At 41.1% G+C, this 70542-nt stretch overlaps 3 protein-coding genes across 4 annotated transcripts; all 3 read left to right on the top strand.

The window, feature by feature from the left end:
* Window positions 1–10748: 10748 nt before the first annotated feature.
* SYTL2 (synaptotagmin like 2) lies at window positions 10749–54437 on the top strand (the record flags this gene model as incomplete). 2 transcript variants are annotated; one of them, XM_082014274.1, is made up of 19 exons in its annotated part: window positions 10749–10849; window positions 23451–23599; window positions 25721–25859; window positions 31297–31369; window positions 31952–32051; window positions 33084–33965; window positions 34686–34757; window positions 39697–39798; window positions 40774–40827; window positions 42076–42123; window positions 43258–43352; window positions 46966–47085; window positions 48090–48259; window positions 48850–48952; window positions 49355–49525; window positions 51228–51306; window positions 52190–52289; window positions 53053–53258; window positions 54292–54437. In XM_082014274.1, the coding sequence occupies 19 exons, from the start codon at window positions 10749–10751 to the stop codon at window positions 54435–54437; spliced, it is 2910 nt and encodes a 969-aa protein (XP_081870400.1). The 2 variants fall into 2 exon arrangements, with proteins under 2 accessions (XP_081870400.1, XP_081870401.1); XM_082014275.1 differs by lacking the exon at window positions 42076–42123.
* Window positions 54438–59799: 5362 nt separating this feature from the next.
* CCDC89 (coiled-coil domain containing 89) lies at window positions 59800–60837 on the top strand (the record flags this gene model as incomplete). The annotated part of the gene is made up of 1 exon (XM_082014956.1): window positions 59800–60837. The coding sequence occupies one exon, from the start codon at window positions 59800–59802 to the stop codon at window positions 60835–60837; it is 1038 nt and encodes a 345-aa protein (XP_081871082.1).
* Window positions 60838–62549: 1712 nt separating this feature from the next.
* CREBZF (CREB/ATF bZIP transcription factor) lies at window positions 62550–64539 on the top strand (the record flags this gene model as incomplete). The annotated part of the gene is made up of 2 exons (XM_082002931.1): window positions 62550–63817; window positions 64491–64539. The coding sequence occupies exons 1-2, from the start codon at window positions 62892–62894 to the stop codon at window positions 64537–64539; spliced, it is 975 nt and encodes a 324-aa protein (XP_081859057.1). The 5' UTR covers window positions 62550–62891.
* Between the last annotated feature and the right edge of the window lie 6003 nt (window positions 64540–70542).

Genomic DNA, 70542 nt, shown 5'->3' with positions numbered 1-70542 from the left:
TGAGGCCAACTGTATGAGGTTCAACAAGGCCAAGTGCCGGGTCCTGCACTTGGGTCACAACAACCCCATGCAACGCTACAGGCTCGGGGAGGAGTGGCTGGAGAGTGGCCCAGCAGAAAAGGTCCTGGGAGTGCTGGTTGACAGCCGGCTGAACATGAGCCGGCAGTGTGCCCAGGTGGCCAAGAAGGCCAACAGCATCCTGGCTTGTATCAGAAATAGTGTGGCCAGTAGGACTAGGGGAATGACTGTCCCCCTGTACTTTGCACCGGTGAGGCCATACCTCAAATCCCATGTTCAGTTTTGGGCCCCTTACTACAAGAAGGACATTGAGGTGCTGGAGGGTGCCCAAAGAAGACCAATGAAGCTCGTGAAGTGTCTAGAGCACAAGTCTTATGAGGAGTGGCTGAGGGAACTGGGGTTGTTTAGTCTGGAGAAGAGGAGGCTGAGGGGAGACCTTATCGCTCTACAACTACCTGAAAGGGGGTTGTAGCAAGGTGGCTGTTGGTCTCTCTTCCCAAGTAACTAGTGATAGGATGAGAGGAAATAGCCTCAAGTTGTGCCAGGGAAGGTTTAGATTGGACATTAGGCAAAATTTCTTCACCGAAAGGGTTGTCAGGCATTGGAACAGGCTGCCCAGGGAAGTGGTGGAGTCACCATCCTCAGGGTTTAGTGATGGTCTTGGCATTGTTAGGTTAACGGTTGGACTTGATGATCTTAACGCTCATTTCCAACCTAAATGATTCTCTAAGAGGGTGAGCACATCTCTCCCAGAAAGGGGAAGAAAGGAAGCCATGGGTATCTTAGCAAAACCTTTTTAAGGAATTAATCAGTTACCTGCATTATGAGTTTCAGATTTTGTGGGAAGGGCAATCTTTTAGCTGCTTCTTGTGGAACTTCATTGCTAGGATTTGAATCTGTCTAGTAATTATGTTGAGAAAAACATTCAGAAAGAGCTCATTGGGAAAAACGTTCAGAAAGAGCTAGCTGTTAAATGCAGAAGTGTGTCAGATAAGCATATATATGGTTAGGACATAACTTCCCACCAAGTAATCTGTTTTCTTCCAATGTCTCTTAAAAGTTTTAGTGTTTTACTTCAATGTATTTTCAAACAACACACAAAACCACTCTCTTAAGATGGACCCTGTGGGGGTCTAATGCCAATGCTGACAAGAAGAATGAGAAAATGACAATGGGAGCTTGAGTCTTGTGCCCCGTGGCCCCCTTCTGCTTTTGGATGGAGTCTAGTCCCTCTGTAAAGGGATATGAGAATAATTGTTACACAATAGACAGATATCTGCCTTCAGAGATCTGAGTATTGAGCCACCTTTATTATTGTATTTCAAGTCCCTTACTCTGAGAAAATATTATTTGTGTTGTAACTCTTGATGAAAAGAATTAGCAACTAGAAGAATTAGGTTCTTGCAAATGAACTATTATTAATTCAAAAAATGTGCCTACTGGGCTTAAACCACAACAAAGTGCCAATGATATGATGTGCAAGGAAATACAGCTAGATTCGAAGAACTTTGGAATTTATAATGAAATATGCTCATTATTGATGTTAACTTGCTGGAATCTCCGTAGTTTTGAAGCTGCTTCAAAATTCTTTTTTTTTTTGAGTAGTTTTATACTTATGGCAATGTGAAATAAATGGCATGGCATCTGAAGTTAGTCTGACAAACGGAGGTCACAGGGAAAAGAAAAATTTAGGTGTGTTTCTCTAAGACTTCTCTTTAATTTATGAACCTGTAATTCCAGAGACCACATCCTCTTGAAACCACTGGCCTAAGGATTGTATATCATAATAGCTATAGAGATTGACATTCTTAGGCACTGCTGCCAACATCCAAGCCCTATGAAAGAAATGGCAAGCTGCCATAGGTGGTTAGAGGTATTAGGCCACAACCAAAGCAAATTATTCTTTTCTCTTCCAATTTTCAGTTGTTAACTTTTATCTTCTTTCTGTTATTAACGTTTTGCTCCTTTGTTCAGAGTAAATTTTGTGTAAAACAGAACAATTGCCTGTATATTCTTCGAAGTGATGAAGGTCTTGACTTCTTATCAAAGAAGAGTAAAAGTAAATCACAGGCAGAGCCATGTGGGACAGCAAAGCAGATATTCCCTGGAGAAAAGTGGAATTTTTCTCAAGTCTTGCATTACCCTAGCTGTATTTCTTCCTCTTTCAGCTGGCTGAAGATCATTAAATAAGGCTGTCAATAAGAATATTTTAAGATTGCAGCTATTTTGCAGGTTAAAAACAAAAGAGATCATCTTGGTACTCTTGAGGAAGGGTAAAGTGTGGTCAAGGCTTGTTGTGTATCATATTTTTAATTTTTTTCCCCATTGTGGCTGTTTTAAGCAGTTGTCTGGTCTTGTAACTGCGGATAAGTGGACTCTTTCCCTTAACTGTATTGTAATGACTATTGCACAGGAAAACATGTAGGTTTATTGCTGGAATAGAATGAAACATTGCTATGTTTGTATGAGCAACTTCAATGTTGCCTTATTATAGATATTCCCCCACTTCCACAAAGGGCCTTGTTCCACACCACCCTCCACAACTAGCTAGATAAGAACTTCTCTACCTCCCACTGACTAAACATACATGTTGGCAAATATTGTTCTCTAAGTTAATCTCTAGGACTGTTGGAAATATGATATGCTGTGTACATTTAGTTGTTATCATTTTGAAAATGCTCTGATAACACCTCTTGAAAGAGCAGCTGGATTGGCTACAGATATGCATATCTTACTGGATGATCTCTTCCTTTCTGCCCCTTCAAGAATTAAAATGACAACAGGCCTTGTGTTTGTTTTAAGTTCAAATCCTTAGCATTGCAGGCAACCATGTTTAAAACTCTCTTGAATGATGACTTAAGTCCCTCTTGAAAGTTAATAGCTTTTCTTTCTCCACTACTCAAACTGAAATCCATAATCCTCTGATTTTCTGCACAAATACGTTCATGACTATCTTAAACTATTTGTGCTTGTGTCAACACTGGCATTTAGCCTGATTAGCTGTTCACCCTTCATGGGACTTGCCTCATGTATTTACAGAAAAATTATATTCTCTAAGTCTAGGATGGTGCTGAGTTATCTGTGACTGTACTGTATAAATATCAATGGAGAATAACATCTGTCCAGGACAGTGTGGGTTTTTTCTCTTCCCTGTCATCCCCCCTGCTCCAGGCTGTAGCTTGTAGGCCTTATAGTCAGAGGTACCGTTACTGCTTAATGTGATGTCCCAGGGTCATAGGGGCCAATTCTGCAAAGCTCGTGGTGCTCCTAATGTTCTTCTTGGCTTCCTTGCTTCAAAATAAAAGTTTATTATTTCCTGAGCATGGGTATAGGTCAAACTTAGTTACTTCTCTTCTAAGAATGAGTTTCTCTGCTGATGCAAATTGTTATATTGCACAATTCCATTTATTTGTCTTCCTCAGCTTCGTGTTGCCTTATGTCTGGACTTCCAACTCATCCTTGTTGCTAGTGCTGATATATTGTGTCAGTGAAGATATAAAGTTAGGAAAACGTGTAGCTTTCAAGTGTGTAAAACCAAAACCATTTTTTTTAGGAGCCAGTAGGTTCTTGTAACTGGATGCTTTATGGGATGAAGATGTACACAGATGAGAGGCACTGATCAGCCAAGCCTGCCGGGTAATTTTTCAACTGAAGGAGTTGGCACAAGCAGGGATGCGAAAGCAGCCGAAAGTGTAGGACTGGCTGTCACCTACTTCCTCTTGTTAGAAGGCATTGGCTGCAAGACAGATTCTCTGGAGCAAAGCTCCAGCAGCTTAGGTCTACTTTACAAGAAACACTTGAAAAGTAATTTTGCAATGTAAATTTAGGACATTATGAGGTTTCCGCATGCAAAAGGAAATCTTGTTGATTTGGATGGAACAGCTGACTCTGGGGTTTTGCTGTTTGTTTTCTGATCCTGTTGATGAACTTCATGTCAGTCATGGCAAACTACTCCAACCTCTTCCTTGCCTCCTTGCCTCTCCCTCATTACATCGCATATGTATACATTGAGTAAAAACTTTAAAATCCAGGCTATGATTGTGGTACCTCTTAATGTGATATCTCATAATGTTTGGAATGCAGTATTCAAATTAAGATTCTCCTTTTGTGCTTGAGAGAAAGCAGTGGGGGGGGGCAGGGGGCAAACAGAGCTCTTTGTAGGGTAAACAAGTTTGTGGGCAAGGTTGTCTTTCTGTTTTGACTTGTGTTCTAGAAAAATGTAAAGCCTTACTTAAAGGAACTGAGGTATATAACTGCCTGAGAAGGGTTTGAGATAGTTTTTAAGATGAAATTTTTGGATGAGTGTCTGACCTAAAGCATTTGGAAGTTGTGAGCGACTTAAGAGTGTGTTGGGGAAACTACATTTTGGGTCATCTTTCTGTTTCTTTTACTGCCGAAACACAGATGCTTTCATGCATGAGTTACATAAATTGCAGATTACATAATTTCAGATTTCTGTTTATTACAGTGATTAGAAATCTTTTATGAAAATGAAGATTTCTGTGTTTTCACTTGAATTTAAGGTTTAAGAAAAATAATCATGCCAAATATCCCAAGACTCACAAATGTTAGGCTACAGCACATAACAGTCTTTTTTCAGAAATCAGTCAATGTGGTATTTCTATGGATTCCCATGATTTAATCAGTCCGATACAGATCATTCAGTCTTATTTGAAACTTAGGTCTGAAAAATTCCCTGGCAAAGGAGAACTTTCCATTGAACTTGCAGTGGCACCAAACAAACTGTTGAGACCTCTCATCTCTTCTTGGCCTGTGTAGGGGCTTTTAAGAGAAAATATGTCCAAAAAAAAAAAAAAAAGTCAAAAGAATTGAGCTTGGGGTGGTGGTAGTAGGTGACTTGGAGGAAGACTTTTTTTTAATTTTTTTTTTAAATTTTTTCATTATCCTTAGGTCTTATACAGGTGCTATACTCTAAGCCAGCAGTTTTTACTGTCTGTGCTTGGAATTAGTGCTTATAATCTTTTGCAGAAAACCAGCCTTGCAATTACTTGTATCAGTTGGCCTCATGAAGTTGGCCAAGTACACCACACATAAAGAAGTTTTATTTATGCAGAGCCTAAAAACTGCTCTGGTTTCAGTTTGTGACTGGCATCGCTCCAGTGACTGAAGACTTGTTATCATAGTGAAATGTGATACAATTTGCACTGTATGGATGGTATACATTAAAAGGAAAAAACCAAACCAAAACAACCAACTGATTATTGCTAGTTTTTTAAGCTGCTTATCTAGTGAGATCAGGGGCCAGTTTTTCAGGTACTCAGACACGCCTTAACTGAAGCATCATGTTGTTAGCTTTGCAAAGGAACCTAGAGGGTCTCAGCTGCACTATGTGAGATGAGGGAAGCTTTTAAGCATAACCTAGGGTGGGAGTAAAACCAACTAACTTGATACCATGTAAATCTGAATACAGGATGTATGCAAGTGGATCAGTAGAATAGAATTCGTGTAGGATTCTCCTCTGAAGAGCTGGGAGGAGAATGTGTTCCAGTTAAGCCAGACATAGTAAGTATGTTAAACTTGGCAAAACACAGCTTTGGGAACTGTGGAAACATATTGTATGATATCTACCAGGAAAAAATGGTTAAGAGCCTGCCAGGGTAGATGGTGTCTTGCACCTGATTGAAAACAAAGTGGGAGTGCAATGTTAGTTGCAGAAACTGCTCCACAGAATGGTGGTACCTGGGAAGTTTAGTAGCAGCGCAGCTTGCTGTGAGCTCTCACGGCCCATGTGGATGCTCAGTCCTTGCCAACTGTTTGTTTGAGGGGACTGAAGTCCTACTTCCACTAGTTTTATTATTTTGTATACTGTGAGACATCAATGAAGCCTTCAGCTTGTTTTGTAAATGCTGTCCAACTATTTCTTTTAGATTTTTAAATGAATCTAATATATGATACAACACTTCTTCCCTCAGCCATCTTTAAACACAAAGACATGGTAGGATATCATTCCTACAACAGTTTTTTTAAGACTTGATTGACCTGAGGCAAGAAACTTGCCTGATTTATGTGAAAAAATCCTTGATAATTCCAGTTCAGAGCTGTCCAGATTTTGTGGTGCAATATAAGCTTCTGTGCCTGTTGGCAGTAGTGCACATGCCATCCAGTCAGCATCCAGGGCTTTGGATTAGCATTGTGGATGCTGACTGGTGTATCAGATGGTGTGAAAAGTTTCCACATGGTAGTCAAAACAGATATCCATACCTGTTCATAAGCTGAAAGAGTGCTGTTGTAGATCATCAACAGCTTTAGGATTGTTATGTTTGTTGGTAGCTTTATAGTAATGTGGTGTGTTGACCTCGTTTGGACACCAGGTACCACCAAGCCATGCTATCTCTCTCCTCCTCAGCAGGACAGGGGGGCAGAAATTAGGATGGGAAAAAAAAAACCAAACCCCCACATAAGTCAAGATAAAATCAGTTTAATAAGCAAAAAGCAAAGGCTGTGTGCGGGAGCAAAAGAAAACAAAAGATTTACTCCCTGCTTCCCATCAGCCAGTGATGTTCAGCCGGTTCCCAGGAAGCAGGGCTCCAGTACATGTTGTGGTTGTTCCAGAAGATAAATGTCAAAAAAAAAAAAAAAACCCACTCCTCCTTTCTCCTAACTTTTATTGCTGAGCTGACATGATATGGTATGGTATGGAATATCCCTTTGGCCAGTTTGGGTCAGCTGTCCTGGCTGTGTCCCTCCCAAGATCTTGCCCACCCCCAGCCTGCTGGGCGGGGGGTGATGTTGGAGCGATAGCCTGGGTGCTGTGCGAGCACTGCTGAAAGGTGTGTTATCAACACCTCTTTAGCTACCAATACAGCTACCAATACAGCACAGCACTATGAGGGCTGCTATGGGGAGAATTAACTCCACCTCTGCCACACCCAATATAAATAAGCACTTTTTACTTCTGCCTAATTATAAAACTATCATTTTTTAAATACAAATAAAGTCACAGATAGCAAGTTGTTTGAGATACTGTTAGATCAACCTCATGGAACAAAATCAAGGGATACAAATAAAAAGGGCTTCTACAGGTATGTCAGCCAGAAAAGGAAGGTCAAAGAAAATGTACCGCTCCTCGATGAGCAAGACTGGTGACAATGGGCAACAGGAAGGCTGAGGTACTCGACAACTTCTTTTCCTCAGTCTTCACTGGCAGTCTCTCTTCCCACACCTCTTGAGGGGATGGACTGCAAGACAGGGACTGGAGGAGCAAAGTCCTTCCCACTGTAAGAGAAGATCCGGTTCAAGACCACCTGAGGAACCTGAACATGCACAAGACTATGGGACCTGACGAGATGCATCCCAGAGTCCTGAAGGAAGTGGCTGATGCAGCTGCCAAGCCACTCTCCATGATATTTGAAAAGTTATGTCAGTCATGTGAAGTCCCTGGTGACTGGAAAAGGGAAACATTGCACTCATTTTTCAAAAGGGTAGCAAGGAGGACCCTGGGAACTACTGACCTGTCAGCCTCACCTCTTGCCTTGGGAAGATCATGGAACAGATCTTCCTAGAAGCTATGCTGAGGCACAGGGAGGTGATTTGAGACAGCCAGCATGGCTTCACTGAGGGCAAGTCCTGCCTGACTGACCTACTGGCCTGTGACTACATCAGTGGACAAGGGAAGAGCTATGGGTGTCTGGGCTTGTGTAAGGCCTTTGACATGGTCCCCCACAACATCCTTCTCTCTACATTGGAGAGATATGGGTGTGATGGGTGGATGAGGAGTTGGTTGGATGGTCACATCCAGAGGGTAGTGGTCAACTGCTTAATTTCCAGATAGAGATCAGTGATGAGCAGTGTCCCTCAGGGGTCTGTCTTGGGACCAGTACTCTTTAGTATCTTCATCAATGACACAGACTTTGGGATCAGTTGTACCCTCAGCAAGTTTGCAGATGACACCAGGCTGAGTGCTGCGGTTGACATGCCTGAGGGATGGGATGCCATCCAGAGGGATATGGACAAGCTCAAGGAATGGGTCCGAGTGAATCTCATGAGGTTCACCAAGGCCAAGGGCAGGGTCTTGCAGTTGGGTTGGGGCAACCCCTAGTATCAATCCAGGCTGGGGGGGATGAAGGGATGGAGAGTAGCCCTGCCGAGAAGGACTTGGGGGTCTTGGTGGATGAAAAGCTGGACATGAGCCGGCAATGTGTGCTCACAGCCCAGAAGTAGCGCCAAGTTCTTGTTTTAATCTCCTGGTTGAACTCTGTGGCCAGGGGAGCAAGCGCAATGGCTCGTTGCGTGATTTTAGCGCTCACTACATCAATACGATGTCAGCATCCTGTCTGCCAGATGGCAGTGTCTGGGCCCAAGGCAGGCTCTGCCTAACTAACCTAACCTAAAGGGTTGTGACGGTAGCTGCCTAACCGAGACCTGTCCACTAACAACATCCGTTTCTCTTCTGTCTCTCACCAGGTCTGTCACTCGGGATGTTTCTCAGACTTACATTAAATTCATGCTATTTATTTCTCTTTCTCTGGCCCCATTACATCATGGTGCTGTTACCTTGAGGCACTACGAGACTCGACTCTAGATACAGCTGGGTCCCTGCCCCACCTCCTTTATTCCTCAGAGGTTTTTTTTTTAAGAAACATTTCTGTCTTTGACAGTTCGGATTGGCTTGTAAGTGAATAGTCCTCTGCTTTTTTTAGAGGTCTGGAACCATGGCCTATAAAACAGAGGCAAAACAGTATTTTAAATTACTGCTTATAGATGCAGTTTGGTTTGCTTAAAGCAGTGAGGTTCGTTTTACCGCATGACTTCTAATCCCACGTACACAAGATGGTTATGTAAAATTATTTTGCATTTATTCCCTGTGTTCTGTAGAACACTGGGCCTACACGGGCTCATATTCCTGACATAATCATACAGTATTAGTGGTAAAATGTTGTGAGTAAAAGTTACATTTATATCTTGTAAATTAAATTGTATTGCAGCCTGTGGTGACCACAGATACCCTAACTTTCCTTTCCAAAGCACGGGCTGGTGCAAAGGAAGGGGAAATGATTCAAATGGTTCCCTTCTTGACCTCAAGGTAATTAGAACGACATAGCAGTTCTGACTCCATCCAACAGCTTACAGCAGCTTCGAGAATGTTTGGAAGGTTTACTGTAAGGAATTTAACTTTGCAAACCTGGTAGCTGACCCTTCAGTCAGGAGTGTTGTGTGTTTTGGGAGAAAGAGTATTTTGGTCAAAAATATGTTATAGAATTCCCATTTGGGTGGATTCTGAGGAAATAATCTCTTAAACCTGTTGCTTTTAGTTCTGAGTAGCATGTGAGAAGCTTTTATGGTGATACAAATTTTTGCGACAAAATCCTGCAGAAAGAGGCACTGTACCAATTTGAGAACGCACTCCTGAAGTCTTGAACTGGAGCATACAAATTCCTCTAACACGTTCCCAGCCTCCTCCCATCTCACTGCTGCAACATGTTGCATTTGGCAGCTTCCTGATGACTTCCTCAGGGGTTTTCCTCCGGGGCTTGTGATGACTGCTGCCTTTCTGATCTCCTGGAAGGGGTAAAGAGTCTTTGAAGACTTGGAGTGAGAAGATAGGTGTGGAGGGCAAGGCACACAGCTTGGTAGGAGCAGGGTAGGGTCCAAAAGTTCAATGATTTGCCCTTGTGGGATGGTCTTTTGCTCTGTTTGGTTGGTGGCTTGCCAAAGATGGTGTCCTAGAAATGTGCTAATGGTAAGTAAACTAGCATAGCAAGCTCATGAGTTTTAGCCCAAGTGGTTGATTTTTTTTCTCTCTCTTTAAGTCTTCCGTTCCTGGAGTTTAGGCAACCTTTCTTTAAATAAACAAAACCCAACTTCTAGGCCCTGTGAAGAGAGTTCATGGACTCCAAGCCTATGCTGGCAGAAGGTGAAAACTGCAGATGCATGTTGGGCTGCCTCACTGCAGCAGTATCTGGCTCTTGTCTATCTGCGTATGATAGCCATATACACAGATTTCTTGTGCGCTCTTGAATATAAAGTCAGTACTTGTGACTACACACTTTGTTTTTTTTTTTACTTTGAATGTGGTAAGTGTTCTTGATTTTGTTGTTGTTATGGTTGGTTGGTTTTTCCCCCTTCTCTCTCCTCTAAATTGTTCTGCTGACTTAAAGGACAATTTAAAATGCACTTATTTTAAAATGTATCATTTGAATGACACTTGATTCTGTGTTTTAGGGTGTGAGTTGTCATATTGGAAAAGAATACATTTTCACAGCCACCTTGTTCAAGAGGCCTGTAATACAGGTTTGACTTGAAGTGACCATTTGAACTTCACAAAGTAGTTTAATCACACTGAAAAACTAGTTTCTTTTAATTAAAAATGCATACATAATCTACTTCCCTGATATTACAGCTTGTTCTTCCTTGTCTCTTTTTTAGGGGACGTTTTATTTGTTCTGAAACACTGGATATGCTGGGTCAATGAACTGTTACTTCAGGAAGCAGAGCTAAGAGGACAAGCTGAGAAGACATCATTGCGATGGCAAGCAAGAATGCAACACTTTCACAAACCTCTGTCATCTAGGGAAGCACGTACATACTCTACTGCAAGAAGCCAATATTTGGGGCTCTTTAAACCACTGACTGTAACCTGGTCTAACTTTCTCAGTGCTTGCTGAAAAAGACTTTTCTTCGATACCTTTAAAGTGGACTACAAGACTATCCTCCTCAGCAGGATTTAAGATCTTCCTGGACACTTTACCAGCCCCTACACACACAACAAGATGATCGACCTAAGCTTCCTAACAGAGGAGGAACAAGAGGCAATAATGAAGGTGCTGCAACGGGATGCAGAGCTTAAAAGAGCTGAAGAAGAGAGAGTCAGGTAAGGATTCTAGTGCCCTGGGCTGTCCTGGGAAGACCTACACAGGTCATATACTGAGTTATTCAGAGCACAGGAGTAGATAAAAACAGTCGATGCAGCGGGCCTCGTATTCCACAGTATATGTGGTTTGGAGTTTTTTATTCCGGACTAGATTTAGCATAGTCTTAGTCTCTGGATGAAATGCCTCTACTGCACAAATGATTCATTACTAGCCAAAAGACTAACTGTTGATTTGGACCCTTACAATTCCCTAAGGGGCCAAGCATACTTGGTACACACCTGGCTTGACATGCACCTGGTTTGGTTTCCTCAGAAATGGATTCAGTTTGCAAGTATCAAAACTTCCGCAAAATGAACTAAGTGGGGGATTTGTTTCAAAGGAACAAAAAAGGCAGTATAGATGCAAATCAGCAATATGTCGGAGTGGTGAAGTTATACCCCAAATATGTGGAGCACTGGAGCTGCAGTCCAGAGGAGGTACTAACACTATGCTCCGTTGCCAAGAGAAGTCCTTGCAATCCATGGCTAAAGCAGAAAATTGCTCCCTGTTTTCTTTGTGGTATCACAGACAGAGCAATGTGTCGTTTTTCTAGAGTGTTTTGTGTGCTGGGAGGTTTTCCTAGAGCTACCATTAGGGTAAGTGCCATGGGTAGAGATGTATGCATGGAAAGCAGCATTGTCCAGATGATTTGACATTGACAGAGCCAACTACACATGTACAAATAGCAGTTGCATAGTGGTTTCAGCTAATCAGATAGCTACCCGCTCAAGAATGAGGACTTCAGTAGTCAGGCTTTTTTCACAGTGTGAAGAAAAGTATCTGTTACGGGTACACAAAATTACAAGTGGCCGAATAATGAAAGAAGGAGCCTCAGATGCTGAAAGGTCAAAGTGCTGCAACACAAATAGATGTTTACAGGTCTCTAGGCAGGATTTTCTCTCATTGATTCAGTAATCATAGAATGGTTTCAGTTAGAAGGGACCTTTAAAGATCATCTAGTTCCTGCCATGGACAGGGACAGCTTCTGCTGGCTCAAAGCCCTATCCAGCCTAGCCTTGAATGCTTCCAGGGATGGGGTATCCACAACTTCTCTGGGCAGCCTGTTCCAGTGTTTCACCACTCTCATAGTGAAGAATTTCTGTCTTATATCTAATGTAGATTTACTCTCCTTCAGTTTAAAGCCATTACCCCTTTCCTATCATTAATCTTCCCATTTTCTCTAGGATTCTTTCTCATTGTGATGTTCCTCATAAAGACATGTATTTCCTATTTAACTGTTATGAAATTATTCCAACCATGATGTGTCTGTGTTGCTTCTCTTCTGCTGCGAAATATTTTTTTAACAAAAGCCTTCTGTGTAGGCATACCCCAAAGCAAATGAAGCAGCAGCCTGCCACTTGCCCCAAGAGTGCTGTTCATTTTGCTGTGTATGCTTGTGCAGGCTTGGGGTCATGTGGTGATCATGTTCTGAGTTACTCCTCTTGCTTCTTTCAGTGTAAGAGCAATAAAAGGCAAATCAGTAGCTTCTGGTTAAAAAGGCTTCTCCTCTCAAGGCATTTGCTTCACTGAAGACTGAAGGTAAATTCATTACAGGCAGTGTTCCAAATTGTTTTCCTGCTATCTTACTGCAACCTGAGGAGATGTTCTCACCACATAGTTTTGTCTCCTCCTTCAAAAAGCAGAAAGCTGACATTGCTGTAACAGAATGGGCATTTTCTTTTCTTTACTCTAGGTAGAAAAATACTGGCTTTAGTCTTGGGCTGGTACAGCAGTGCCAGGTCTGAAACCACTCAGGGAAAGTAATTGTACATGTGAGTTTGAAAACAGTATCTGGGGAAAGGAACCCTTCCTGGAACAGAAAATGAAAAAAGCCACTCTCAGTAGTGGTCTGAAAGGGCTGTCAACAAGTATTTTTGTCTGTATAACTTTGTTTTTGTAATTTGTAATTCTAGTTCAAGAGGGTGTGGTGGAAAATGCAAGGGACTGCAGGTTGTAGCAGCCTGTAATCAGCATGCTTGTTTCTACAACAAAATGTCTCTTCTGGTTTCTGAATATTATAACTTCTGAGAAGCTGGCAGCTTACATATGAAACTGATTTTTCTGCATTGATGTGGCACATGGAGCTTGCTTTTTATATATTACATATTAAAACACTAACTGAATTATATCTCCAGCCAAGGAGATGCAATATTTTAGTTTGAATTCTACAGCCTTGCACACCTCGGAGATTCAAAGAGCTGGGATTGAATGTCACATACAAACATCACACCCTGACAAAGTGTTGTGTTTATGTGTAGATAATGGAAGTCTTTTAACTTCTTCCCTCTAGAAGAAATTCTGAGGTTTGAAGGTTGTTTTAATAAACTGTGCCATGTTCCTGGAGCGCAGACAAACTGGTAACATGACAAAATCCTTTTTGAGCAATTTCCTAGTGGAATTTTACAAATCATCTGGTGGAGTCCCTTCTCTGCTAACAGCTCCTAATATTGCTTATCTGTAGTAAAACGGTGCTGATTAGACTGGCCCACACAGCCTCCTTAGCAGTCTGCTTTAATTCCTGGTTTGTTGAATGCTGTAATAAGTGTATGCCCTGTCCCGTGGCTCCTCTTGTGTTGATCTGAATCGGGCTGATAGTTTTAGGAATGGTATCGTTTTGGGAACAGCATGCCTGCTTCCTCTTTGATCTGTGCTGCAGTATGTCCCAAAGGAAAGAAACCCCACCTGCAGTGCTGCGTCCAGCTCTGGAGCCCTCGGCACAGGAAAGACATGGACCTGTTGGAGCGGGGCCAGAGGAGGCCACAGAAATGCTCCGAGGGCTGGAACAGCTCTGCTGGGAGGCCAGGCTGGGAGAGTTGGGGTTGTTCAGCCTGGAGAAGAGAAGGCTCCGGGGAGACCTTAGTGCAGCCTTCCAGGACTTCAAGGGGGCATAGAAGAAAGATGGGGACAGACTTTCTAGCAGGGCCTGTAGTGACAGGACAAGGGGTAATGGTTTTAAAGAAAAAGGGCAGATTCAGACTAGATCTAAGGAAGAAATTTTTCATGATGAGGGTGGTGAAACCCTGGCCCAGGTTGCCCAGAGAGGTGGTAGATGCTGCATCCCTGGAACCATTCAAAGTCAGGTTGGACGGGGCTCTGAGCAACCTGGTCTAGTTGAAGATGTCCCTGCTCACTGCAGAGGTGTTGGACTAGATGGCCTTGAAAAGTCCCTTCCAACTCAAAGATTCTGTGATTCTATGAAAGGGGTATTGACGTTGTCTTCTCATGGGTAAAAGGGTCATGAAATCCTGGATGACAAGAAGGTGATGGAAGGAAATCAAAGACATTGCACCCTTTTTTTATTCCTAGTGCAAGAAGATGCCTCTCTCTGCTTCACTACCCCAGGAGGTGTTGCCAGCTCCTGAACGGCAGTGTTTCCAGGGAGGGGAAAAAAGGCCTAGAATGGAAGAGCTGAGTGACAGTTTGTCAAGACTAGAAGCTGTTTTTCAGCATATTGCTGACTGACTTATTTTGTTGTTGTTGTCAAATCTGCTATACCCTGTTCCAGCTGGGTTTTAGGTATTGAACAAGCAAGTGGACTAAGCACATAACTGAATTTCCTGGCAGTAGCTTCAGCATTGCCCCTAACTCTTTTTTCAGTTGTGTAGTTCAGACTTAGCATAGTTTTGGGCCCTTTCTGGAGACAGTAACGTGGAACTGAAATATCTGAAGTTCTGGCTCGTGGTTGGGTGACTGTTCTGTGGTGGAGTGGCTGGCCCCTGGCACCAGCGTGTCTGAGGCAGAAAGCTGTTGTGGTTGCCTTTGCGACAGGGTTCCCTGCTGTGGCTACCAGCCCTTCCCAGCAGAGCCTCCTGGCAGTGCTCTTGTGGGCTGTGCTGGGGATTGTTTGCTCCTTGTGTAAACTGAAGGAGGTTAATGATAGGGAAATTCTGATGCAGAGTTGTTTGTGTGGTGGGTGGTGACCGCTGTGTGCCAAACCCCTTTAATGCATACATTGGTGTGGCATTGCAAAAAAAGAGAAAGCTTCAGGGGTCTGATTCTGCTGGGTGCTATGTACACTTAACCTTTCTCATAATGTTCAGTGGGAGTACGTGGCTGTTGTTTTTTTGATTCTGGTCAGCTTTAACAGATATCCTCTTCAGTCACTTTTCAAGGCAGTTTTCCTCATTGTAGACTGTCAAAGGAAGGCTTTTTTTTGTGGTGATTTTTCTTTCTTAGGATGGGATATATTTAAGGTATTGGGATGAGTTGAACATTGGCGTTGGGGGAACTGGGCTTACCGTTGAAAATGACATTCAATGACTGTCACAATAATATGTTCTTAACATCTTCATAAAATACTTTTCTGTTAGATGTAACAGTTTTGAGGGTGCACTTAACAGAGGGAAGGTTCTTGGTTGGAGATGGTTTTGAACAAGTTTAAAGGGCTGATTGAAGATAGAAGAGTTTAGAGTTGCTGTCTTAGAGGTGCTGTCAAAGCTAACCTTCTTTTTTCTGAAACTAATTACACATTTTTTCTACTTTGCCTCCAGGGTATTTCTTCCAGAAATACCTCAGTATCCACTCAAGTGATTGTGTCAGCTTGGTGTAGTGTCTGCATAGTTAGGTAACTAGGGACCAATTATAAGTTCATAATTTTGAAGTATCACTCTTTCTTATTACCATACAATACCTAGGGACTCTTTTTAAAGCTAAATCTCTAGAAAATTGTTTATTTTTACCTGTTCTGCACCCCTTTGTCTTATAAACCCCTTAATATAGATGTCGTGGTTTAGCCCCAGCCGGCAACTAAGCACCACGCAGCTGCTTGCTCCCTCCCCCAGTGGGATGGGGGAGAGAATTGGGAAAAACTCATGGGTTGAGATAAAAACAGTTTAATAGGACAGCAAGAGAGAAGGAAACAACAATGATCACAACAATAATAATAGCAGCAAAGGAATGGACAAGAACGAGTGATGCCCAATACAGCAATTGCTCACCACCCGGCGATCGACAGCCCATCCCCGAGCAGCAATTTCTGCCCCCCGGCCAACTCCAGTTTATGTACTGGGCATGACGTCATATGGTATGGAATATCCCTTTGTACAGTCTGGGTCAGCTGTCCTGGTTGTGTCCCCTCCCGGCTCCCCGTACACCCCCAGCCTCCTCACTGGCAGCCCAGCACGAGAAGCTGGACTGTCCTTGACTGCTCAGCTACAACCCAAAACATCAGCACATTATCAACAGTTTCTCATCCCAAATCCAAAACATATCCTCATGCTAGCTTCTGTGAAGAAAACCAGCTCTATCCTGGCTGAAACCAGGACAATATATTATTTACACTACTTCATGATAAAAGTTTGGTCATCTGTAAATGAATGGAAAAATAACATGTGGAAGAGGTGTGGCTTACAGGCAAGGCAGGACCTCTTTGTATGTGCTCTGCCTTCTGTCCTGACCAGTAAACAGAATGGCACCTTGTGTGTTTAATTGAGGTTTCTTAGGCTGGACATCATCCCTTCTGATCCTCACTGAATCTTTTTTGAAAGCTTGCTTGGGCTCTGGATTGAGGTTGGCACAAATAACAATAACTTTCTCTAAATTTAGAGCTAAGAATATGTTAAGATCCTGTCAGAGCATCCCCTCTAGCAATGTGATTCTGAGGTGCTTCTCAGGGTACTGGTGTTATCCTTAAGCCTCAGTGGATTCAAATTAGTCCAGTAACAAGCCAGTGTGGCTAATAAGAAAATAAAGCCTACAATTCTTGTGGAGCTGACTCTAAAAACACATTAAAAAAAAAAATCAAACTCACTTTGCAACATATTTAATTCTTTTATTTTTGGGTCAACAAGAAGCTTGCTTACAATGTGAGCAAAGCTTTTTAATCTGAAATTAATTCTACCCTTAGTGATAAAAAAAAATCTCTGTAGGTTGATTTATTGCAAGACTAAGAATTAGGTGGCTTGAACTCTTTTGCTGAAAATTCAAACTGAGAGATCATATCTCCTGTTGTCAAACAGAAGTTGCTGTCACACATTGCTCGGACATATTATAGGAGAAATGGAAATTAATTGTTATTAATGGAAACTCATGCTATTTTTATAACTACTTCTGAAATCATATACCTGTGTCTAGTGGTCATACCAGGGACTTCTGATTAATTTTTAACAGGCTTCCTTGTTTGTAAGTATAATGTGCTGGTGGTCAAAGTGTACGCATGAGACTCTGCACTTGGAGTTTGCCTTTAGCCAAATCAGGACATTCTGTAAGCTCTTTCTTCATGCCCTTAGTTGACTGACTTCTTCCTGGCTGGGCAGATCTGCTGAAGAAGAAAATGCTCCATCACCCTGTGAACAACCTGGAGTATTCCCCCAAAGGAGCTTGAGGATAAGACTATAGTTGCCTGCTGCCCATACCTTCCTTCCTGTGCTTGGCTTTGTGTAGTGGTTGCATGAGATGAAAGCAGCTCAGATACATTTCCCATTGCCAAAGACAGAGGGATCCAGCATGACAATTCAGCAACAACCTTTTTTCAAATAAATGAAACTTGGTCAATGTTTTTTTTATTCCTTTTTTAGGTTTAGCAGTTTAAAAATGGCTTCTTTTTTTTTTTTTTTAAAGCTTGGTTCAATGTGTTAATGGGGCAGGATTTCTGAGACATTTTGCAATAATCAAAGTATCAAGTGGCACTCACAGCTGCTGATTACTTAGGTAGGTAAGTACCTAAATACACCCAGATGGGAACTTTCCTCTTTGGGCTGTAAGGTGCACCTGTCTGGATGGAAAAGAATAGGCTCATGTCTTCTGGATGAGTTCCCCCATACGGACATTGCTTAGCACCAAATGTGACTTTCCAAACACAGTGACTGTTGAGGAAATAGAGCAATTTTTTTCTCTGGCAAAGTGTGCATGTCATTATTTATCTTTTTTAATAAAGCCAGCTGACATAAGAATGATTCTGGGTTTGGTGAGGAGGTTGGTTGTTGCTCTCCAGAGACACATTTAAAAAACCCAACGAAACAAACCCACCCTGTTCTGAGGGAAGTCCTCTTTTACTGAAGTCTCCATTTGTCACTGGACAGACAAAAAAAGCAGGGGGCCTATATATCCTCCAGAAAGCTCTTCTGCATCCTCTATGGTTTCTGACAGGTTTGTCAGACCAAAGTAATGGTGAACTGCCTTGGTCTCGGCCCACCTTGTGAAAAGCCATTAAGAAAAGCAGGACTGTTTTCATCTTAATTTGGTGAGGTAACGAGGGGTCGGGAAGAGACCTTACTTACTGGTCTTGGTAACAGACATGGCATCGGACTGTACTGGGAACTGGGCTGATACCTTTTCTTCCCAGTATTGATTGCTAACTTGTCTACTAGTAGCAGATGGATTATTTGACTGGATGATGCTTGTTTGGAACAGCTAGTGAAGCAGGGTGGATGGATCTTATGTCGTATGGTAGAAGAGTGTGCTTAAGGGAAAAAGTGGATACTAATAAGGCTTTTTAACCTCTAAGTTGAGTACTCCCCCAGTAAGTATGGTTTTCCCTACAGTACAAAAACTGTCTTGGTAAGATCTATCACATATTTGTGCCTGGGACTGTGTTGTATTATTGGGTACCAAACTGAAGGCTTTGTCTTTAGAGCAGATAAGTCTTGATTTGTAGGTTGCCTGAAATCCTAAAATGCAACCTATTCTTTAGCACAGCATCAATTTCTTGGAGATGCCCTTGCTGGTGGCCTGAAGAAAGCTATGATATAGGCTCTTCTGCTCATTTATAGTTGCTTGGATGTGTCCTGTGGGCTGTCATTTGATCAGGGCTGGTTTTATGCTTTATACACATACTTTTAAAGCCTATAAAGTACTGGGAACACTGTGTTTGAGCAGAACCTGTGAGCGAATGCACATACTTTCTAGCAACCTCTCCTCCCCAGTATCATATGTGTGCAGCTACCATGCAAAAGGAATAATCCGTATTACCAACTTGGGACTGCCCATTATAAATGTTCTGGGTGTAGTTTGCTAACAAATGCCAGAACAGACTTTTTTCCTGTACCTTATCTAGATATGTGCAGACTAACAAGGCATGCTCATGTGAAGTGGGATGTTTACTCGTTTTGCCTTGTAACCCTCTTACGGCTGTTTTCCACTCTCAAAGAAGAAAAAAAAAATGTAATCAGCAAGTCTGACACTTATAGTGCCTGGTTTAATATCCTTCTCCACTCATTTGGTATTTCATTTGCAGGACAGCTTTTGGAAGTGGATTTGTAGCTAAGGTGGTGGTATCAGGCTTCAAAAAGCTTTTCTTTCGCCACCAGTCACTGGGGTGCTTTTTTCATATGTTCAGAACAGGGGGTGTAAGATGCTAATAAATCTGTCTCTGAGCCAAATGCAGACCCTGATTTAAACGCATCTTAGTTTGCCACAAGAAGTCCCAGAATGTGTTGGCACCACACAGACCTTCTGTCCAAAAAGCTCAGTTTAAGCTGTCAATTGAGGAATAAGGCAATAAAAGGTGTTATTAAAATGTCAATGGTGAGGTTTCAGTTGGATATTAGGAAAAATTTCTTCACCAAAAGGTTTGTCAGGCATTGGAACAGGCTGCCTAGGGAAGTGCTTGAGTCAACATCCCTGGAGGTATTTAAAAGATGATGGTTTTGTGGTGGACTTGGCAGTGCTAGGTTTACAGTCAGACTCGATGATCTTAAAGGTCTTTTCCAACCTAAATGATTCCATGATTCTATTCTATTCTATGTTCTTGCAAATTCTGTGGTGGTTTGTAATATGGACAATGAATAAGAGGGGGTACAAGGGAAGGAATTAAGAAACATTGAGGTGTAGCTGAACAGTTTTAGATATAGGTATGTATTGCTAGATACTGTTGTTTCAAAAAAAGAAGCAGAAATCATCACTTTGCCCTCACATGCAATGAGCTATTACACTAGCCTACAAAGCATAACATAAACCATTCCAGATTTGCTGATAGGAAGGTTGACAGGGATTGATTATATCAGAGCAGATTTCCTGCTTTACAGAGGTACTACGTGATTTGGCCTACTATCAGATATTCTGGAGGTGCGGAGAAACAACCCAATTAATACCCATGTTAGATTTTTGGTTTGTTTGCGGAGTGCCTAACAGTTGCTTTGTATTCCCATTCAATGTAATTCTGCATGTACTTAATGCCCTAGTGGGATGAAAAATTTGTCGTCTTGCCATCAAAAATGGGGGAAAAAAAATCATATTAAGTAGTGGAGAAACTCAGGCTTATTTTAAAAGATGAATTTAGAGTTAATTCCTTTTAACTGTGTACCTTTGTTTTCTTGAGTTTAACGTTCCTGTAGAAGAAACAGGCACTAGCTTTATTATAACTTCAGGCTGTTTCACTCTGAAAACTGCAGCATAGGCTAACTGGCATTTTAACAGACCATGGAGGGACTCCAGAATACATGCTTACATCATATGTAAAGCTGTTATTGCATTTTCTCCTAATTGCAAACTTGGCAACTGAGCCTGCAATCTGAATCTTAATCTGGGTGCCTACTAGTTCTTTGGTCACCAAGAGGAAAATAACGTAATGACAACTTGGTTAGCCTTTCTGTTGACTGGGGAGCTGCGGGGAATGAACTGTTGGCTTCTAATCCTGTTGCGGTGTGCTGGGAGGTGTACATAGCGGTGGAAAAGCATGGCTGCAGTCTGATTTTTCTCCACAATTCCTCTCAAGGTAAACCACAGTCTAATGTCTTGCAGTGAAACAGGCCTACACAGTATAAGCAGTTTGATACTACTGCTAAGGTCTGCTCATAGCAGAGCTTGAGAATTCAAGTAGCATTGTAAAAATTCCCATTTGTAGCTTCAGTGTTTTTGCAACAAGTCTATGATGTGTTGGTGAATGCAGGCTTCTTAAAAGCTTTTTTCTCTGCCAAGACCTAGAATTAATTGTCTCTCTGATAATGGAAATCTGCTTCTTTATTTGTCTGGAGAGTGTCTGGGAATAGCTTTAATATTTATGTTGTTCTTAGTTCCCCAAAAGACAGGACTGAGAGGCTAAATACGTCTCTTGAAGAGGCGAGTAAGCCAAGCTAACAAAGGTCAAGTGCTACCAAGGTGAGAAGAGAAGGCAAAAGTAGTTTGTAATTCAGCTGCTGTGAGCTTCTGTCACTTCTTACCATACAAGCCCTATCAGACAGACAGGCCATTTGTAAAGGAAGTACTGTGTAAATTGAGAGCACATTTATACCTTTGTTATCTCCCAAAGTCTAGAAGGCCTGTTGAGATGGAGTTAAGGTACACTGACTTCCATAGGCAGCACGCAAGGGTGGGAGCAAGGTGCCTGACATTCACTTCCAGCCAACCTGACAGCTGCGTTGGCCATGGGTGACATTTAATGAGTCTAGAGCCATGACAAATCCGTGCCTCTTTGTCCTGCTTATGTTAGTTGACCGCAGATCGGAGGGTCCAACAGGCAGGTAAGTAGGCTGACACAGCTGAGAGGCCTGCGAGCCTGTCTACTTCTGCAGTGATTTACTGGTCTGAGCTGACTTGTAAAGGTGTCCACCACACCTTAGTTTCAGTGGATGAATACAAAGGGGAAAGGAGTAAAAGGATTGAATCTGGGGTAAAAGGATTGAATCAAACAGGGTGAGGACATTGAATAATTGTCCTGTGACTCAGTACCTTCTCACTAAAGAACCTCCCTTGGCATGTGCTGTCATGCTGCCCTGAAGCACTAGCTGGGGTCAGAGCTCTGCTGCCCTGCAGGCTGTACAAACAGCTGAAAAGCCAGTCCCTAGCCCGAAGGAGCATCTCTTCTGAGAAGACAAATAACACGTGGGAAAGAAGGTGAAAGGGATAAGCAGTCATCTGTGTAAAAAGTTCTTGCGTGCCATATTTCCACTGTTCCTGCTGCCTGTGTTCATAAACTGGCTGAGCAATGAGGACTTGGCTCATACCTGAGTAATGTATTTGCTTGAGGACAGAGGGAAGCTACTGCTGTGTTCCTGCTCCAACTTGGAAGACCTGCAGCATATGAGAAGTGCTTGTTTTGGCTCTTAGAGAAGCAGAGAGTTATAAGCAAGAGTAAGGGCCAAACTTTAAATTGCCCAGTAATGCTATGGACTGTTGAGTCTTGGCATTAAAAATGCCAGTGGTGACCTCATCTCCTGGCAGCCTCAGATGTGTGTGGCTGATTCGAGACAGGGAAGTTGTTTACTCACCAAGGAGGGACTGACTTGTTGACAGTACTTTCAACAAGAAGCTTTAGGTATTCAAATCCCGATAGAGCTGATGCGTTCAAATAAGCCTTTTCATTTCTGTCCATACAAGGGTGAAGGAGAGGCTGGGTGATAGGTGAGAATGGCCCGTCTTATTGTGGGCGTTGGGACTGGCTCAGTGTCCTTTCTTTGCTGTGAATGTAGAGTGAAGAGTGAAATCTGCATCCTATAAAAGGACTGTCTCGATTGATAGCTACTTGATCCCTCTAGAAGTTCCTTCTCCTAAACTCATGAGCAATGTAAAACTAGCATGTACCTTGGGATTGGACTAGATGACCTTTAAAGGTCTCTTCCAGCCCAAACCATTCCATGATTGGCCATTAGGTCTGTGGAGGATAGCACCATGCCACAGCAATGTGAACTGTGTTTAGCTTTAAAGTCTCTGAGTAACTTGATTTGTTTTGATTTCTCCCTTGGGCTCTGTTGTTAGCTAGTTTGCTGAAGGAAAGGACATAAATGGAGAAGGTAGATGAAGCCTAGCTTGACTTTTTTTTTATTAAGTACTCTCTAAATCTGTGTAGTAACTTTTCTGGTCTGCAGGTTAGTCTCCAAGCCATGTATAAGCATATGTCTAATGTGCTATATGTGTAATGAGGAAAGAAAATAACCTCTCAAACTGCACATAGTAAGTCCTTATTCTGTAAAAGTATGCTTCATAAAAGCAGGGTGACCCTGAAACCTGAAAACAAATTATTAAAAGTTTGCTTCATGGTATTTAAAATGGCTGCAGTTCATGCAATGGATAAGTTGCACAAGCCCACTTTGTTGTTTCATCCATGTGATATTGTCTTCCTTTGTAAATCATTGTACTCATATAAGGATTTTTGTGTAACCTATGGGAAAAAAATGGCACCGTCTTTCCAGTGCACTTTTGGAATGTGTGTGTAAAAGTAGTGCCATATGAACAGCCTGAAAAGGCATCCTCTGAGCCCCCAAACAGTCATGGATTTAATTTTGGCACAGATTTCTTACGCTGCCCTGCTAGCTTATCTCAGTTTTAATCTTGGAATACTGGCCTTTGGAGGCAAGAAGTTAAGATTCTGCAGTTATTGGAGACTTCTGCAGAGCTGTCTCTGCTTGAGAGTTTATCATAGCAAAGCTTTTTTTTTTTTTTTAAGAGTTATTTCAACTGATGCTCTGAGGGCAACAGGGCTGAGGCTCTTCCCCCTCCAACTCATTATAATCCTTCTAAATTAAATAAGGAGAGTAACAGGTCAGAAGATGGAAATAACAAGCTGAGACAGTGTTAAGAACAAAAAACAAATACCTCCCAACCAAAAATACTCTTATTCTGTTCACACAGGTAAGTAGATTGTGTATCTCATTTATTCTTTTTTTTTTTTTTTTTGTCCCTCCCCAGACATTTACCAGAAAAAGTCAAAGATGATGTTCAGCTAAAGAATATGAGTGGGCAGTGGTTTTATGAAGCAAAGTCAAAGAGACACAGAGATAAGATACATGGAGCAGATATTATTAGAGCTTCCATGCGACGGAAGCCTGCCACTCTTGGTAAGCATTTGGATTGTATTTTATTTTGCAAAGGCTGGGTCTTGCTTAGCTAAGCTCAGACACTGCTGTCTGTGAAATACAAGATGAATACTGGTATCTCTAAAAGGAGAAAATGATGCAAAAATGAGATTTCCTATGTAGTTTACAGTGTAAGCTTTCCTCTCCCTCAATGCTATGTATTGAAGAGAATTCTGTGTGATGACTTGTAAGAGGAGGGACTGGCTTGTGTTTATATGTAGGACTAAAACCTCTCTGCACTCCTGGACTGCATTCTTATTTCCATTTTTGAGGCCCTGTGAGCCATCCTGGAACATGCAAAGAATCAGAGATTGAGGAAATTGCTCCGTAGTATGGATTTCCAAGATTTTGGGTGCTCAGTTTGAGATCTCTGAGGTCTATTTTTATTTTTAAGGAGACCAAAGGTGGTTCAAGCTGATTTGAAATAGTAGGCACCATGAGCTAGAGCTAGTGGTTATAACTACTGAAATATATGTGCTGGGAGCTCTGGCAGCTAGAACTGGCATCTTGTTCCACGTTACCTTTGAATGCACCCACCGTTCCCCAACATCATGGTGGGTGTCCTCAAGTGATCTATTAGAAACGTGTGTTAAAGCCAGCTGTGTTCATGTGCCAGAGAACAGTTGCAGACATTAATTTAGTAGTGCAGATAGGTAGTAGTATATTGTGTGTAAATTGAGTTACGTTGGCAAGCCTGGTGCTCACTTGATAATAAATATTATATTCTGAAACTCTTATTTAAAAAAATTAGAGTGTGGAAAGATAATGCACTGCATTTAACATCAGAAGCAAGTGCAGTGTTTTGTTTGGAGAGAAACAAAACAAAAGAGTAGAACATAAGAGCTGCTCTACTGGACCAGACTGAAAGCTCATGTCCCCAGCACCCTGCCTCTGAGAGTGCCTGGCAGCATGTGTAGGCTCCAAGGCCAGGACCAGCCTGCAGCCAATTGCACCTCAGACTTTTTTGAAACAGAGGAGGTATTTCTGGCTTATTTTTTCCCCATTAATTTGTTCAAGAAGTTCTTTAACGCCATGCCTCTCTAACATTCACCATGCCCTGTCTCAAAGCATTTTAAAATGAAGGTTTTCCACATAAGAAGTAACTATTTCCTTTTCTGATTTTGAACTGATCACCACTAACATTATCCGTGGGAGAGAAAGTGAACAGTCGATCTATATTCACAAAAACATATATAATATAGTATACAGGATTGTATAGACTTCTGTTATATGTCTCCCAGCATCTGACTTCCTCATCTGAGGAGTCCTGGTCTATTTTATTATTCTTTGTACAGAAAGTGATTTTTTTTCTTGGAGAAATTGAGCCCCATTCCCTCCTAACCTCCTCTAGTTGTACTAAATCCTTTTGACTTAGAAAGGCAGGACACTCATTATTATCAGCAGTTTGTACTGATATTTGTAATCTTTATAATATTTTTTTAAGTTCTACTAAGGGATTTTGCTGCGTGCTGGTGAAGTAAGTGAGGTGCTTCTTTCAATACTGTGGATGGACAACAGCTCGCTACTTGCTATATGTGTTGTAACTACAACTTAGCCTTGTTTTCCTGTGTCATTTGCTGAATGAGTGGGGCTTTTTGGTTGGTTTTTTTATACTTAACTTCTTGTGGTAATTCTATCCATAAAGGATTAGCCACCTGCTTAAATAACATTTATGACCAACTTCCAATTTACTGTTGTAGGAGATTAACTGAACTTCAACATATTTTCAGTTTCCTATGATTTAATTTTTTTTGTTTCCTCAGAACACTGAAGTTAAATTTTCGATGTTTATCTACCTGCAAGAACTACAGGATCAGTCTTTACCAGGGTTGTTGTAGAAAACTGCTCCATTTAGAATCACTTTAAGGTCTAAAGCAGATGTAGCTGGAGTAGTAGCATGAAGTATTCAGAGCAGTATGTGACATCTCTAGTAGCATTAAAAAAATTATTCTTCAGAATGCACCAAATCCGCTTCTGTACATAAGTCAAGTATGGTGGACTTTTGAAGTAGCTGTAGGACTGAATGCAAATACTTGTATTTGCTGCTTAAGAAGTCCTGTATGAACATATGGGAGACAACAATATTCTTGTTTCATATTTTAGCTGAAATGAGTCAGAACAAATCAAACAAAGCAAAGAACAGCTGGGTGAGCAATGTTAATAAAGAAGTCTTTGTGCCACCAGAACTACGTGGCATTGTGGAACATCAAGAAGAAGAGCAACAACTGAAATCCAGTTCAAGGTAAGCTGTCTATTTAATCACAGTTAGTATGTATATATCAGGACTGGTGCAACTTGTGAGCCGTAAGTTCCATCCAAAATATTGTACTTTCCTCTTATTTCAAAGACCATCAAATGCTTCTTCAGAATCACCCAAGGAATCCATGCATGTGAAAGGTTGACAAATCATAGTCATCCATTGTTAATTGTTCTGCATTCAAATGCAGAACAATCTTCAGCTTACCTCAACAAGGAAAAAATTGCCAAAGGTGTACAGAATGGTCCCACACATGTTCTCATGTCACAGCTTAGTCTGGCTCCCAGAAGTGAGATCAGGATTTTCTGGTTAGAATGCATGGCCATGATCAGTCCTTTGCAGTTACTAATAATGGGAACAATACCCTCTGCATCTCTTCATTCAGTCACTCAGCGATACCAGGCTATTGATTGAATCAAACTGAATTTTAAACTTGGATCATATGAAGAATCAGAGATTAAGAAATTGCTCTTTAGAATTTTCCGGACTTCTGGGTGCACAGCCTAACATGTCTGAGACTTTTTTAAAAAAGACATCAAATGTATTTCAGGTGGAAAGAACCAGAATCTTTGGATACTTGCAGAAAACAAATCTGATTCTACTGAGGAAAAATGAATGTCTTTCTGCAAGAGAGAAGCTTCCATTCAGAGTAGGGCAAGACAGTCAGCTTGGGTATGCCTGAATGGCTATAGCTGTTGCACAAAAGCTGGATGAGAAACAGTTTCTGAACTACAGAGGATTTTGTATTAAATCACTCAAGTCTGTAAATATTCCAAACAGCTCCATTTTGCTTTGAAATATTCTGAATTTATTTCTGAGAGAGAAATGTCCTCTCTTTAAAACACATACATGTAGTAATTCATTGGCTGAGTGAAGAGCTTTCAAAAAAAAATGCCTTTGAAGAGGAAATTGCTGATCTCCTAGGTAGGGTGACAACAGGTGGAAATGAAATGTCTTTAAATAGCCAGACTCCTCAACATCATTGAGGAAGCAAGAACCAGGGTGTAACACAGATAGCTATTGTTTTGTGCTTTCAGTGAACAGTGAGAGTTACTTCTTAGGTTGACTGTTTTACTTCTCGTCATGTCACTGGTCAGCTCTGTAACATTTCACTTTCTTATCTGTCTTCTAAGTCCTTCTCTGTCTGTCACCTGTTTTTTCTTTGCAGCAAGGCTTGTCTCCTACTGTGCATTTGTTCAGTATCTAGTAGCAGTTCCATCTTAAACTTTCGTGGTCTGCAAACTGGGCACGCACGCTCACGATGAATAGCACCAAAGGTTGGTGTCTTAACTCTGGCTTGCATTAATGCTTTTTATTATTCTTTACATATCATTATCGGTGAACTCAGACGGGTATCTGTCCTACCCATATCTGAAATTGTGCTGAAAATGGTTAGATAAACTTCTTTGTTACAGACTTCCCAAAAAATTAAGTTGTACACTAAGGATGATAAAGGTTGCTCAGCTTCCCCCTCAGTGTTCCTTCCCTGATGCCCTTCCCCAATGTTGTTGGAACATTTTAAAGTGCTACTTTAAGGGTAGGTTTGTGGGAGTGCTCAGTTTTAGAGTTTGGGATTTTTTTCCCCTTCTTCCTCTAAGAGTGGGCTTCAGGCCAGTACTAGCTTGCGAAGCTTTGCACAAACTGAACAACTGCTAACCTGAGGATTGGGACCAGAAAATATGTGATAACAAATCACCTATACCATTTTTGTTATGGATCCTATTCTTAAATCAAAACAATTCTTAACAGAATGTGAAGAAAGTTCAGTTCTGGTAGATCTGTTTGTAAACTGCTGAGGGTCAAATCCAACCCTGGGGCCAGCTCAACTGCTGTTGAGTCAGGGTGCTGCTATATTAGGTGGAACAGAAATCAGCCCACAACTATATTCTTAAAATTAGCATAGTGATCTTCATCCTCACACCTCAAATATCTAAATTCAGTAATGAAGCTATGAACAACTTTTTTTCTTGGGCATTATATCACTGTGGTGCTTTTCTTGCATACCAGTGCCTTTACAGGCCAGGTGTGTGAATTGTCTTTTGAAGGTGTAACCTTGCACAGAACGAGCTTTCATAGGGTGACTCAGACTGTCAATATTACCTCTGTTCAGTGACACCATCTGTCTATATGCTGAATCTCAAAAAGGACAATGTTAAATGGGTTTTTTCTTTCAAATTAAGATTTGTAGGTTCTTTTCTTCCCTAGGCTGGAAAATATTCTTAGCCTTCATTTAACAGGTGACAAGTCTGGGTCCTAGACTTCTGCAAGGTGAAAATTTGAAAAAAGCCTTAGTTCTTAAAATCCATGTAACTTTCCTGGAATAATAGGGGTGCTGGGAAACCTAGGTAAGGACATTTTTATGGAGTACCATTAAATACCTTTACTCACACCAGATTCTCTACGCTTCAGGATGAGCCCAGGAAAGCCTGTTGGTTTGAATGGGAGGCCATTCCTGAGTAGACTGTATTGACAGTGCCTGCAAATCTATAACCCCTTTCTCCAGCTTTGTCCTGCCCTCGCCTTGTTGCCTCCTTGGTTGCCTTTCTTGGTCCAGTGCTGTCCAGTCTCTGGGGAATTCGGGCTTTCGCTGTGGTTCTCAGCACTTTTGTTTTGCTGAATTGCAGTGCAGGAATTATTTTTAATCATCTGGGTGTATTTATCAGCTTGGCTTCATACACTCTCTTAGATTAGCCTTGTGAATGCAGCCTATCTGGGAACTGTTTGTTCAGTTTTCCCATCTGTATGGGTTGAGGGTAAACTCATATTTTCAGACCTTTTGTTATGAAACCTAGTTATAGGATTCTAGGCGTGGTTTTCCCTCTACCTTATGCTTTCTTTAGAGCAGGGCTTCCAGGATGTAATGCCAAATTAACAGCTCTTTAATTATTCTATGGTAATCTGAAGTAGCATTGCATTAAAATATTGTGGGACAGTGTGCGTTTTCAACAAGACTTAAAAAAGTTACTTCCCCACCTGTAAAAACTGCAGACTGAAGAATGTCTTACCACTTTCTTGCAGCCTGTTATATATTATGTTATAATACATAACAGTATTATCCTTGTTTGAAATGAGGGAAGGGTTAAAGCATTCATGACCTTGACCTCAAAAAAAATTCAAAAAAAATCATGTTTGTCCTGTTGGGTAGTAGATGGAGTAGCTGAGACACAAAGTGCAGGAGCACACAGGTGCTCATAAAAACAAAAACACAAACTCAAGTGCTTATAAAAGCAAGAACGTAAACTCCAGTTCAGCAGAAGGAAGATTCTTTAAGTATAAGTAATTTCAGACTTTTTAAAAACAGTATTAGAACTAAGGCTAAAAATTGTGATGTGGAATGATATTTTAAAAAGAAATTTAAAGTTGCAATATCGACCTCATTGAGAACTAGGAAAATATTTTTTTCTTATTAGGATCAGAGAAGAATAAAGAGAACAATAATAATATACCTAGCATGTGCATATGAGACTGTTGCAGTTACTCTAGAAATACAAACAGTTTATTTTTTCACCCAAGACATAGTTTCCATTACAAGATCAGCTCACACCTTGAGTTTGTATTGCCATGCATGGTGAGATATTTCTTAAAGGTAGTGTTGAACCAAAAGAGCAAGGAAGAGATGTCAAAGTTTATAGGTCAGATTACAGCTGGTATTTTTATCCTAGCCTTATGTTTACGCTGCTCATTACAGTGTCATCTTCTCCATAATGATGTTGTTCCATTTGTAAAATGGGAGCAATGTCACTTCTCGGACACACTTAGCATTCCAGAGGCCAGTAGCCTTTCAAGGGTGGCTGCCAGACTATTTTTTCTAAAATCTGAGATAAGCTGTATTGTACGCTGGAGAAGATGGGAAAGTTGTTCTCTTCTCAGCAGAGCAGACTGTTGCCAGTTACCTGACTGGAGAGATCTTTGTCCGTGTGAGGAGGGAGCTCCTGTTTGTACCCGGAACTTGATGAGAGCTGGGAGCTGTTTTCTTGTCCTGAGATCATAGAATCATAGAATGAATTGGGTTGGAAGGGACCTTGAAAGGTCATCTAGTCCAACCCCCCTGCAGTGAGCAGGGACATCTTGACAGGGACAACTAAATCAGGTTGCTCAGAGCCCCGTCCAGCCTGACCTGGAATGTTTCCAAGGATGGGGCATCTACCACCTCTCTGGGCAACCTGTGCCAGTGGTTCACCATCCTCATTGTCAAAAATTTCTTCCTTAGATCTAGTCTGAATCTCCCCTCTTTTAGTTTAAAACCATTACCTCTTGTCCTATCACAACAGGCCCTGCTAAAAAGTCTGTCCCCCTCTTTCTTATCAGCCCCCTTTAAGTCCTGGCAGCTGCAATAAGGTCTCCCTGGAGCCTTCTCTGCTCCAGGCTGAACAACCCCAGCTCTCCCAGCCTGGCCTCCCAGAAGAGCTGTTCCAGCCCTTGGAGCGTTGCTGGGGCCTCCTCTGGCCCCGCTCCAACAGGTCCATGTCTCTCCTGTGCTGAGGGCTCCAGAGCTGGACGCAGCACTGCAGGGGGGTCTCCCCAGAGCAGAGGGGCAGAATCCCCTCCCTCGTCCTGCTGGCCACACGGCTTTGGGTGCAGCCCAGGACACGGTTGGCCTTTGGGGCTGCGAGCACACATTGCTGGCTCATGTCCAGCTGTTCACCCACCGGTTCCCCCAAGTCCTTCTCGGCAGGGCTGCTCTCCATCCCTTCATCCCCCAGCTTGTATGGATAGCGGGGGTTGCTCTGACCCACGTGCAAGGACCCTGTCCTTGACCTTATTGAACCTCATGGGGTTCACACGGGCCCATTCCTCGAGCTTGTCCAGGTCCCTCTGGATGGCATCCTGTCCCTCAGGCATGTCAACCGCACCACTCAGCTTGGTGTCATCTGTGAACTTGCTGAGGGTGCCCTCGATCTGAGGGCATGTTTTGTCATCAGTGGCACGTGTCATCTTTGATATAGTGGTAATGGAGTTCCTCTGTTTTTTTTTTTACTTTAATATTTTGCAAAGCTCTATTTTTATCAGATTTTGGCACTTTCCTCCACTTTGATTTCAGTCCTAGAAGTATAAGTGTAGGATAAGGATGGAGACGGCAACACTGATATTGTTTGGAGAGTGGCTATATTTACCTAAAGCTTGCTCAAAAATATAAAAAATATTTAAAATTTGGTTTCTGTCATGCCAAGTAGAAGTTGTATTGAATTCTTTTTCCTTGCAAAAAGAAATTTTTGCAAGGAAACAAAGCAGCGAGAATACCCCGTTGCTATGGAAAGGAGAAGGTTTGCTTCTAAATCTGATGAGAACAGGCTAAACAGAACACTTTCGGAGCCAAGAGGTTATATTTGAGCATGTACAAGCAAATCTTTGTATTGTTTTTACAAAAAGGCTTAACGTAAAGTTCTGTTTGCTGAAGTTGTTATATGCTTTTTCTTTGCAGTTCTAAAACAATAACCTCTGTGTTAGACATACCAGAGGAAAGACCTATGAAGGCAGGAGTCTCACCAGTAAAGGTATGACTGGTATGGAATACATCAGAAGCTGTCTTTTACATTTTGTGTGTTTTTTTCCTTCATTGGTAAAGACAATTAAAGATTTGAGGAAGAGAGATGATAAATTTTAAAAAATAAGTATTTATTTCTTTTGGAGGGAGATAATGGAAACCTGTAAGAAGTTCAGTGCTAAAGTGCTGTTACGGCTATATTCAGTGGCTGGCTGTCCTTGACATTATTTCCACCCTCTTCAACCACTGAAAAGAATTGTCCTGCTGTGTTCTAATATCTCTGAAATCATAGAATTAGAGATAAAATTATTTAACTTGCAAGAACTTGGGATTTTCAAGTGTCTTTAAGTGTTGGCTTATCTCTGCTGTAGGTGACTTCAAAAAGAACAGGATGAGGCTATCAGTAGCACTTCTGATAGTTCCCTGGTTTATATTGTTTAGGTTTTTTGTTACGTATCTAATTTAAGAGGCATGCTTTCAGACTCTTTGCTGACAAGGTAGTGAGGCAGAGGAAATCACTGCACTTTATTTTTGTCAAGACTTTATAATTGCAGTCAAATTGTTATATTAATAATGTTCATTCCTTTTTTAGCGAAGGAGAAATCCATTTAATTCCACTGTATCAGGTGATAACTTGAGCAGTGGGGAATCAGAAAACAGACCAGCTATTCTACCTCAGCTACAAAAGAAGGGTAAATATACTTATTTATCATGACTGTGAATTTCTTGGTTGTTTATATGGAAATTATTTTTACTTTCATTGCTTCTTTCTGTAAGATATCAAAACCTGTTTTATCTTAACTATGTGGAGTTATCAACTAGTTCATCTCAAGCCCCGTGTAAAACATATGAATATACTCAGGAAATGTCTGTTTATGTGACTAAATGGGTTTTGCTTCCTTTCTTTTACCCACAGTTCCAGTCAGCATTAAGCACTCCATCTGAGAGGGCTGTTTGTCCTGAATTGCTCTTAAGAGAACAGAGAAATTTCCTTTAATTTGGCAGAGTTGTCTTTATGACCTTCCAGTCATTGCTGCTATTGGCTCAACAGAAACAGCCTAACCCTCTTTGATCTCTATTTTTCTCTGTTTTCTCAGTCCTGTTTAGTTTCAAATCTTCCCTTTCCTGCAGTATTCTCTGCAAGCAAGTAGATGAGTGATGATATACGACAATACAGGCATTTGAAGTTGTAATTTACAAGCTCATACGTGGAAATTACTGTCCTGTCTCTGTTTTGAAGCTTGCTAACATGCACATCAGGAATAAAAATAAAAAAAATTCATCTCCCTACTGGGACATTATTTCTATATTTCTGCCTTGTTGCATATGAATGTGGAAATAGCCTGTTTCCATTTCTGTACATTGCTGTTTATGTTCTGAACCTGAAGAGGTGTACCCATATTCAAAAGCTGCCCTTCCCTGCAAGGTTTATCCCTTGCAGGAATAGCACTGATCAAAAATTTGGTGTGCTCTCTGTCTTTGGAATCGTCATATAGTTAATTCTTCTAGAATAAAAAATAACTGCAGGATTTTTTGTTAAAACTTCCTGTTACACACAAATGAACACCTATGTTGAATTTCTTCCTGTGTTTTACTGCAGGTGTTTTTAATAAACCACTTGTTAATAAACACTGCATTCTAGATCTGCACTGTGTCATACCCCTCTGTTTATGCAGATGAATGCCATGTAAACTCATGATTACTTTTCTATACATGTCTTACAGAAATTTTGTCACCCTCAGAAGACAGCCAACCTAAACCAAACTTACAAAATGATGAAACGGAGAAACATAAGAAGCTTTCTGCAGAACCTACTGATGAATCACCGAAAGGACCAGTTAAGCGTCCTGTCCCAAAAGCTAGAAGATTAATTCACAAAGCAACAGATCCTGTGTCACAGAGAGAATACTTTTTTCCAAAACCAGCTAAACGGACTGAGAGGGTTAATGGCATTGGTACACCACCCAGGGGCATTCTGAAATGCAGTTCAAGTTCAAGTTCCACCGACTCAGAAGTTCATGTTAATCAGATGTTAGATGTTCAGAAAAAGAATGGTCTTCCTACTGCAACTATTCTTGAAGAAGAAACTGAGAAGAACTCCGTTATGGAAGAAGCAGAAGACTCCACGCAAATTTCACTGGAAAAACTAAAACAAGTGAGGTTCTCATCTAGCACAGGTAAAGGAGAACCTCTGCAAAGCCCACAGCTACACCATGGTAGAGAAACAGGAGAGTTTGATTTGTTAGAATCTGATGAAATAAAGAGTAGTGGAAGTGATGCTATTAGTTCAGATTCATTTGGGAATAAGCAAATTTCTGCTGTAAAGCCTTTGGGAACCTATTCATCAGCTTTACAAATAAAAACAATAGATGGCTTACAAGAAGATACATCAGCATCTGGCCCTTGTGACAGTAATAGGTCAGTCTTCCTGGTTAATGAAACCTTGCAGACAAAGACAGTTACTCCTAAGAAACTTGAAACTCCACAGAGGACCTTCAGCAATATCCCACCAAACAGCAATAATAAACTGAGTGTTGATGAGACACGTGAAAGTAAATCCAACCAGTTCTTGAGCCATGAATCAAAGTCACACAAAAACTTTACTGGTAAGAGACTAATAGGAGTGAAGAACAGAATGCAATAGCATATAGCATGCACTCATTAATGTTTGAATTAACTAAGAAACAGAAATAGTAGGAATGTGCTACATATTGCAGAATTAAATTCTAAATCACTTTTTTGTATTTTAATGCTGCAATATATTCAATGTTTTTAAGATGATCTTCTATTGGTATTCTTAAGAATTAGCAATCAGATCAGAGCCTGGTTAGGCACCTTTATCATGGATGATGAAGGTGAAGTGATGGCATTTGGATAAAATTCTTGTCGTAAAGCCTGGTAGATCTGTCTGCATGGAAACTGAAGAATTTTTGGGGTACTGCTGTCGACTGTCTTTGGTAGTAATCCAGTTGTGACTTGGGGATTTGATTATGGGACTAAACACAAATATGCTGGGTTGCCCCACCGGGCCTGGCCTCCCCTTCGATGCAGCCTTTTTGTTTAGAATGGGAATAAACAATTTTATCTGCTCACACCCTCAAAAGTAATACAATTAATCTTCCAGTAGGATAGCTCAATGCAGGAATTTATTTTTCACTCTATTGCCTGCAATATGGTTCTTTCCAAAAACACAAGGACAGAGAACTCTCTCCTTTGCTAACAGTTAAAGAAAAAAAAATAATTCTGAGAGATTTTCTAACACAGTTTGAACATTCGTAGAGTCATGTGCCTGATTGCTAACTCTGATAAGTTTGTTTACATTGTAGATGAACATCAGCTTTCTGCTAAGACAGAAGCACATGAGATGTCAAATACCAATTCTACAAGTCTTCAACAAGGTAAGCCTGATCTTGTTGAGGAGCGAGATGCTAACACCACTTTCAAGCCTGACAAACACGTTGATGAACTCCTGAAAGTGGCTGATGAATCGGTATCAAAAGTTTTAGATTGGTTTAAAAGAAGTTCTGGTACTGAAGATAGGAAGCATGTATCAGCTAGATCCCAAGGCAGGGAACCCAAAGAGGAAGTGGACTTCTCAACGAGAACAGCAGTTCTTCCTACAGAACACAGTGGGCGTAGCATGGATGAAGAAACAGATGTTACAGAAGAGAGAGCATTTGGAAAGATTAAACAATGGAACAGTATATCACCTACATCATTTATTTCAGAAGATACACAGCTGATAGAAGAGAGGATGAAACCTAAGAATGAGGAAGAGAATGAGGAGCAACATGACAAATCCTTAGCTGAATTTGACTGTACAAGAGTTAAAGAAAAAGAACATGGTCAAGAAATCAAGCAACAAAATCAAAAATCGAATCTCTTGGAACATGAAGAACACAAGCTACCAGCTCAGAAATGTGAATTGGAGAAGGCAATACGAGAAAAAAGAAGAATAAGTGAGATCAGAGCATTCTGGGAAAGGGATAAAACTATCCCCTGTCATGGAGAGAAAGAAGTTAATATCAATACTAATGCATCAGGTGGCAGTGCATTGAAAGGTCTTGGAGAAAGTGACAAAATAAAACCAACTGCAGTATACCTACCTAATGGATTGGATGATGAAAGCAAGAATACGTTAGGAAGTGCTGAACTAAGTTGTGCAAGCCAGACCTCAAGAAATGAACATCAAAACCCTATTGAGTTTGGACCAGGCCATGCAGTTGAAAAGCCAGAAAGAATATTCCTGTCTGATGGTGAAGTTCATGAATATACAGAATTGCCAAAAGCCAGTAACTTGCAGCCAAGACTTGGTTCCACTTCAGCTTCCCCAGAAAGCAAAGACAAAGATGACAAAGAAACACTTAAAGGAAATGTTGCTGCTTGTTCCCAACAGAAGCCCATCTTCCAGGTTTTGTCTTTAAAAGAAAAAATTAATAAAAAGTCCAAGAATCTAATTTCAAATCCTTCACAGTTCCAGAGTTTGAGAAACTTCTGGGATACTGGAGTTAAATTACAGAGTGGCATTGATAGGGCAGAGGTTTCTTTGCCAAATAATACTAGTTATATAACCTATGAAAGAAAATCAAAGGGATATAAAAAAGGCAGAGATAATGTGAGCAAGCAAGAGTTAATTCAACAACAAACCCAAACATCTGAAAGAGAAAAACCACAGAAACTAGATTCTGTGGCATATGAACTGCCTTCAGGATCTCCTACCCTGAAAGGTCTGAATGTGACACACACAAAAAATACAGACTCTGTCCAGCTGGACAGAAAACCAATTATCTCAAAACCAGAGGAAAAGATGGGTCTTCCAGAGCAAGAAGTTAAAGAATGTGTAGAAAAAAATATTGTTTCATCAAAAGAACATGATGTTTCTTTGCAGTTGCTCCAATCACCTGGTGATAAAGATGCTTTACAGGAGACAGCAATAGATGATCGGCTATGTTTACCTATAGAAAAAGTGGAGAACAAGACTACTCCATTACATGTCAGTCTCCCTAAAGAGGAAGTTACAGAGACTGTGAATAAGGTTGTTCTACCTAAAGCTGAGCTTGATGCATTCAAATTAGGCCTAAAGAAGTTAGAAAAGGAAGCCTCTGAGACGTCATCTAGCTTGAACCTAAAAGAAAACATTTTGGAAGGGATGACTTTTCACTCAAAGCAGTGTAGGGTCTTTGAAAGAGCAGTAGAACAGAGCCATGACATTTCTCCTGCTGATCAAAAAGAAGAAACAAGCAAAAGCACAGAAAAAATGAATGTGCCATCAACAAGTGAGCATGAAAACAAAAAAGGCCTCGGGAAGCTGCTTAGGGAATTTGAACCTTTCTGTCTACGACATCAGGCAGCAGACAAGGATAATGCTCTTGAGGGTTCTCAGAGGCCTCAAGCTGCTTTGCAGAACCTGCTCAGAGAAACCTTTGCATCTCAACCTTCTGAATATAGAAGAATGAGAATGAAAACATCTGATGACACAAATGGTATCTTACAAACTAATTGTAGCATAGAATCAACATGCCGAGAAGATACTGGTCAGCCTGAAGACATCAACGAGACTATGGAAAAGTCTCTTGCCCCATCCAAGGTCAGTGGCTTGAGTTCTGCTTTAGACAAGCTGATGAAGGAGGCCTCTGAAACGCCACCTCCTAAACCAAAACCTACTGGCAGCACAGTACAGAGAACTGCTGAGGTAGAAGTTAAAAGCACGACTTATCAGCATGGTGGAGAGTTGCCACAGGAAATCACTGAGACCGTAGAAAAGTCTGTTGCCCCATCCAAGGTCAGTGGCTTGAGTTCTGCTTTAGACAAGCTGATGAAGGAGGCCTCTGAAATGCCACCTCCTAAACCAAAACCTACCGACAGCACAGTACAGAGAACTGCTGAGGTGGAAGTTAAAAGCACGACTTATGAACATGGTGGAGAGTTGCCACAGGAAATCAGTGAGACCATAGAAAGATCTGCACTGTCCAAGGCTGAATATGGAGTATTTGATGTTAATTTGCAGAAGCTACTGAAAGAGGTCTCTGAGAGACCTGCTTCTGTGCTGGAAGATACAGATAGGAAAATGCAAGGTGAAATACAGACTAGTCTAAGTATGCATGCTCCACATCAACAAGAGAGGGATCATCCTCAAGAAGTACAAGAAACAATAGAAAAAACTTCCGTTTCAAATATTGCAAAATTCAGTGAATTCAGTTACTCTTTGGAAAAACTTTTTAAAGAAGCATCTGAAGTTTCGTGTCCAACATCCAAAGAGTTACATAAACATGAAAGGTTTGGGGATCATACGTTTCCATCACAAAAAGAGACTCTATTCATGACAATGTCACAGCCACATAGTGCTTTAAGTAGCTATCATACACAGGTGAAGATAGCTATCAAAGGGGGAGCTCCAGAACAAAATATAAAAGCTTCAGTAAATGATCTTGCAGTAAGTAAAATTGAAGCTCCTGATCTTCCTAAAAGAAATGGAGCTATTAATAAAATAGAAAAGAGCAACATGGCTCCAGTTGCTCTTCTTCCCTTGGAAGGAGAGACCAATATGATTGCAATTAAGCCATTCAAGATAAACGAAAAAAGGAGGAGAGACGAAAGCACATCCTTGGATGCCTCTGAAGCGAATTCAGAACTTAAAGCACTATTGACATTCAGAAGGGCAAGCACACCACTTAAAGACGAGAGCAACTTTCCCCAGCCAGAAAGAGCTCAACTCTGCCTAATGTCTCAGCATGAGGATAATGATGAAGAGGAAGGGGACGGCTCAAATTTGGGATCCAAGTTTTCAGATGAAAACTCTGAGTCCCACTCTGGAACGCGAAGTTCAACTCGTGAGCAGTTTGATTTCTAAAATTCATGGCACTGGGTTGTTAAACATGGCCACCATTTTTTTTTTTTGGTAGCCAGCTTGAAATATGTTAACTGAAATTCTGTGTGATACTTAGTTCTTAATTGAATGCTTTGGATATTTTTTTGGGAAGGATGGGAAGAACTAATTTAAGTTCTTTAATTGGAAAGTGTTTGACAAACACATACTACATTTGGGTAAGCCTTTTTGGTAAGGGGAGTTTAGCAGCATGAATCAATTGCGTCAGTCTCCATGATTTACCCTTTTCTTCTTTCCCCGTGACATTGCCTTGAAATTAATAAGGCTGTAACACTCAAAATCTGGTTATTTCTTTTAAATATACTGGATTAAAAGAGGAGAAAAAAATAAAATCAGTGACTGACTGAGTTCATTCTTTAGTTTCACCAGCTACTTTTCAAAGGTACCTGAAATACTTCAAATACTTGATATATAAGAAAAATTTAAAAAATATATATAATATCCAGTGGAATGGTTGGATATAAAGACAATACCAATACTCTGTGCTATTTCATTTAGCACTGCTGCCTGTTGCTCTAGCAAGAGGCCATAGAAATGAAGCGGTCTGTTTACCATGATTCTTATTATTTGGTTGAATGGCGGCTCTAGTCAATGTGTGATAGTCATTGAGGAGCTTAAGATAGAGGAGGTAATTTAACCTTTTTAATCTGCTGCTGAGAGACTAGGAATGTTTTTGCCACCTGGAGAATCTGAGAAATTATGTGAAGTTTCCAGGGCCTGCCAACATACTCTTGAGCCTGTTTTAAAAGTGGGATTCCAATGGAAGTGAAAACTCAAAATAAATGAGGAAAAATGAAACATAATTTGTTGTTACCCATAATTACAGACAGCTACACTGTAAGGCCTGGTTGGTTGACTGATGGGGAGGAAAGTGAGGTAGGAAGGAGAGAAGGTCTTAAAGGTTTCTGAAGGACCTAGGTCTGGCTTGATTCTGCCCTTGGAGACATTTGCATAATTTCAGATATCTCCAGAGCTGGGGTTTTTGTGGTTGTTATTCAAGTATTGAAACAAAATTACTTTCACTGGGAGAAAATATAACGGACAAATTTACACAGAGGGAAAAACTGAAGCTATTGACTTTTTTGTGCTGATTCATAACAAGATGGTTACAAAATGGCTAAAGTCTGCATTTATCCTATGTTGTTCGTAGAAAATTAAGTGCCATGATTGCCTGAAACCCCCTTATTAGTCAGTAGAGACAGAGAACAAATGAACCAACCTGCCTCTCTCTGCTGATGGCTGAGAGAATGTAGAGCGAGCAAATGGACACTTAAAATTAGACATTTATTTTTTTTTTATTTTGGATTTATTTTGTATCTTCATTGAACATTCACTGTCTTTGCTAACAGTCAAAATAGATTCTCATGAGAAATCCATGGTTGGTTTTTTAGTGACTTGCTTAAAATGGCATGTCTGTGTGTGCAGTGTTCATGTGTTTTGTCTCGTAACAGGTTCAGAAGAAGAATTAAACCCTGTTTTGATGGCTTTGAAAAGGAGTGCAGATAGGAAAATGCCTTCCAAAAGTCTAGAGGACATTCCATCAGCCACCTCAAGTGAGCACAAAGCTTGTGTGTATCTCCCATGACCCCCAGTTTGGCTTAAATGTGTTCATGCTGGTCTTCCATACAGCTTTGCCAAGTAGTGTTTTTGTCTTTGTTTCTCAATAAGCTGTATGGAGCTTGTACTGTAGAACTGAATTCTGTTCTCACAGGGTTTAGTTTTCAGTTCTTTGTGTTAATTTTGAAACAACACCGGTCTATGAAGCAGACATCTTCCAAAAATGCACTGTGTTAATCAGTGATGAACAGCTTCTTGGATAGTTTTTCAATAATGTGAGTATTGGCAAGTACCCAAATTAGCAATGAGGAACAACTGCCGTTGTCTTCTGGCTGCTTGCTTGGGTCAAATTAGTTGACAGCGGCAGGATGAAAAAAATTATCTTAGTTTAGTAGTGTTTCACCTGTGTACTCTAGCAGTTAATAAACCAAACTCACTTTAAGAGAATATAGTGAGACAAGATTGTGCTTAAAATTCATCCCTGACTTCCCTCTGTAGCCTCCTAGGATTTTTTAAAAATTATTATTCCTGTCTCCCTTCACCTTGCCCCCAAGTGTTTTCATGCCTTTCTCATGTCTAATGGGGAAGACATAAACTGAACTGATATTTGTAAACTGAAGTGCGGAGGTGTAGATTTTGAAAGATGTTGGCTGTTGTTGGCAAATTACTCTTCTAATACTACTTATGCTATTTCTTGCTTCTAACTAGTTTCTAGGTTTTAGGTATGCACTAACATTGTTGTAACAGCACACTGACAGAAACTGTGTCAACGTGAGACTGCTGCTTGGATATAGGCTTGAAGTAGTGTGTGAAGTAGAAAGCATCTCTTGAATTTAACCATTCCCATGGCTCTGCTGGTTGGTTTGGTTTTTTGTCCTCGTTACTCTTAATTCTGTTGATTACCGCTGCCATCCATTTTATCATACTGAACAGCAAAATTTCTAACTATGTGTTACTTTTTTCCTGCACAGATAAAGGAAAAATAAATAATCCAAAGGAAGAATTAGCTCTTAGTGCTGAAGATGGTAAATATCTTTTGTGCCTGCATGGAAATTGATTGTTTTTTCAAGGGCTTCTGCTTGCTAGTGAAGGATTTAAAGCAAGAATTGCATTGCACTTTTAGTTTTGATTAACTTCAGCATGACTGAAATGCTTTTGTAGAATTTTGTTGTGTTTGTTTTATTCTTCAGAAATATACTTATGTCCTGTTACATCTGTAGGAACTCTGTGCCACCTACCAATGTATTGCTTTGGCCTTTGGTCATTCAGCCTGTGAAACAGCTATTGAAATCATTGAGAACTTTGAACATTAGCTGAGTTGAAAGACTTGGCCTTAGTAAATATTGAATTTGTCTGCTCATATCTTGCATTATAAGATGCAAGATGACTTTTGCTTGTGCAACACACCTTTCAGAATACATCAGCTGAAAAGGAACCTCCCTTACAATCCCTGTCTCAAGCCAGCAAAGTGGAATTACTCTAAGCAATAGATGAACTGCTAGATCAGCTACTGTTAATATCATCAGCTCATTAGTGCATTACAGATGCCTTCCTGTTAAATTTTTCTATATACCTTTAGAAATTCCAAATCTAAGCAAAATAAAAGCAAACCTGCTCCAAGAACACGTCAAGATAAACACAGTAGAAAATTGTCAAAGAACATTGAATATGGTGGAATATAACACACAATTCTTTATTTACTGCATTGGAGCACTACATTTTTAAAAAATCGTTGTGCACATTTGTGTTTATTGTCATGTTTTAGATGCTTTAAAGCATTTTGCATGTTAGTGGCCTATGGTACAAATAGGATGATCGTAACATAATAAGATGCATGCAATGTTCAGTAAATCAACAAGACTTAAGTACTGCATTGCCCTTTGATTTCAAATGGAGACCCCTACTGAAAGCACGTTTTACGTTCAATATGGAATGTGTAGACACTTATCTGAAAAGGGGGGGTGGTTGAGTTATATTTATTGAGTGAAGTTGTGAAAAAATGACGAACACAGCCAGATTGATAGCTGTACAGACAGAATAAGGCAAGTTATCTTGAAAATACTATTCATCTTTTTGCTTTGCTTAGTTTGTACACTCATGTTACCTTTATTATGACCCAGTTCCTCAACGGAGGACAGCGATGCAAAACACAGAAACTTAAGGGGTCTGGGGAAGTCAAAAACTTCCCATATATAAAATATATTGATGCTATTTATATCACTGCAAAGCTGTTTGTGTTACTGAATGACTGTTGTCAATACTGCACTGAGCAGGTCCGAAACCTGATCAGCATCAAGAGAGGAATGAAAATGCAGCAGGAAGTGAGTAATAGGATTCTTCCAGCAGACAACAGAGAGACTTCTCCACTGACATTTAAACTAATACATTAAAAATCCTTTTTTATTTAACAGCTAACAAGTTACACGTCTGGACTAGATACTTGCTCAATGGGGAAACTGCATCTAACTGCATACTGACAATAACTGATATGTTGAGCACTATTTGAGCTTCAACAGCAAAAGCTTTGCAAAAGCTTAACTCATGCCTTGCAAACAACCCTGTCATGTGTGCAGTGTTTCATTTTATGCAATAGATATGTGTCCCTGTAGCTGTCTCTGCCAAATAATTCTCTGTCATACGGTATTCAGTGTTGGTGCATTGCACGGTGGTGTATCCAGTCAAAAGACCTACAGCTTTAGTGCATTATTAAATGTAAATGGGGTTAGAGCATGGAAAATTCTAAGAATCATGGGCTTGCCACAAAATGGATTTTTGCAAAGCTAGCTTGTGCAATTAAGCTTTGTACAGCAAAAGAACATAGAAGTGAACTTCAGTAGAGGTATACAAAAGTTGAAGAGATGGGCTGCAAAAAAGTGCATCATTAATGAGATATGCATCTTATAATTAACTAGGAATACTTGAAACTTCCTTGTTTAGGTCTGAAAATTGCTTGATTTACACAAATATTCCTATTGCAATTAATTAGACTGAGTAAATAAGAGAACAGAATTTGGCTTGTACACTAACTTCTTACCAAGAACCAAATGATGACTCTAATGTCAATGATGGTATGGTTAGTGCATGAGTGTGCTTATTGTTCTAGGAAGAATATCTAGAAGGTAAACTGAAAATGTTTTCTTTATCACACATTTGATCAGAATTTGCTTGCAGCACCCAGGCTTGTACATCATGTCAAGCAATGTAAATGTTTCTGCTCCTGCCAGACAAAGTCCTTTGGTCAGTGCTATAGGAGATGTCAAAGTAGATTATGCTTCCTAACGACAGCTTCTCTGAGCCCTGTCGGGGGGAAAAAAAGTCTTGCATCCACATTGTAAACTGGTTGTGCATGTGCATGTATTTCATCTGAAGCTGTCTCTAACCGTGTCCTGTTATGCAATCTCACTGTTTTGATGTACAAACGTATTTTTGAAGCCTCTTGAATTGCTGCTCTTCAGTTTCCACAGTGCCTTCACAGCCTGATAAGCTGTCTTCCAATCCTGAAAAACTCAAAGGACTAAGCAAGTCAGTACCATCATTCCTACAGGAAGAGGTAAGTTCCATCTCTGAAATATTGCAACTAAAACTTCTGATTACTGTGGCATTTTGCATTTGTCAGGTAGTGCTTTCCAGGATCGGCCAACTCAGTTTACCGTTGGACCATGGCATAGAGTTGAGCTTGTGGTTTAACAATTGTGAGATTACCACAAACAACCTGTGGCTAACTAACCTTTCAGGAGCTTTAGTCCAGTAACTAGAGGTTTCTTCTTACAGCTCAACAGACAGAGCATGTTTTATCTGGGAGACTGAAGCACAGTGAATGCTTGCTGTTATTCCCAAAGGCAATATCTATCCTTAAACTAACAGGTCTTTTTTTCTCTTCAGAACATACATATGTGCGTACATTTATTTTCTTCAGAACCTCAAGTCTAAAATGAGCATTTAAGACCATAAGAAAGTCATCATCTGGTGACCCTTCTCAGAGGGATATTAGCTTGGTGTTCTGCTTAGGGATGTAGGCTCAGGTACCAGGCTGTTAACTCAGTGCAAGTGAAATTTCAGAATTTCCAAAAACATACTGTGTCTATAATAATAATGGACTATAAATCTATTATTACTGTTATTATCATCATCATAATGGTGTGGGCCTTGGAATAACCTCTGAGACCGTATTCAAATTTCCTAAAATGACACTGAAGTTTGAAAGTGATAAGCAATTTGGTCTATGACTCCCCAAACTCTCAGTAGAAAGGGGAGTAGAGACTGTTTAGATCAAGCACAAACATCCTACCATAAATGCCTAAAAGAGGTAGCTCCGTTAGTCACAGGGAAAAAGAAGCTCTGAAGAATAGGCGATACGTCGTCATTGTTGAGCTTGGACAACACCATAGATTCTCTTTTCTTTTTTACTTTTTTTTCTTTTTTTTTTTTCTTTTCTTGAGTGCCATAGTATGAATGTGAATTTGTATGGCAAATGTGCAGGCAAAAGTCCCCCTGCCCCAAGCTGTTAGCAAACGGTGCCACAAACACCTGAGTCCTGTCGATGAGGGATGTGTATTGGTGGACACAGGCTTAAATAGGACACAGGAATTTGGGGCATAGATATCAGAATAATACCTGTGTCTGTGCTATAAAATGAGAAATTGCTGCTTACCCCAGCCCTTATCACTGTAACTGCAACATAAGCATCAATATTTTCAGATTATTTTTCTAAAAACATGTGTCTAAAAGGACTGAAGGGTCAGAATCAGGAATATGCTGTGCCCTGTCTTACTCTACTCCCGCCTAAAGTCTGAAATAAGCAAAATGTGGTGATACAGGTTTGATACAACCATTGATACAACCATTCAGTGTCCATGAATTACACCTCTTTAACTAAAGATTCTCTAAAATTACACCCTCCTAATGCCCCTTCTGCTGAGAAGAATGCATGGGAAACTTTTCTAAGGCTGTTAACATTGTACCGTGGATGGATCAAAAGATAAGCATTTCAAAGCATTAGAGATGGGATACCAAACAAGTCTGAAATGAGTATCTGGGCATCTAAAAACATCCAGTCAGAGCCTATGTAAGAAGCCAATTAAGCAGCTTGACAAATACTTGAAAGCCAAAGGACGACATGGTCACAGTAGAAGGAGTTTGGTTCATATTTATATTCTAAGAAATTGTCAGCACCCAAATCTGTTAATTCTGCCCCTCAAATTTATCTTTAAAATTGTGATTAATCCCAGTACTGACTTGAGTTGTCAAGCTCACAGCACAGGATGTAATACAAGACATACACATGCACGCACACATGCACAGCTGTATGTGTGTGTGTATATATTAAAAAAATAGAGTGTAGATCTATATAAATAGCATGTATGTATACCACATGCTGGTTCTGCCCTGGAGTTTATCATCACTGAAGTACCAATACAAAGGCCAATACAAAGCATGAAACTAATGAATGGATATCATAAATCTGGTAGAAATAACAGGTTAGAAATAAGCATTGTAGATCCCATGTAGTCACGATAGTATTAACGTTCATTTCCATGTGCTAGTTGAGTTCTGGAATTATTTTAAAAATAATGAATTCTGATAATAATATATGTTCTAATTTACGAAGAAATATGAAGAAATCTATCTTTTAGAGTACCAGTGTCTTGTCTTTTCTGCTTAAAAGAGAGGACAGTCTAAAAATTAAGGATTCTCTACTTGTGAATAGTAACAATATCCTTATTTAACATTTGGAATTAACTTAAGAAAAAAAATAAATCACACGTGTAGTGCATTCTTGAGGCGTGCAGTCACTCCAGTGCTTCCTTGCCTCTGAACTTCCAGGCATTCCACAAACCTCCATGAGAAGAGCTTTGGCTGCTCCCAGCCAAAGAGCAGTCTTTGAGGAAATTAAGGACAGGGTTGAAAGTAAGCAGAACTGGGTTCAGTCCTGTATCTCTTCTGCTGACCTTCTGTGTGGACAGCAGTTAAAATGAGGCAAACCATATATCCATCCTCTACAAAAGGGTTTAGGACTTTCCTGTCTTTCAAAGAGTCCATGTAACAGGACTGATTATCCGTCCTGCTTAACTGTTTCTTCACTCCCTGGATTTATTTTGGACAGTCCCAAATAGCTCTCTCCGAATCAATTTTTCTCTCTCGGAGCCTTGTCCTAGGTAGGATGGACCTTAGTCAGTCCTTACCTTTGGCCTCTGAACTGGGGAACAATCCTGGCCTGCTTTTAGTTAGCAGTATAGGCATAGCCAGAGAAGCTACAATCAGTACATCTTTATAAAGACTTATTCAAAATGCTTTTATGCTAGATATTTATTTCTATAAATATTCATTTTCTTAATGTGTGTAGAAATCGTTGTTTACTAATCTTGCATCTCTTAGTAGAAGATCTATGATAGTAGGTCAGAACTGTATGGAGGGGGGAAGCCTTGTAAATTGTTCATGGGTGGAATACAACAGGGAGCTGATGCTTTCTCTAACAGCCCGCGTAGGAGGATGCCGAGGCACAAGTACGAAGTAAAGCATCGATTCTTTAATACAGTGATAGCATTGAGACAGAATGGGGTTGTAAGCGCATAACCTGATAATGACTAAGTAAACCAAAAATGCAGTTTCCTGATGGAAAAGCAGGGCCCTGCTTGCCCTTTTGCAAGAAAGGCTTTTTGCAAAAGCCATTCACTGTGTCCAGTGCTGTTCTACGATGCATGTTACAGTCCAGCTAACTGCCCTAAAGACAGACGACAGAATTGATGGTATTTGCTATATAACAGAAAGGGACTGGTAAAAGTCCTGAGCATTATCACTTGCATAAGTTTATGCATGAGATAGTGAATGAAGGGGAGAATTGAGTTTAATTGTTCCAATAAAATTAACTTTGTACTTGTTCATTGCTGTTTGAGTTCTAAAACCAAACAAAAAGGCTGGTTGCATTACTGCTTTAAAAATTTTTCAGTGTAGGCTTTGCATCAGGAAAATTCCCTTTCAACTTCTTCTTTTAAGCGCATGACCTAATTTAAGAAATATTAATTACTCGTGTTGCACTTCAAGGGGATTTATATGCAGGTTTTCACCGAGTCCCAATCTGCATTAAAATTCTGTTTGTTGTTTTTTAATGTTCCTTGTGACTATAAAGAACCTACACAGACTTTCTTTCTGTGATGTTTTTGTAGAGTGATGACAGAGAGACAGACACAGCATCAGAAAGCAGTTATTCCCATGGCAGAATCAAGAAGAGTCCCAGCTCTCTAACCAATCTTAGTGGCTCTTCTGGCATGGCCTCCTTATCCTCTGTATGTAAACCAAAGCCTTGTTTTAATGGCACTTTGCTTTTGCTAATCTCTTCAGTATTGTTTCGGCTCCCTTCTTATTCCTCTTCTCCTTCCCTTGGCATCTCTCTCTCCTTCCTTCCCTCTCTTATTATGTGAACCCTTGCATGGAATTGCCTAAAAAAATAAAATAAAATCGGGTTTACTTTTCTTGTTTTCTAGTAATATATTGGAGCCTGTTCAGGACTCCAACGTGCAGCGTACTCCGTAAACACTGAACAAAGAGGTGGCTTTTACCCTAGGAGCTTACATTTGTAGCTGAAAATAGGGATCAATTTAAATAGAACAAACATTTAGAAAAGGAGAAGGGTGGGGTGAGGGAGAAGTAAGCGAAAGAAAAAGACAGTATTGGTATGTGGGGTGTGTAGTTCAGTCAGTGAACTAGCTAACCGAACGTCATTAATTTATACAGACTTTATTGGGAAGAGGAGAATTTTGGGGAAGGATACTGAGAGTAAAAAAAAATTGTACATCCTTCTCCTTCCACCTGTGTAGGGCTTAATTTTCAAGTATGTTTTCTTTAGGTATCTAATTCAACCACAGACTTTATTACTAATCTTTTTGTCGGTATTTTCAGAAGGCCTGTTGCCCTAAACTCTTAGGCTCTGCTTTCTGCAAGGAAGATCAGCTGAAGAGATATCTAAGTAGTATTTCAAGGATCTGATCACAGGCAACCTCCAGATTGGCAGCATCCTATAATTTTATTTCTTCTACCTTAATGCAAAGAACACATACAATTTTTTTTGTAGAAAACTTGGCATAACACCTTTGACTTAGAAATAACTTTCTTTTGTTAATTTGCTTGCTGAGAAGCTTGTGTAATAGTTCCGTTACATTTTGTTATTACATCTAAAAGGATGGAGTTGATTTCTTTACTGTCTGAATTCTGAGCATAACTTCTACCCTAATCTTGAAGTCTCTGGTGAAATGCAATGCCTGGAAAATTTTCCTCTTCTTGTATGATGCAGGTGAGCGGAAGTCTAATGAGCATCTATAGTGCAGACTTTGGCAATGTTGATGTGAAGGGGAACATTCAGTTTGCTATTGATTATGTAGAACAGCTGAATGAGCTCCACATTTTTATTTGCCAATGTAAAGACTTGGCAGTGGCAGATGTCAAGCGACAGCGTTCAGACCCGTAAGTAGAGAGAATATATTTATTTCCTAATGGAAGTTTTTCTTTTAATGTGTAAATGAAAACTGATTTTTTTTTTCCAATCTCTATAACCCGTTGGAATAAACAACCCCATAAATAAATGAAGAGGCTATAACATCCTTTACGTGGTTTTCCACTCTGAACTGAATGTAGAATCGCCACTGTAAATTGGTACATACATTAACATTGGAAGCTCAAACTTTTAAGAATATTAAATTCTCTTTTAAAATTCAACTTTCCAGATGGTAAATCCTGCTTTTGATAGATTTTTCAATAGGATTAGAGGCTATAAATATGATATCTAGGCATACTATATTCAAATATTCTGTATTTGTATGTGTTGAGAAGATATTTCAACAAATTTCCCCCTGGCAGAAGGTTAATGTCCCACTTTGGGAACGATTATTATGCTTCACCACTGCTGTTCCATTTGTTAAATGTAACAAGTTGAACAACATAATGGCTTGTTAAGTGGATTTCTTTTACTTTATAAGCAAATACTTGTGTATTTTAGAAGGGGAAGTTGGAAGGAGTGTTTCCTTGCTGCTCTTACCAGCCTGTTTAAATTTTAGGTATGTAAAGACCTACCTACTTCCAGAGAAATACAAGTTGGGGAAACGGAAGACCTCTGTGAAAAAGAAAACTTTTAATCCAGTCTATAATGAAATACTGCGGGTATTTATCAAACTCTTACTAGACATGAAAATACTGCATGCATGAAGTGTGAGGAACCTTACCTTTTAGGCACAGGTCCAGATGCTCTCAAAATGTATTAGGAGGAGATGGATTGCTCCGTAGAAGTACCTATGTCCTTCCATTGATCGGTTAACTCTGGATACAGCATTGAGAACATCGATTGCTGTGTACTTCTTGCAAACAAACACAACCTGAGTATGAGCTTAAGATGCTTGAAATAAAAAGTAAAACATGAAGAGAGCTTTGCTCTGAAATGAAGAAGTGAGCAGTTATGGGTGTAAAAACCCAGACACATTTTTCCTCTAATTTGTCACTTTCAGACACAGCATTGATGAAAATCTAGCTTCTTTTAACTTTTTTCTCATTTCCTCCTCCTCGCAGTATAAAATTGAGAAGGAACTCCTAAAGAACCAAACCCTTAATATCTCTGTCTGGCACAATGATACCTTTGGGAGGAATAGCTTCCTTGGTGAAGTAGAACTGGACTTAGGAACCTGGGACTGGAATGATAAATCCAACAAGCAAATCAACTGGTTTCCACTCAAGCCAAGGGTAGGTTACTAAGGGTGGCTTATCCGTTTTGTATTTTCCCCTGTTTAAGTGCAAAACCAAGTAATTATTTATTTAGGCCTGGTCTTGTGTGTTCTGTGGGTTTTGTGTTGGTTATAATCATAAATACCTCTTTACTGGTAAATGGAACATACAGTTCTGAGGTTTCTATTAGCTTACTATGTATCTAGCTATTATAGTAGGAAATACTTTCTCATAGTCTAAGGAGTAGGAATTTCAAGGTATTTTTCACTTATGTCACCTTGCTGCAACAGTGTCCTGGATTTGGCTGGGATAGAGTTAATTTTCTTCGTAATAGCTGGTATTGTGCAGTGTTTTGGATTTAGTGTGAGAATAATGTTGATAACACACTGATTATTTTAGATGTTGCTAAGTAGTTGTAGTGCTTATACTCAGTCAAGGACTTTCAGCTTCCCATGCTCTGCCGGTGGGGAGGTGCACAAGGAGCTGGGAGGGGGCACAGCCAGGACAGCTGGCCCAGCCTGGCCAAAGGGATATTCCCTACCAGATAACGTCATGCTTGGTGTATAAACTGGAGTTGGCCGGAGGGCAGGAATCGCTGCTCAGGTATGAGATGACTGGGTGGTGAGCAATCGTTGCTTTGTGTGTCACTTTTTCTTTTTTTTTAATATACCTTTATCAGGATTATTATTATTATCATCATCATCATCATCACCACCACCATGGTTGTTTCCTCTTCCCTTTCTGTCCTATTAAAATGCTTTTCTCTCAACCTATGAGGTTTTTTTCCCCAATTCTCTTCCCCCATCCCACCTGGGGAGGGGGAGGTGAGCGAGCAGCTGCGTGGTGCTTAGTTGTTGGCTGGGGTTAAAGCACGACAGGTACCTGAAGACACTTGTTCCCTGAATATGAAGTAAACCTATTGAGAATATGGAGCAAGTGCAGCAACTTTTTAATATAGGATGCAATGATGACTTCCGTGTCTGTATTCCTCTTGTTTGTTAATGGGTTTCAGCCAAAATCTAAACTTTCAGCTAAGTCGCTGCCAGAGGTTCTGGTTTGTTTTGTTCATTTTTTTTTCCTTTTTTTTTTTTCCCCTTTGAATTTACTTCATTAGTTCATTCCAAAATTAGCTCGATCCAAAGTTTTATAATTTGTAAAACAAAACAGGAATGTCATAGTAGTCTTTAGCACTAGTTTAATTCAACTGATTTTAAAACTGCTCTGGGTAGATAAATGTAATCAAATGTTAACAGGTGCCATGTTTCATCTACAGATGGTCCATGACTCCCTATGAAGTGACATATTCTTGTGCCTTTTTGCAAGATAACTCTTGTTGAGGCTGATTTTTAGATCAAAACATTCCTACAGAACTGAGTTCATGCAACAGAAAGTACACTTTAATAAAGAATAAGTTTCCTGATTGGAAGAGCATATGTTCCACTTTTAGATAAGTACACGACAGTGGAAAAGATGTGCCCTCAAAGCCTTTTGGCTTCTCCTGGGTCTTGTTTTCCACTTTAGTGGAAGAGCCATATATCTGAGGCACTGTCAAGTGTTTAAACATGCCCTAAAATCTCTCATGTCCTGTATACTGAGAGATTATGGATAAGAAAGCCAGAAAAAACACTTGCCTCCTGTAGAAGTGAAAAGCTTTGCATGGTAAACTCTGTGTGTGAGCTGTAAGGTTTGAAATTTGTGGGTTTTTCTCCTTAATTTTCAGACTTCAACAATGGCTCTTGAACTAGAAAACAGAGGGGAGATGAAACTAGCGCTCCAGTATGTCCCACACCCTGCCGGAGGTATGCATTGCTTCTTTGTTTGGGTTTGTTGGGCCTTTGGGATTTTTGTTCTTTTGTTCATTAAAAATCATTTTAAAGTTTTTCAGCCAATTCAGACATCTTGTTTTAACATAAAAGTAGATTTTTTTTTTTTTTTCCTTACAGCATTAAGTCACCCTGGTCATGAATTCAGTTAGGATCCAAAGGTCACTTTAGGCTCTTTTGTTTTCAATGTTACTGCAGAAGAAATTACCTCGTTTTTATAATCTTAGACTTGTAATGCAGCCTGTATGTGTAACAAAATTCTGTGTTCTCACTAATAATTTTAGAGATTATAGATCATCAGGCAGGTGCTGTGGTTTGCTAGATAAACAATGACAACACACTAAATTCAAGCAATATTAGTAGGAAATAGCAGTAAGTATTTCAGATGCAGCAACTGATAGCAGTATGATGTGTTTGGTTTAATCTTGTCTGGCAACTGATAACTGGCTGATCTGACAGTGATGCCAGATCAGATCTTTAATCCAGCCAGTCAGTCAATAAGAATCAAATATATTAAGAGCACAAATGAGCTTATTTGAAAGTACAAGCAGCAATGAATGCTAACATCACATAGACTGAAGACAAGCTGATGTCTTTATCTAGGAGGCTTAGAAACAGAAGACCAGTAGCATGTATTTGTTTAGTTGTAACAGAAGAAAAGTCATTGCAGGAATACAGACATGATGTGATCTTCCAGTACTTTGAGATGAAGCTTCAAGGGTACAGAGAGGAATGTTGAATTAAGTTGGGAGATAATGAGACTCTAGGCCAAATATCACCTCTGCAAATGGGCAGGAACTGCTGCATCATAGAAATTACCTTTAAAAGGGTAATCAGATGTTTTGTTTTGTTTTTACAGGAAAGAAAACTCTCTCTACTGGTGAGGTCCATATCTGGGTGAAGGAATGCCATGACCTTCCTCTTCTGAGAGGCAACCGGCTCAACTCTTTTATTAAGTGGTAAGAACTGTGGTTGAAGTCATCAAACATGGTGGCCTAACAATGCTACTGTTGTGCTTTCTCTCTTATCTTCATTTTTCTACATTCAAAATAAAATTAAAAAAAACCACTGATTACTTTCTGTTTCTCCTTTACTGTAATACAAATTGTCCTGCGGGGCTTACAACTTCAAGATGCTAAGTATATATCACCAAGTAAAACATACTGCGAGAACTTCCTGCTACTCTTTTGCTTTGTCTGCTCAGCTACTTGGTGGAAGGGCTGGCCAAAATTGTGCCAGCTTTTATTTGCATTTAAGCAAAGCATGGTTTTGCAAGAGTATGCTTTAGCTTAGCAAATTGTGGGAGGAGACAGAAGTGAGAAGCATAGTTGTATTTCTTCCTCCTTCCTTTCCACAAATAGACTAAAGATGTACAGAGACAAGAATAACAAGATGGTTGGGGAAATCTCCGGCAGCAACAAAAAGGTTTCAGCGTCATTAGTGATAATACAGCAAATAAACTCACTTGTGCCTCTTCCCCGCCTGACTGCCCCTTCCCTTCTATCCTCTGAAGCACAAGGGTGGATACATGCTGCCAGTGTTTCTTGGAAGGGGCTCAGAACATGACCTTCGACTTCATCTCCATGATGCTAAAGCATCTTATCTTCAGTCACACTCTAACATGCAAAGGACAGTGTTAATGTGTAATTTTTGTCTGTTCAGTATGTGTAATGCAGGCTATACTGTGCAAGTGCAAACTGACAATGCTTTCTCTTTGTGAAGTACCATTCTTCCAGATACCAGCAGAAAAAGTCGCCAGAAAACCAGAACAGTGGTGAAAACAACAAACCCAGTATTCAACCACACCATGGTCTACGATGGCTTTCGACCAGAAGATTTGAGAGAAGCCTGCATAGAACTCACAGTCTGGGATCACAACAAACTAGCCAACCACTTTCTGGGAGGCCTCAGGATAGGCCTCGGAACAGGTAATGGACAATTAACACATTAATCCTTAATTTACAAAATATAGTGTTTCTTTTTTTTCCTCTTCTTTTCCATTTCTTCTCTTTTTGCCAAGATCACTGAATAGCCTTTGAGTTATTTATTTACTGAAGAGGTTCATTCAGTAACTTACCTATTCCTCAGCACAGATCCTGACTGAAATGTAAATAATAGTAGTGTTATGAGGGTTAGGATGACTGACAAGTAAGGAGCAATATGAGAAATAAACCTTTGTCTGCCCATACATTGCATCTGCTACTGTTTGAAGTACAAGAATATGCTATTCCTGCACCCAAAATCTTGATAACGTCTTACAAACTTACACATGTAAAAACTAGGTCTGTGGTGTAAGGACAGTATTGGGTGGAGATAAAAGGATAGATCAGGAATGCGTGATAAGATTTGAAGACATTGGATAGGAAAACTTATAAATGCAAACACGTTTTTAGCATCAAAGCAATATAAGATGTATAGACAGAAGAATTGTATGTTTCCCTATCATTATATTTGTCCCTTTCGTTGTCTTCTCTGGTCTGAGGGGAGAAATGTGTTTGAAGTCTTTTCAAGCAAATGCAAGAAAAAAAATTACTTTTCCCAAATTAACTTCTTGCATGGTTCACCAGAATAGCCTAAAATACAAATTAGGATAGTAAATCTCAATTTGAATTTTAGAGTACCCAAGGTTGTAATTCAGTACAAAATCAGTGTCCTGTTTTATTCTTAAACTCTCTAAAACATTAATCACCCATACAACTTCCTCCATGGGATTGTGACAAAAAGGTTAAGGATAACAAGGAAAAAAAGCCTGGAGAAAGATGATGAAGTTTCCATGTGAAACTGTCGTTAATTGTATTTGACAGAATTTTCAAGCATAAAAATGTAGACCTGGATCCTAAAAGTACGAGGTCAGCAACCTGAGGAGGTGAAACTCTTTTAGAAGACAGGCAAATTCGATGGTCTGCTCTCAACTCCGCAGCATATTAAGTAATGTTTCTCTTAAAACTGACATTTTTCTAGGCAAAAGCTACGGAACTACAGTAGACTGGATGGATTCTACTTCAGATGAAACTGCCCTTTGGGAGAAGATGATGAACTTGCCGAACACATGGGTAGAAGATACACTACCTCTCAGGATGCTGATGGTTGCAAAATTGACAAAATAAGGTGGCTTTTTAATTGCTAGTGTCAAAAGGAAACTTTGGGAATGAAATTAAAGGTGTGGGGTGAAACTTGGAAGAGGAACACAGTAGCTCAGTAGCTCTTTTGACAGTCTGCTCCATTGCTGTTCTGGTTTTGTGCTGTCAACTGTTACTTCATATTTCAAATTAAAGTTCTGCCTGCAGATTAGTATGTAAATTTAAGGGATTCTTTTATTTCTTATTCACTGAAACAAGAATGAAGGCACTTACATAATTCAGTGGTAGGGGTAGCTGTGACACCTGGATGCTTGTGTTGCCTAAATGAAGCGTTGCTGATCTTCTACATGTAAATTACCAGCAAAAAAATAAGAGCAAGTCAACTCTTTCTGTATTCTTCTAGGATTGCTCATGAAGTATTATTAATAAAGACAGCAACAGGTTGCATTTTGTTCGTGTGCCTTCGTATGTGTCTGTATCCTCATTACACCATGTCACTTGTCTCCAGCAAGGAATACGAGCATGAAGAGGGTTTGGTTTTTTTAATGTTCCTTTATCTGTAGCTGTACATTTCTAGGATATGAAAGTCGCTTCTATAACGAAAGAAGCATTACACGAAGCAGTACTGTCTGTGTCCTGTTCTGCAAGGTGCAGAGGACTGTTAATTCCAATATACTATCAAAAATCAGGGTTATAAAAAGTTTGCTTATATATGTGTTGTCTTGCTAGTATACAAATCTTACTCTTAAATGCTGAAGGCACAGAGGTCAGGATTTTTTTATTCACTCTAGAGGATCTAAACCTGCCAATTTTAGTGATGACAAATTATGTTGGGTATTTATTCCAGAAAGTGTACCTATATCTATATCTGTACCTATATCTATATCTGTACCTATATCTATATCTGTACCTATATCTATTAGCTTAGATTTTTTGCAAAACATAACTTACCTATGCTTTAGCACCAGTGTTTGTAAGGGGAATGCTGGGATTATGGCGGTCTTGGGTTAGATAGCTTTGCAGCATAGGAAATAGGACTGGAATGTGTAACTTGTAGAAATGTACGCTACTAAAGAAAGATAAATGCATAAAATACAAAATGTATTATTTTTTTTAAATAAAAACAGCCTATTAAAGCTAAATAGGAATTCAATGTTTATTAAAACCCAGTGTTTTGTGTTAGCAGTTCAGCATGCAATGTAACAAAATGCAGACAGAAAACACTGAAAATAAATGCACATTTATTTGCTCCAACTGCCTGGGTCTAGAAGCTGGTGAAATCTTGCACCTCAGAGAGGAGAAAGGGGCTCCTCACAGCTCCAACTCAATCGTTTAAATTTAATTATAGACATTTAAATGCCACTTGATATTTATTACACACTATGAATGGAAAAAACCTGCCGGGGAACCCACTTTCTCTCTCACCTGTCAGGCAGTCTGTGGAGTTTACAAATGCCAAAAGTAGTTGTCAGTCTTGACATCTTACTGCTTTGGGTGCTTTGGATGAGATCGGTAGCTGCTACAGATTCCACTTTGCCAGATACATACGAAACACGCTTCTTGTATGTGACTAGGGAACGATGTGCGTACCGTACCTCAGGACAACGTATTTGTACTTCAAGTGGTACCGTGGCTACTTGGCATCTGTATTCTTAAATGCCACTGCTGAAAGGGTGGTGATTCTGGAAAAAGCAGAGAGGCACCTGTTTATTTGTACTCACTGCCTACATGAATTCATTTTCACCTGAAAACATAGGTTGCTGTGAACGTGACGTACAATTTCACAGGAGTAAAGTTTTTGTTGTTTTCACACTTCCTGTGAAGCTTAAATGCATTGCTATGTCAAAATAGCTTTCGTACTTCAGCTGCAGAGATGGGGTCTTGAGGCTCCAGGTTTGCACTCAAGTGTCGTGTACTCTGCTGTGTTCTATACTGTACAAAATTTTGATTGTTAAACTTGACTGCCATCAAAATAAAATGTTTGGTTTGTGACAGTGTCAATTTCCTTGTCTTTTGGTTAAGTAGGACATCTTCAGTCTTTCTATTCTTGAATTGGTCCACAGACAGACGCAGCATTTTGTCATTATCTCAAAAAATACTGCTTACCTCTACACTAAATAGATCAAAACTCAGTTGAAATTTTGAAGCACTACCTGAACATGAGCATAAGATTCACTAGTTAATCACACTTGTATTTAATTAGTGTGATTAACTAATGACACTGCAGTATTATGTACTCATCTAGATTAATCAAGAAACTGAGCCAAGTAAGGTAAATGGGCCCTTTAGTACAAAAATTCAGTGTTCCTCCCCAGTTTTTAATACCTTTTTCCACCATGTACAGAAAATTGAGACTACTACAGGTAAACCTATATGGATAGTGGCCACCACACCCAAAAGTGAGTCTTCCTCATGCTTCCAAATTCACAGGTCAACACAGGTAGTCACAGCAGTGTCTTTGAAAAGTACAGTAGCACTTAACAATGCTAGGTATTTTAAAGTTACTGTTATCATTGTTAGTCTGCATCAAGCTATAGATCTTTAACTAGAAGATTTTCAGCAAAGCTTTAGCAGCTTATCATCCTTTTACCATTTTTCTGTTGTCATACACAAGAAAAGTCAAAGCTGCCCTGGTGATACGAACTTCAGTAGAAGGGAAGATCACAAACCAAGCTGCTTTATCAGTGGAAAAAGTACTTTGACTGCCCCATGAGTGCTGTAGGATTTAATTATAGAGCAGAAACATTACAATCTCCCCTCCTGCTAAAGGGTATTATGTTGACTTACTAAAAAGTGCTTGAAGGTAATGGCTGCCTCTAATCATGTAAACCAGCAGGGATTCTGTATTGAAAATATCTAACTAAAGTAATGCAACATTTACTATTTTAAAAAGATTATTGGCATTTTTTGGCATTCCTCTGAACATGGTTCACATAATAAATACAGGTTTCCACCAAATTAACAGTCATTCCTAACTAGAGTAGTAACTTCCAACGCTGATAGAGAAATGCAAGTTTACGAAGTTAAGACAAAGAGTTTCAAGAAACCAGTTTCTTTGCTCTACAGTCAAAAGGAAAGGTTTTAATCACCCATAACCAAAACTTTAAAGGTGTAGAGGTAGTTCCTCACTAAAGGACAGTTTGATAAATTAACAGCTATGCTTTGCTTCTTAATTCCAATTCACCTTTGTGACAAAGCAGCCATGCTCCTAGAATGTCTTGATGTATATTCATCCCTGCCCAGAGAAAACAAATGGGAGAAACACAGCACTCTTCCTCCCCTCACTTTTTTTGTCCTTCACTTTACATGCTCATCTTTGCTTTAGCACAGATTGGGGTTTTTTTTGGTACACATGTATGTATATGTGCACATATGTGTTCTAAATTACACCATTTTACTTTCTATAAACCAGATGCTTCAAAGTCCCAGCTCTCCCTTCATGTGCCCTGGTCAGCAGCCTCCCATTCCTCTTTCCACCTCCCATTTCTGCAGGTAAGCCTGCAAACCTGAGTTGGCACATCACTCTGATTTTACTCATCTTGAAAGATCTGGTACTGCATCCTCCTTGTCTTGTTCACTTTGTATCCTTTACCCTCATCACTTCCCTTTGCTTCCTCTCCTTTTCCAGTAGAGTCAGCAAAACCTACACCGACTTTTTCCTTCCAGCTGCATTTTTTTTTCCCCTTCCCTATCTTATCCACCAGATTTGTCATTAACTGTTGAATAAAGTTGCAGATTGTTTAGGGGCAAGGGCTGTGTCTTTACTTACTGTGGACCTTCAGCATGTTCTGAGAAGGACAGAGCCTGCTATTCTGATCTCTAGTGCACACAGGGCGCAAGCCGAGAGACAGGAGTTCTTCAGACTTGTGGAAATCCTCTTCCCTTTACCAAATCTGGGTGCTTCCAAAATGGTCAGCAGCATTTGTTTGCTAAGAAACACCCCCAGCTATTTCAGCTGCTCTGGTGGGGCTGGGGCAGTTCCAACCAGCCCAGCTGAAGGCATCAGCTCTGGGGTGACTTGGATTCAGCCTCTTATCTCCGCGGAGACGGAAACCCCACAGCAGAAGGAGCAACAAACAGCCAGGGGAAAGAAACCACCTGGTAAGAAAACATTTTTCTCCTCATAAATCCTGCTCTTCATTGTGTTTCCACTGGGTGGCCTAAATCTTTCAGTCCTTCCCCCTCTCCTCCGTCATTTCGGAAGGTTTTGGCAGGATCCAAGGTAGCAACAGCGGTGGGGGAGTGCAGGACGGCGGCGACAGAAGTAGCGTCCCTACCGACGGTCACTGCCACGTAGCGCTGAAACTGGCCGTGCTCCACAGGCTTGAATTCGTTTCTGCTGTACATTATTTTTCATCCTTCCTTCAAGCTGGCTCCTTCCCACGTTCTATCCTTACCTCCAGTCAAAGCCCAAGAATTCACAAAGCCGGATGATCAGCGTGCTGCTTCCTGTGCTGTGTAGTTCCAGGTCTGCGTCTGAATGAAAAACTCGTAGATCAGTTTTAGGCTGACTTTTCATATGTCCGAGTAGCAGGCCATATGGTTAGGCACCAGTAATGATTCTGGTGCCAATGTAATATAAATATTTCCCTTATTTTCACATGAGGAACCAGACTTCTAAAATTACATACCTGAAATAATCGAGCAAATCAGTGTCAAAACTCAAATGATGAACCATTTCTCCAGGCACAAAGTCTTTGTATCACAGGGCATCCAGTAATTATCAGCATTGTATAGATCTTCTATTTTATTCACAAATCTCTAGGCACAGGATAAGGCTATTCAGTTATTTTTAATGAGCAATATATTATAAAAATCTTATAAATCAATTAGAAGTTTTATGTAACCCTCCATGTTTTACTTGCTTTCATAATACCAGATCTGTAGGAGAAAATAAAGGCAGAGGAAAAGGATTGGTTAAGGAATTATTTACAGCTTTATCACTTACAAGCTTTTTACTGAAATATAATAGTAGTTCTTGTAGCTACAACAACAGCGCTTTGAGAAGGACTAATTAGAAAAGCTAGTAATCAGCAGATGAATAGGCTTGCATAAACACTAAGCCTGCATTCTTTGTTTTGCATCGCTGAGTCTGGCATCCTTCTCATCAGTCCGCCCGACTTGGGAGCAGGATGAAGCAGGCAGGGAGCGCTGCAGGACCCCATGGGTCGCAGGCTGCCATCGGCTTCAGGAGGTCCTGTCCCCCTGCCCAGGTTTCTCTGGACTTCCAGAAGAACTCCACCAGCTTAGAGCAGTGTTGTTGGCCACACAACCATTGGGTACCATTTAAATATGCTTAACGTCACCAAGAGAAACAGTTGCTATAAAATTTTGTCTCATTTTTGTGTAAGATAGGGGCTCCATGGCTCAGGATGACAGAGAGGTAGGGATGGCCAACTCCAAAAGTGATCCAGAAACAGGCAAAGACATGGGAGATCTGACAAAAGGCCTGGAGGAACTCTGTGAGAGCCCCAACGAGAAGAGTGAGAAGGCTCTGCTGCATTCACGCCTAGAACAGCAGCATCACCTTATCTGTATACTGAAGAAGAAAGCAGACGATGCACGCAAATGCTGCAGAGGCCTGGAGCAGCTCAACATGGAGCTGGAGAAACCGAGGACCGAGGATGCTGTGAAAATGAAAACCCAGACCCAACAGATTCAGCATCTGGAGAGGCACTTCAAGGATCTGGCCAACAACCATGAAAAAATGATCCAGTTCAAGGACGAACACAGGAAGCGGCATATGCAGCTGTGGGAGGAGAATAAGTGCCTGCGGCAGGAGAACGAAGCACTCTTCAGCCAGACTGTGAGGGAGAAAGAAGCTGAAGTGCTCCAGCTCGCCACGCAGGCCAGGCAGCTCTCACAGCAGCTAGACTCCTTGCAGGAGAAGCATGTGTATGAGAGTCGCCAAGCCCAGGAGCGAGAAAAGGAGCTGCTAGAAGCTCAGAGCCCGCAAGCAAGTGCCTATGCCTGGGAGGTCGATTCACTAAAAACCCAGCTGCAATGCCTACAGGAGAAGCACCAACAAACCGTTGCACAGGTAGAGCACACAGAAAGTCAGCAGAGAGCTCAGGGCAGTGAGCTGCAGGCCAAGCTGGAGAGGGCAAACGAGGAGAAAGAGCGACTACTGAACCTGGCCACGGAGAGGGGCAAAGCTCTGGAAGATAAGCAACGGGAAATTCAGCAGCTGGAGAAGAAGCTGGCGACTGCACAAAAAGTCAGGCAGAGAGCAGGAAAGCACCCTGTGAAAGAGGCAGCAGTAGCAGAATATGACCTGAAGGTCCAAGAGCTCCAACAACAGCTCGAAAGCAGCAAGCAGGCATACAAGGAACTCTCGCTGCAGTTCGATGCTTACGGAAAGCACAGTACGGATTTGCTGACTAAAGAAAAAGCGCTGAATGTCAAACTCCGTCACTTTATTGCATAACGGCGGCTTTCTCCTCTGCTCTCGCCTCGGCAGGTGCCTCGACTGTGACACACCGCTGCATTTTGTTCCTTTCCATGAGACCATCTTCCACTTTCTCTGTACTTACCAGCTTAAATCCTCCTAAAAGGACTGTTCTGTAGCCTTTTGTGTGTGTGTGTGACGCTTTTACATAAGAGCTCTAAACTGTTAAACCTGAACAGGGATTGTTGAACTAGTCCAAGCTGTGACATGAAAGGTTAGGGTGAAAAACATAAAATATTAATTTATTTGGTCCTAACCTCTGCTGTATCATAGGTTTTAATTTTTTACAGTTAAAAGCACATTATTTTCCAAGATGGACCAAAGCTCAAACCCTTAGCCTTTTGCATTTGATTCTCCCTTCAAGTTCAATAGAGATTGGGCATGTAAGAGATAACGCTGAGGCGCCAAGAAAGAAATCCCACCTTGCAATGTCTGCATCATGAATGGTCACAATTTGGCAGCTGAACAGGTCAGAACAGTAATATCACACAATACCTGATGCTCAAGCAGATGATGATGTAGTCTGTTATGATGTCTACTAGTCTTGTGGGCTTCTACAGTTGTTTTAGTCTTCTTTAATGTCACAGCATTATTTATATCACTCTTCAGCTCAAAATAAATGGGCAGGTCTTTGAGCAATTTCAGTAGTTTTTGAAAGAGGTTGAGGTGCTAGGTGTTCTGCCAGTTTAAGTGTTTTCTGTTTTTTAGCTGTTTTCTGTAGAGAAAATAGCAGTGATGCACAAAATGGAAGGGTGTATGTCTGGCAATTTTTGACCAAAAAAAAAAAACCTTCCCCTTTCCTGTCAGCAGTGTGGGGTACAGAGGTATCCCACTCCCTCTCGCCTCCTTCCCAGCCAAGAAGGTTCTTGCCTGCTGACTTTCAGCTCCTGCTCTTTACCTCTCTGACAAAAAACCCCACGATGGGCCAAACAGCATCCCCCACCCGGGCTGTAGGCAGCTGCCTTGAGAGCTCTCCAAGCTCCTTCCCACGTATGTGTGCCTTGGGGTAACTCAGCATTTGAGCCCGGTCTTGGGGTAGCTCTTGGTCCTGAGCCTACTCCGGTGCAGCAGCACTATGTCAGACGCAGGTATCTGTTGAGCTCAGTGTACAGATGTGGCCAGAAACCTTGGCCCAGGTTGCCCAGAGAGGTGGTAGATGCCCCATCCCTGGAAACAGTAACCAGCTCTAGTTGAAGATGTCCCTGCTCATTGTAGCTCCCTTCCAAGCCCAACTCTGCTATGATTCTACGATTCATCTCAAGGACTTAGTAAACCAGATGTGGTTTTTAAGCAAGAAGCAGCTGTCACAGACTTTCTTCTGAACTTCCCTGGACTCTCCTTGAGCCCACGCAAAGCCAGGTGAGGACTACTGCTCCACCACCTGCTGCACAACGAACCACAGCCTTTCCCTTCGACCCTGGTTCCTGCAAGTGTCATTCCACAGCTGTTGTGTGGATCGCACCCTCCCCATTTTTAACTAGCTCTTGCCTCCTGATGTGCCCACCCATTAAATGCACATTTTATTAACCTAAACGCAGGCATCTACAGTACATGGCAGCTGACCCGGGCTACAAACTAGGCCCGGGGTCGGCAGCCTGTTTTAACAAGCCGGTATGCAGCCAGGAGCGCCCGTTTCCCCCCGGGGACTGCAAGAGGGCCGAAAAGCAGGTACCTAAAGAGTCTAAATCAGGGCGGGGACACCCAGTCACCGTGTGGCAGAGCAGCCGCACACGCCTCCGGCCCAGCCTCTGCCATGGTCCGGCGGGAAAGTCCCCAAAACACCACGGCCCCGGGGTCGATCCCCCTTCCCGCTCCTCGCGGCGTCTGGGGGTGAGAGACGCCCCTCGCTCTCAGCCACCCTCACCCCCCCCCCGCCCCCGGCCCCTTTCCCGCGCGCGGGCGCAGTGGCGAGGCGCCCCCTCCCCTCAGCGCGCCGCTTCCCGGCAGGCACCGCGGCGGAGCGCCGGGCCGCAGCCTGGTGCCGCGCTCCTCGGGCTCCGTCCCCTGCTGCCGGGCCCTCACCGGCCGCCGCCATGCGCCACAGCCTCACGCAGCTGCTGGCGGCCTCCTCCGGCGGAGCGAGCCCCTCGGGCGCCGTCTGGCCGCTAACCGGCGCGGGGCAGGCCCCGAGAGGGCGGGATGGCGGCGGGGAAGGGGATCCGGGCCCCGCGCGGCCCAAACAACAGCAGCCGTCGCGGCGGGAGGCGGGCGCCCTGGAGCCGCGGCGGCAGGAGAAGGAACCGGAGGCGCCCGGTGGCCCGCTGGAGGTGTGGGAGCAAGAGGACTGGTTCCCGGGGCTGGAGCTGGGAGACCTGCTGGAGGCGGCCCGGCCGGACTGGGACCTGGACGCGGAGCTGAGCGGCTGCTTCTGCGGGGAACCGGAGCCGCTGCCCCCGCCGGGCCAGGGCCAGAGGCCGGCGGCGCCCGGGCGGAGGAGCGGCGGGGCCGGGAGCCGGCTGAAGGCGGCGGCGGCGGCGCGGCTGAACCGGCTGAAGAAGAAGCAGTACGTGCTGGGGCTGGAGAGCCGCCTCCAGGGCCTGGCTGCTGAGAACCGGCAGCTGCGGGACCGCAACCGCGGCCTGAGCCGCCGCCTGCGAGAGCTGGAGCGGGAGAGCAGCTACCTGCGGGCCGTGCTGGCTAACCAGAGCGCTCTGGGGCAGCTCTTGAGCCGCTTGGCCGGCATCCGCGCCGGCGGGCTGCAGCTCAGCACCAGCCTCTTCAGGGACACGGGCAGCCCCCGCCGCCATCACCACCACCTGCAGCCTGCCGGCGAGAGCAGCGACCACGACTACGCCCTGCCCAGCTCCCGGCCTCCCGGTCTGGAGGAAGCGGCGGTGGGGAGGGAGACGGAGGAGGAGTGGGCGGCCCCCGCTGGGATCTGCCTCCACGTGGACCGGGATCAGGTGTCGGTGGAGTTCTGCTCCATCTGTGCTCGGCGAGCAGCGGCCTCCTTCAAAATGTAGGGTCAAGTACCTGCTGCAAGTACTCGTGGGGTTCTCGCCCCTAGGGGCCTCGCGTCGTGGCGGAGGAAGCAGGCGATGGTGCGGAGGAAAAGAATAAATACAGTGGTGATGGGGTGGTATTGGGGGAGATGCAGAGGAGGGGAACCTGGCACTTAGGTGGCCAGGGTAACACACACACACACAACAAAAAATCTCTTGAACGGCACGTTGGGAGCCAGATGGTGGCCTTGGTTAAAGGTCCTGTAAATCTGGTGTGTGGACGGTAGTGGTCTGAGCCTGTTTGGCCTAAGAGTCGTGCAAAGCTGTGTACAGCAGTGCGATAGTTATCGTGCAAACTGACACGCGCATATACACGCAGAGATGCGCCAGAGCCCGTTTGCAGCACTTGGGTGAAAAGATCATGCCGACCTGACACATGAAGGTGTGCTCGGTTCCACTTCGCAGTTGCCAGTAAAGATAACGCTGACTACCCGGTCTTGAGTCAGATAATGTCTAGCCTGCTTATCCTGAGGAGCCGAAAATGCTTGCTTAGGAAACCAAACCAAAAACTTCATTAAGACATCGTCACTGGACAGACTTAAGAAAATAGTAATGATCGGCAAAAGAAAGCATGCATATAAAATTGTACTGCATCTCAGTTATACATTACTATTAAAACCTCTCTGACAGTTTCTCTTTTAGGTGCTTGCCCTGCCAGGCTCCGTTGTGTAGGGGTTAAAGAACAGTCGTTTTCCACCTCGCAACCTGGTAAGGATCAATATATTCCCATAATGCGGTATCAGACAGCTTGCTTTGCTTATGCCAGTCTCTTATAATGACTGGTTCAGGAAATGATTTCTCTGGTCCTTGGCCTACTCTGCCATAAATGTTTCTAGCTCTGGATGATAACTAATAGTGAAAATTACAATCACGTCATTCTAATTAGCTGTTTTCCCCTTATCCTTTTTTAAAGGAACATGCACGTCGTAGCCAACACATGAGCTATGTTTTGAATTAAAAAATAAATGCTTACGCCATTTGAAATCGGAATTTTCTGTTAAATTAAGTATCTGATGAGCTGAAAAGGGGAAATATGCTAATAAGGGGGATGTGACATTTACAGCCTTTTATCATAGGGGACTGTCCCAAAAGTGTAAGTAAATTGCTTTTTAAATTAAAAAAAAAAAAATTGTGACTTGTTGGTTGAAAATACTGTCTAGTGTTAGGGGTGCACGGTACCTTTAAAAAGTCCTTCTCTAGCTTGCTCTAATTCGTGATGCGGAGTTTTGCCCAATTAAAACAGAACCTGAACACTGGTTGTATCTGTACAGTGGAATCTTAATGTAGAGGAGTCACTTTTTTGCATGGACCTCTAACGAGAATTGCGGTTTGGAGAATGCAGTGCATCGAAGTAACTCGTTACTTTAGCTTCCCATAAGTAAATCTCTTTGCCCATGCACACTGAAATTCCTATGTTACTTCAAAGTAGCTTTAAATTTTAAAGATATTGCATGTATATGCATGTGCTTAATTTTACTGTAGAGTTCTTAATTTAACCTCTTACAGTATCCAGAATTCTATAACTTTATATAATTAAGCACAGTTTGGAGATGAGCAAATATGTATCTTGAGGCTAATGATTTGAAAAATGCTTCATAATTAACTGAGATAGGAGGAAAAATAGTTTGACAAAAATAGCGTGTGTTTTCTTGTACTAGTCAGTGTTTCTCCCTATCACAAAAGATGAGTGGGTTGTTTTTTCAGTTGTATTATAATGTTTAGGTTGTTTATATGTATGTCAGTTGGGGGAAGAAGGATTGTGAAAATGATAATATGTAAAGTGAGGTTTCACAAAGAATAGATTTTCCTAAATCAGTTTCATTTGTTAACTTAAAAAAAAAAAAAAAGAAAAAAGATTCTATTTAGTGTCTCTGAAGTCTTGTTTCTTAAAGCCTTAAATTTTGTGTTTAAGGCTAAGTAGAGGCTGAAAGCGTTTTCCGCCAGTCATTTGCTTTATTGGTGCTAGACCCTATCACGTGTTCATCAATATAAAAAGAGTTTTCTTTGTGAAACATCACTGTGTGATAAAGTATATGTGTATTTAGCATCCTTGTTTTTCTTTATGCTAAAGTGGATTCAGCTGTGTTGGGGCAGAAGAGACGGGACCAGCTGCTGGCCACATTTCCTGCTTTATTTTAAAAGGTAGTATAAGAAATGAGAATAAAGAGGTAACAGGGCTTTTGCTGTCTTTGGTTAAAAACAAACAAACAAACAAAAAAGGTTGAATGCTGGGATCATTTACTGTCATCCAGGATGTTTTATTTTTAAAAGACAATGTCCCATCAAACAGGTTATACTCCACTGTATGCAGAATTCCATCTGTTCAGGGTATATTGGCAGCACAAAAGAGACTTAGTGGGATATGTGTTACCTTACACCTGTGCAGTGGCATCAACAGGACTGTTCAAAGTTTAAGTCTTAAACTGTGTAACCCTGCTTTAACTGATGGGTTATACCAGTGCCACAGGAATCAGAGTTAACCATCAAAACTTGTACTGACTGATACGCAAAATGGAAATAATTGAGGTATTCAACCTAGGCTCAATCTGCCTAGCTCAGACTTCATGAACGTGCTTCATTTTGAAGTTTAACATGCTTGATGAAAAGAGAAACGCTCATGTAGCAGGTTTGGGATGTTACAATGGCATTTTTACAGTTACTTCAGCGTAGAAGTGTTTTTTAAGTTAACTTAAATATGCATTCTTTCTTTCTGCATCACTGCTAAACGGTAGGGGTCAGGGACGTAGTTCTGGTCTCTGTTGTGAACCTGCACATCACTCTAGTCATGAAACTACCCGTGAGCTGTGTCTGAGAGTAGCTGATGTTGTGACATGCAAAATGATGTATACCGGTACAAGAACAAGGTCAAGTCCCAAGAAAGTAAGTGGCTGCAGGCATTTCTAGTGCCTACTGAATCATATTTAAACCAAATAGAGGGGAGGAAGTTATTTGAAATTCTAACCAACTGTACTATCTGTATGGTGTATTATTAATGTAGCTTTTTGAAGTGGAAGCCTTGAAATGACATAACTTAATACTTGAAAATATATTGTAAATGTTTCTTTGTAATTATGTGCCATCCAGATAAAAATACAGTTATCATAATAAAATCAGACTTGTTGATCTTTCAGTTTATGGGCTCAAATGTTTTTTCATCTTTGTCTTCTCATTAATGCCTTGCTTTGAGTGGTTCATGACACAAAATGGGAAAACAGAAAGGGGAAAATGCTTGTTGCTGCTATCTGTGTGGGTCCTCTGTTGGAAAACAAGATAAAATGGAGGGTATGCAGGAGAAATGTTCTTACTCATCTGTCTTTTAAGTTAAGTTTGTGGTGAGGACAAAACGAAGGCTTTATTCCTTGAACTAAAGATAGAGTTGTACTTCTGAGAATCACCACTCCTTGTATTTTACAGTTGCTTTTCTTTCTTAATATTTTATTAATGTGTTTGATCAATAAACTGTGGAGAAGTAGAATACTTCCATGAACGCTTCCGTGGTCTATTGGCATCTTCCTCCTTTCTGTCCCGTTTTTGGGCTCTGAAGTTTGACGAGTAGTTAATGATACGCTGTTAAACCATAATCTTTCATCAAATTGTTATTTCCACGCTAAATGCTGGAGCGAGTGTAACAGAGGTTTGAGGGTGCTGAAAGGACAGAACATTTTTAAAGCTCCAGAGTAAGCCAAGCACTATAGTCTTTCATTTCTGTTAATCTTCAATGCTGTATTTGTAGAGAGCAGTTTAAAATAGCCTTCTGGCTTTCTAGCATCCAGGCATTCTAGTGAAAGTAGTCTGCAGCTTGATAAAAACAAACATTTCACACAAAAAATGGCTGAAAAATTTAATAGCATACTGGCATGCTCTGCCTTTTTGGCCTCCAGTTGTAGAAAACACCCCATTCAGCATTGAAATTTGTGTTCATTAAACTGTGTGTACCACAGAACCAAGCGCCACCAGCGTTAAACTGCTGCACTACCTTCCTTTTCTACTATTTCTCCACCCCACAACTGCTTCAAGACTATTTAGCGTTTTAAGAAACAATTTCATGCTCAGTTCTCTGTTAGTCCTTTCCAGTTTGATTCTGCTGCTGTGTCTCTTAGTAGCATTCTAAGTTAACTTCTCTCTCTTTCCTCTGAAGAGCTTAGCAGCATCTGCGAGGAAAAAGCAGATCTGTGTTTCTGCAATCTCCAGCTGCCTGGAGAGATGGTATCATAGTAAATGTAGGCAACCATATTCCAACGCTTGGCATCTCTTGGTACTTCCAGATTATCAGATTTCTCATGCCACTTGTCAAAACTGTGAAACACAGAGATATTTTGCAAAACACAAAAGCTTTTTGTAGATTTACTGATTTTTAAAAACTTACTGTCTCTAGAGCTTGTAGTTAAAGAGGTTTTCTGCTAGAACCGATAATATTCTGTTCATGGGGTTGTATTTGCTGTTAGGCTGTAAATGTCTGAAGGGTCTGTTAGGTATGGGAGATGTTCAAATGGGGTCTGTGTTTAAAGAACACCCTGTGTAAAATTGCGTGTTGACAGTAGCTGATTCTATGGTTTTTTCACCCAGTTTAAGTAAGTGGGATATGCAGATTTGGAGAAATAATTCTGTCTGCTCATTAGCAGGAGGATGCCGGGAGCTGGACTAGGATGGGTACGGGGGAGATGAGGGTGTGGAATAAATTGTAATGTTGAGATTCACCATCAAAAAATGGTACATATAGAAGATAAAATTGTCTTTTTAGTATTTTGATCTTATTTATACCCAGTCTCTCGGCATTCTTTTGGCAGTAGTTCAGACTTAGTCAGAAGTGCGTCAACACAGGTTATACATCAATATGTGTATGTCCATCAATACAGGTTATACATTAGACACATGCCTTCTTCCAAGAATGCAGTAAAAGCTCTTGCTGTGGTACGTAGTCTGCTCGTTTCTACTAAAACGGTAGAAGAAAGGCTACAACTAAAACCTGTTCTAACAGCGGTTTTCAAACAGGGAGGCAGCAAGGAGGTCGTTACGGTTGGTAGGAGGCTGACAACCCATAAAAACTCGTCCTCTCACTTCTTGAGCGTTGCACGAGGCGTGTTGTGCCCTGCGCTTGGGATGGAGGACGGAAGGAGCATTTCCAGATTTCCATGAGGGCGCTCCTTCATGCGCAGGCTAGAACTTGCCAACAGTATCTTGGTATCCTGCTGAATTTTGAAGCAGTTTCAGTCTTTATTCTCTAACTTCCTCTTGAGAACTTCCCCCCCAGCCCCGGAGTTTAAGGAGAAGTACCCAGTCTACAACTGAAAAGTTGCCTTTTTTACAAACAAACACACCTTTCTGGTCCAAGGAGTGTAGAGCTGACTTTTGACATGGTTGATGCTGAACCCTTAAAATAAATACATATTTGCAATTTGCATATTCACCAGTTACTCTGGAAACAAGTATTGGTCTTTGCAACTTACTAAGAAACATGAGCAATGGGATTTTTTTTTTTCTTGTTGCATATAATCTTTACATTAAGGAATTAATATCTAAAAAAATGTGGTTTGTCAAAGTCGGATCATTAAATATCAGAGCATGCATTTTGATTACTTTAAGAATAATTGTCACTTGAATTGATACCAAAATGAAAATAGTACATGGAATGGAAGACGGTTTTGAATCTCACGCTTTAAAAAGCACTAGGATCTGTTTACAATATTTTAACTATATCTTGTTAAATGCTTGCAATAATCACTGAGCCATTCATTTTCATTCTTAAAGATACTGTTGCAAAGTAATAGCCTTATTTTATGTTTCTGTTATCACAGGTAAGTGGTTCTGTTGGTTAAAGTCTGATGACTTCTGGAGATACCATAATTCACTGCCTCGTAAAATACTCGCTCCGTGAGAATCCCTGAAGCAGGAGTGATTAAGGTAAGGCCAAGACGGCTGTTAGGTGCAGGCCAGACGCTGTACGAGAACATCGCGTGATACAGCAATAACTTTGAAGAAGAGAAAACTAAACTAAGTTCACGTAACAACCGCTGTCTGTCTGTCTTTGCTGCTTCCCTGTACACATCAGGCCGCCACTCCTGGTTAGAGAGAAACAGAGTGCATGGTTTTCCTGCTGTGTCAACAGATTTGTTACAAAAAAGTAGATAAATGCGAGGAAACTCCTTTAACACATTTTTCATCGGTGCTAGAGCTAAGTTTTAAACCAGGCCAATTAAGGGTCTCAATTCTGAATTCTTAATTCTCAGTAATATTTCCATGTGCGTCTTGGGATGCTAGGATTATATTGAAGTGTACATGATGGTTAACCAGTGATCGTACGGGTTTTAAAGTTAAGCCCATACATCAGATTGAGATGATGGCTTCTGGAGAAAAAAAAACTGATTTAGTTCTCAAACTGCAGAATACACTACAGATATCTCAGTAGGAAAATTGGCAATTTATATTGATCCAGAACATGCAGTCACCAATGGTGAAGACAAGCCTGACACATACGTAAATGACTCCAGACCACTAATCTCAAAACTAGAGGTAGCTGAGATACCACAGTAACAGCACCAGCCATTTCCTGGCTTCAAGAAAAGACTAATCTCAAGGCAAATTGGTTGCAAGGACAAAGTTTGTTCTGACTAGGCTCTTCCCCCCCACCCCCCCCACTTGATATACACACACATATATATACACTGGGAAGTCTGACACGAGT

This window comes from Phaethon aethereus, assembly GCF_964289735.1.
Source record: "Phaethon aethereus genome assembly, chromosome: 1".
In the NCBI taxonomy this organism is placed as follows: Eukaryota; Metazoa; Chordata; class Aves; order Phaethontiformes; family Phaethontidae; genus Phaethon; species Phaethon aethereus.
This window is presented reverse-complemented; position numbering and strand designations above follow the sequence as displayed.